Here is a 72,089-nt window from a genome sequence, read left to right as displayed (position 1 = left end):
AGCTGCAGCAGGACACTGAGGACCGCGGTGCCTCCGCTGGCGGGGCTGCGCACTCAGCCAGGTGTGTGAAAAGCAGCAAAGCCTCCCTTGGGTGCAAGCAGAGTGACCTTGATTCTCAATGTTAATGGCTTCACACAGGCAGGGAGAGTTTCCTTTGGAAGCAGCAGATACTCATCGGGGCCATCAGCCTGGTTCATACTGAGAAGCACTTGGACTGAAATTTTATCCCGTGGTGGGGAAGAGAAAGAAGGGAGAGAGCGATGGGAAAGTTGCTTCAGTATATTTTTTTTTTTTTCTTTTTTCTTTGACAACCACAAGTTGCCTGCACTCCCTTGGAACAGAATTTCTGTTTTGACTAAATGGAAAGTCTCCAAGGAACGAAGGCTAATGGGGGAGGTTTTTTGTTTTTGTTTTTTTTTTTTTTTTTGAAAAGCGCCCTCTGTGGTCTTCCATCAGTTCCTCTTTCTCAGCTTGTACCTCTTTCTTCCATGCTCTCTGACCCCGTCTCCCCACCCCCCCATCAGCCGTCCACAGCAGAGGCCCTGCAACCTTATCCCAGGCACCCGGGCTGGCGCACTGAAAGGCCAGGGCCCCTGGGGATCAGTGGAACTGCTCACAGGGCTGGCCTGACAATGACTGGCAGGCAGAGGCAGGCTGGAGGGGCATGAGTCCCCCAGTTCCAGGACCCCCGGGGCAGTTGCTCAGAGCACTTCACAGTCTTGAGCCTCCTCTTATCACCCAGCCCTCCTTTTTAGAGTCCAGAGTCTGGGTCAACTAAAAGTTTGACCAGGAGAGAGAGGAAGGAAAGAAGGGAAAGTTGTCCTAGGAAACTTACAAATAAGAGAAGCAGAACTTACTGTTCCTTTAAAATGAAAACCACTTGCTCCTCACCAGGATCTCAGCAATCCTCAGCCCCAGGCCATTGTCACAGCCTCCTGCTCATCCTCCATGGTCAGACAGGTTCCTTCACACCATTGTCATGGTTCCCAGCTGCCTTTGCCAGCCTCATGGAAACAACCAGCCCTGCATATTTTGTTTTTAGGGTTACTCTTTTACAGTATGAAAGGAAACTCAAGCAGACATAGAGAAATAGACTCTACGTTCCCTCTGGGGAAGGGCCTTGTTTATTTTTAACTTTTTATAAAGAGGCTAGGATTAACAAAATAAACTATATTAGCATAATATGAACTATGACTATTATTGCTATTATACTATTTATCGAGAGGGTAGAGGCATCAGGAGTTTTCTGAGCACTTACGTGCATCTTCTCATTTACCCAAACAGTCTAATGAAGAGGAATTCTTATTTCGCCTTACAGTCTGAAGCCCAGAGAAGTAACATGCCCATGTAGCTAGTTAAGTTGCAGATTTATACACACACACACATACACACAGACTCCTGCAAACACACACAACATATATTAAGTGAGTCTATGAGGGAAAGAATTCCCTGTTTGCTAAAAGTTTAGCAAATATGTATGAAGCCCCCTTGTATCAGGCACTGTACCTGTGACTGGGGATACAATGTTTAATCCAATATGGCCTCTGCCCTCCAGGAGCTTATGGTAGGAGGAGCAGGTATGGAAACGCAGCTACCTCCAGTACAAGGTGGTCTGGGTGGAACCATTTGCCCAGTTGCCGTGCAGCGTGGAAGAGGTCAACAGACTTTCGCCATGGGAATCTGGGAAGGACAAACTGGAGTTCTTGTATGCTGAATGGAAAAAAAAGAGACATTCTAGGCAGACAGAAGGATGTGAGTGAAGCTGGGAGGTATGAAACAAGGTGATGGTATTTGTGTCTTTGACCCTCATGGGCTCATTTTCTTCTCACTGGTAATGGAGGCGTGTACACACATCACTAATAGCTACTTTAGATGATTGCTACATTGTAGGACCTCCGTACTACATGTGTGCTGAATGAATGGAAGCATGGGGTCTCTGTGGTGATCAGATTGTCTCCACTAGCTTGTGTATATTAATTGCCTCGGAGATAAATATTAAAAGTTGCTGGTTAAAAAGGAGCTTGGGTCAAAGGAGCTTTCTCAACTGGCCAGTCATGAACCCTTAAAGGTTTAGAATGTGGGGGTTAGGTGGAAAACAGGAGGGATGTGTCATTGTAGGTGGATTCGAAGCACCTTTCCTGTGATCCTTTCAAGGCTCCATCTCTCCATTCAGCTGTGGCTGGCAGTAAGCATGACTTTGGGTCAGACCATTAGATCAAAGACGGAAAGACTCTGTCGAAGGGCACCGAGGGAAGGAGAGAATGCTGAGTGACAGCAGGGACAGAAGGACTGTGCTAGCTACGGGGAAAGACAAGTTGATGGTAGAGAGAAGGGTGTCACTTTCTGTAATAGCTGGAGACAATGTTGCTCTAAGAGTGTCCCTCTCTGAGGGACGTTGACCTGGAGTTCTTTTGTTTTTCAAGGTGAAGTGGGTACTAGGAATTTGAAAGAAGGGAACTGACAAGAATCTCTGGACTCAAAATGGCCCGGAAGTTGAGAATCGTTTGCTTTGGACTAAAGATAACAGCTGAAGGAGCAAGGAAAAGCTTTCTTGACTGGCCAGACATGAACCCTGAAAGGTTTAGAATGTGGGGATTAGGTGGAGAGGATTAGATACAGAGTGATTTCTGAAGAGACTCATCTGTTATGCTGGAACCTTGTGTGTGCCTGGGGCTGTGACCTGGGCACAGTTGGCACCCCTATAAATCTCTTTGTCTTGCAGTAAAGTTATTTGCGGCATTCATGATGACTGTGGGGACTTGAGTGGGAGCCAGGAGGAGCTGGAGATCAGGTACCCAGGGCTGAGCTCTCAAGAGGGACTCCCCCAAGTTTTTAGGCAGCAAAAGTAACCTCAAAGGCTGACAACAGGAGCCTTGAGATTCATCCTATAACCTGTTCCAGTGGCCTCTGGAGGCAACCTGCTCTTGCTACCAGTGCAACATCATGCTCAATCACATGACTTCCCTCCTCCTATCTATGCAGGAGGTGAGCAGGATGACTCCTTGGCTGGGGGGCAGGGAAGGTTGTATCTCTTGCTGCTGACACAGATCCTGGGGCATATGAACTACTGTGCCATATTTGAGCATTAACTTTTCACCAGAGCCTTTACCATCACCATGGAATTGGGTAAGGTCATATGGCTATTGTTCCTGCTGTCCCACCTGAGCTTAACACCTGTGGGTTTCAGTAAATTCTAAGAAACTGTATTTCAACCTATCCTTCTTGGAGGGTAATATGTTCTCCTGGGGGTTTACTAAGAACCCTTGGCACACACTCATGCTTTCTGTTTCTTCTAATTCTTATATTTTATGTTACTCTCTGAAATTCAATAACATCACAATTTTATATTTCCCTTTTTGCCACTATATCGATTTCCTATTTCTGCTGTAACAAGTTACCACAAATTTAATGGCTTAAAATGACCCAGTTTTATTTTCTCACAGTTCTGGGGGTCAGAAGTTCTAAAATCAAGGTGTCAGTAGGGCCCTATTCCTTCTGGAGGCTCCAAGGAAGAATTTGTTTCTCTGCTTTTTCTAGCTTCTAATGGCTTTGACTCAAGGCATCATATTCCATCTTGAAAGCCAACCACCCAGCATCTCCGGATCCTTTTCTCTCTCTCTCTGTTTCTATCATCACGTCACTTTCTGACTCTGATCATCCTGTCGCTCTCTTATAAGACCTTTGTGATTACATTGGGCTCATCTGGCTAATCCAGGATATCTCAATCTGAAATCTGTAATTTAATTACACTTTGCAAAGTCCCTTTTGTCTTGTAAAATAACTTATTCTAGAGCTCTTGGGATTAGGATGTGGACATCCGTGTGGGGCTATTACTCAGTACACTAAAACTATTACAACTGAAAACTTAATTGTGGTGCGATTACTGGTGAATAATTGCTGACAACAAATGATCTGTTGCAAGATTAACCACCTAGTGGTAAGGAACAGGTGCCAGTGGATTTTAACTCACCTTCTATCAGAGTCCCAGATACTTGATAAAAACAATAAACAAATAAGTATTGATGGTGCTCATGCCTATTTTTCCATTGTTCCAACCAATTGTTGGACCATAGCAGGCAACACATGTTTATTGAAAAAATATAAGAAAAATTAGTCCACAGTTGATTAAAATTTTGGCACTTTTTGTAGGGTGAAGAATTGAATTTTACTCTGCTTAAGAGTGAATGAATGGTCCTGGATGGATTCACTGTTACCTCTAGTAACAATTAGAAAAAAAAAAAAGAATCCAACCAAAAAGTTATTATTAGTGAATGCCAAAGCGTGTCAGAGCTTAGTTCCCACGTGCCCTGTGCTATGCTGATACATCACATTATCTCACTTAATTGTCACCACAAACCCAGCTCGTGAGCTGGGTACACGATTGCTTCCTATCTTGTTGGTGAAAAGACTGAAGGTCATGAAGTCTGTAGTTGTCTCACTGGGACTGATAGCCATGGGCTCTCCTGAGTCCTTGTGCCCTTGGCCAGTGTGGGGCTACTGCTTGTTCTTCTCTGCATGTTAGCTTCTATGGGTATTTCTGGGTCTAGCCCTTTAGTCCTGCTGATGCAGCGTGTGGGAACCCCATATCTCATTCACCCTAGCTTTTCTCTTAGCTTTGCTGTCAGGGGTGAGAAAGGGCCATCCCCTCCTCAGAATGGGCAGCTCCCCTGGAAAGCTAGAATTGAGAGGGCTGCCAAAGGATTTTGCTTTATTTATCTTTCTGATTGTCCTTCTACAAGGAGCCACTATACCTAGGCTTTTCAAAGTTCCAAGAGTGAGTGAATGAGTAGGGTTTGCCAGGGAATGGGAATAGACGTAGGCAGTGAGAATTTCTTAATATGTATATTTATATTCATATTTATTTAGATAGGTTTAGAAGTATGTTTCATGCATTGTTGTTTATCTGCAATACAAATTTAACTCAGAATGCTGTATTTTATCTGGCAGCTCTATGGGGAATGGGGAAAGGAAGGAAATGTAAAATGAAATCTCTCTATGTAGGGGAACATTTTTGATGCATTAACAGCAGTATTCCACCCAACCCCTCTTGTCATGTTAGGTTTCCAGAGGATTGAAAAGTCCTGACAAGGAAACCTCTCTCTGTAACATCTACCTGCCTTCAATAACTGGGACCAAGCAGCCACTTCACTGCATTAATCCACTCCATGTAACCGGAGCCTGTGTTTGCTGGTTATTAAGCTACCCAGCCCTCCATCCTACCTCACTTCCCCAAACACAGAGGCATATAAACACACAAAGGCCTTGGCTAGATGCGGAGAGGTTAAGGGGGAGAAGGGGCGGGGGGAGGGATTAGAGTTTTATCAAAATAGCATCTGCAGAGATCTTTCCAGGATAGACATCCCTCCTGAGCATGTCTATGGCCTGGGGCCAGGCCTGGGGCGGATGGGAAAACACCAGCTGGCCAGGGAAGGAGCGGTCCCTTGAGGGCAGAGGCTTCGCCAGGTGCATGGGGGGTGGTGGTGAGAGGACTCTCCTCCTCCCTCCCTTCACAGGGCCCCCTGCCCCTAGACCCCTCTCTCTCTCTCTCTTTTTTTTTTTTTTTTGCCTTTTTAGCTGAACTGTTATTTTTCCTACATCAGGCAACAACAGATCCTTTAGCCAGAATATTAACATTGCTAGGACTCTTATATTTCACATGGGATTCACCCTGTCTCAGAGAGCCAGAAGGTCCTCCTGAGGTAGCCAAGCCTATAGTTCTGGGGCCAAAACCCTGTTGCTTTGGGGAGCCATACCTCTTGGAAGCCATCTTATCCTGATCCCTGCCTTCACCCCAGGCTTGCTTTAATGAATTAAAATAGAAGAATGAGAAGTGAATCTTTTATTCCTCAAGATCACAAGTTCTTCTGGTTTTTAAATCCTGACAGCAAAGTGTCTAAAGTTCACCCATATGTTCTGGCTGCACTGAGAGTTCCCTACTCCCTACCCACCTTTTTTTGGTCCATGTTCTCACAGAGTTTTTTCTTTGTCCTTTCTGCTTCTCATGCCTACTTATTGGTAAAGGAAGAAGAAATCAGAGTAACTCATTTAAGACAGCCTATTTTGAGGTATAGAAGAACTTTCTAAGCACAACATCAAGGGGAGAAATTCACAAGAATGACAGTGATTGATGTGATTCTGTAACTTGCAAGACTTTTGTATGTCTCATAATTCCATTAAAAAAACACACACACAGGAAATATTTGTTACACATATCTTTTATATAAAGAGCTCTTACAAATCAGTAGCAGAGAAATGTATATAACTAATGAAGGAATTTAAATGGGTGACAAAAATAGAAAAAAGGTCAAATTGAGTGGTAAAAAGAAAATTGTTTTACAAATTGAAATCACAATGAGATGTGACTTCTCTGTGTCTAAAAAAGTGACAAAAATATTTTTTTAAAAAGGTAATACCAAGTGTTGGCAGAGTGTAGAGACACTGAGACTTCCAAGCACCGTAAATTGTAATGTTAAAATGCATGGCATTTTGAAAGGGGAATGAGGCAACACACATCAAGAAACAAAATATCAATAATAATAAATAATGAAACAATAATGAATCATTCTACGTATAGTAATATTTTTAAGCAAATAATTAATGTTTATGCCAAGATATAGCTGTGAAGATGTTAATCACAGCACTACTTATAAGAAAAAACTTGAAACTTGGAAATTTCTAATGAAAAAAGCCCAATGATTGTCTTAATGAATTATAGTACTTGAATCCATGGGCTATGCAGATACTTAAACCCATGTCATAGAACAGTGTTTTTTTTTTTTTTTTTAAAGATTTTATTTATTTATTTCACAGACAGAGATCACAAGTAGGCAGAGAGGCAGGCAGAGAGAGAGGGAGAAGCAGGCTCCCCGCCAAGCAGAGAGCGCAATGCGGGGCTCGATCCCAGTACTCTGGGATCATGACCTGAGCCAAAGTCAGAGGCTTTAACCCACTGAGCCACCCAGGTGCCCCAGAAGAGTGGTTTTTAAGCAATTCTCCATGAAGTCCTCTGGGATGGGGATTTGGGTTTTGGATGGCAAATATTTGATAGGTACTCTTCTGTGTTATAAACTAGGCTTCCATGTATGATTTAATTTGAACTGAAGATTCATAGTTAAAAATAGCTTAAAAGCTACTCTGGGAGAAGAGCATTTAGGGAGTTGCCAGATATGTTCTGTTTGCCCTCCAGATCCACTCTCCTACTTTAGACAAGACATGTTTTGACAACTACAGCTTCTATTTGAATTATAGGCTTTTTAAAAATAATTAAGAATTATGTGTGTACTCTGACCAATTCTAAATTTTTTTTTGCTTCATAGATTTCTTCATTATGAAGAACACTGTTTTTACTCTGATGTTTTTACTGTTTTTACTCTGTTCTTTATCAAAATTTGTATTCATGTTACCATTACCCAATTTTATCTTTCTTTGAATTAAATTTAATTTTTTTTCAGTGTTCCAAGATTCATTGTTTATGCACCACACCCAGTGCTCTATGCAATATGTGCCCTCCTTAATACCCACAACCGCTCTCCCAACCGCCCAACCTCCTCCCTTCCAAAAACCTCAGTTTGTTTCTCAGAAGCCACAGTCTCTCATGGTTCATCTCCCCTTCTGATTTCCCCAAACTCACTTCTTTTCTCCAACTCCCAATGTCCTCCATGTTAATCCTTATGTTCCACAAGTAAGTGAAACCATATGATAATTGACTCTCTCTGCTTGACTTATTTCACTCAGCATAATCTCCTCCAGTCCTATCCACATTGATATAAAAGTTGGGTATTTATCCTTTCTGATGGAGGCATAATACTCCATAGTATATATGGACCATATCTTCTTTATTCATTCATCTCTTGAAGGGCATCTTGGCTCTTTCCACAGTTTGGTGACTGTGGCCATTGCTGCTATGAACATTGGGGTATAGATGGCCCTTCTTTTCACTACATCTGTATCTTTGGGGTAAATACCCAGTAGTGCAATTGCAGGGCCATAGGGTAGCTCTATTTTTAATTTCTTAATGAATCTCCACATTGTTTTCCAAAGTGGCTGCACCAACTTGCATTCCCACCAACAGTGAAAAAGTGTTCCTCTTTCTCCACATCCTCTCCAACACTTGTTGTTTACTGTCTTGTTAATTTTGGCCATTTTAACTGGTATAAGATGGTATCTCTGATGAATATGGATGCCAAGATTCTCAACTAGATCCTAGCTAATAGGATCCAACAGTACATTAAAGTACATTAAAAGGATTATCCAACATAACCAGGTGGGTTTTATCCCTGGGATGCAAGGGTGGTTCAACATTCACATATCAATCAGTGTGATAGAACGAATCAATAAGAGAAGAGAGAAGAACCACATCATCCTCTCAATTGATGCAGAAAAAGAATTTGACAGGATACAGCATCCATTCCATATTAAAACTCTTCAAGGTATAGGGATACAGGGAACATTCCTCAACATCATAAAATCTATCTATGAAAAACCCATAGCAAATATTATTCTCAATGGGGAAAAGCTGACAGCCTTCCTTTTGAGATCAGGAACATGACAAGGATGTCCACTCTCATCACTGTTGTTCAACATTGTACTAGAAGTTCTAGCAACAGCAATCAGACAACAAAAAGAAATAAAAAGTATTCAAATTGGCAAAGAAGTGAAACTCTCTCTCTTTGCAGATGACATGATACTTTATATGGAAAACCCAAAAGACTCCACCCCAAACTACTAGAACTCATACAGTAATTCAGTAATGTGGCAGGATACAAAACCAATGTACAGAAATCAGTTGCTTTCTTACACACTAACAGTGAAAATATAGAAAGGGAAATTAGAGAATCGATTCCATTTACCGTAGAACCAAGAACCATAAGATACCTGGGAATAAAACTAACCAAAAGGTAAATGATCTGTACTTGAGGAACTACAGAACACTCATGAAATAAATTGAAGAAGACACAAAAAGATGGAAAAGCATTCCATGCCCAAGGATTGGAAGAATAAACATTGTTAAAATGTCTATACTGCCTAGAGCAATCTATACTTTCAAGGCCATCCTGATCAAAATTCCATCAGCATTTTTCAAAGAGCTGGAACAAACAATCCTAAAATTTTAGGGAACCAAAAGAGACCCTGAATTGCTAAGGAAAGGTTGAAAAAGAAAAAACAAAACTGGGCCATCACGTTGCCTGATTTCAAGCTTTACTACAAAGCTGTGATCACCAAGACAGCATAGTACCAGCACAAAAACAGAGATATAGACCAGTGGAACAAAGTAGAGAGCCCAGATATGGACCCTCAACTTTATGGTCAACTAATTTGTGACAAAGCAGGAAAAAATATCTAGTGGAAAAAAGACAGTCTCTTCAATAAATGGTTGCTGGGAAAATTGGACAGCTATGTATAGAAGAATGAAACTCAACCATTCTCTTACACCATACACAAAGATAAGCTCAAAATGGATAAAAGACCTTAATGTGAGGCAGGAATCTATCATAATCCTAGAGGAGAATATAGGCAATAACCTCTTCGACATCGGCCACAGCGACTTCTTTCAAAACATGATTCCAAAGGCAAAGGAAACAAAAGCGAAAATGAACTTTTGGGACTTCATCAAGATCAAAAGCTTCTGCACAGCAAAGGAAACAGTCAACAAAACAAAGAGGCAACCCACGGAATGGGAGAAGATATTCACAAATGACACTACAGATAAAGGGCTGATACCCAAGATCTATAAAGAACTCCTCAAACTCAACACACACAAAACAGATAATCACATCAAAAAATGGGCAGAGACACTTCTCCAAAGAAGTCGTACAAATGGCGAACAATTTTATCTTTAATGTTGGACTTCTTTTTTTTTTTTTTTAAAGATTCTATTTATTTATTTGACAGAGAGAGATCACAAGTAGGCAGAGAGGCAGGCAGAGAGAGGGAGAGAGGAGCAGGCTCCCTGCTGAGCAGAGAGTCCAATATGGGACTCGATCCCAGGACCCTGAGATCACGACCTGAGCCTAAGGCAGCGGCTTAACCCACTGAGCCACCCAGGTGCCCCTAATGTTGGACTTCTTAACTGAATTTAAAATATCTATAATCTATAATCATATCAGATTAAATTCCAAAGTTTTAGTGTGGTTGTATGACTTGTATTTAAAAATAGAGTTTTTTTTTTAATTCAGTTAACTGATTTCTTATTTGAATTATCTAAATATACAATATAAAACTGGAATAATTTAGTTGTTTACCATTTTCATTTTCAGCTAATGGAGTCAACAGATTAAAATATGTCACTTCATTTTTTTGTTCACATACAAGAAAATCTGAAATTAAGAAAGAGCAAATGTTAAGAGAACATTTATTTGATCTAAATGCAAAGTCATAAAGAATCATTGTTTACAGATTTGTAAATGGCCTTTTGCTATAATGTGTAAAATTATTGTTTTGGCTCATGGTCTTTAAAAAAATACCTCTTAATGAAATAGATGGCAGTGTTTCCAAACCATATTTGTGTCTTTCATATTTCCTGTGATTAGTAATGTGACTATTCCTTGTGGTGGACAATAAATGTCAACAAACATGAGCAAATTACATGCCCATCATTAACTTTCTTGAGAAATGGGTTAAAGCCTCTGCCGTCGGTTCAGGTCATGATCCCAGGGTCCTGGGCTCTTTGCATCCCCGCATCAGGCTCTTTGCTCAGCAGGGAGCCTGCTTCCTCCTCTCTCTCTCTCTCTGCCTACTTGTGATCTGTCATATAAATAAATAAAATCTTAAAGAAAAAAGAAATGGAAATTCAAAACTTAATTTTTCATTAATTCTGAGCTTAGGTTTCTTTTATAGGTCACTACTGGTGGAAGAGTTATTGCAAAATAAGAATTTTACCAAACAATAAAAATAAATAAGTAGTTTCAGCTTGTTTTGTGCCCCAAAGAAATGACAAAGCTACTGTAGCATGTTTTGTTAGTGTGTATTTCCCGCATACATCATTATATGTGATTTCTCACCTTTTATAACCATCTTGCTGGTTGACTGCTATCCATTAGTTGTGATCATTTCTCAGTTTTGTCACATTCTACTGCCAAATGGCTGTAGACTCCAATGACCTGGGACTAGGAGATATTGTCCCTGTGTGTTTGTGTCCAGGTACACTTAAAAAAAAAAATATGATTAGTGGGTACCCGGAAAACTTCTCTTGGAAAGAGGTATTAATTATTTTGGGTCTGGAGATGGTAGAGAAAGAGAGATCATTATCACAGGTAGACTTCCGGATCCATGTTCAATGCATACAAATCTCACAGACTGCTAGATGACACCATGGCAGATACTGACAGTATAAAAGGGAGTTTTCCATACCCATCCCACAATTTCAGTCCAACCATGAATAATAAGACTTATTAAAATGTAGAGAATCTGGGAAATGTCACACTGGATATGATATTCAAATGACAGATTTTTCCCAGGATTAACCCAGGCAAATGTGCATGCATGGTCACCTTATCTACACTCCACCCACACTTTTGTAAATAGTCCTTTGTGAGCAAAACCCTTCTGGACTCATCCTATTTCGAGTGTGCCATCTGTTTCCTGTTGGGCTCTTAGCAGATACAGAGGGATAAAAGGCTGTTCACTATATAATGTTGAATGACAAAAGAAGATTACAAAGTAGAGTGACAGTATGCTCCAAATTAAGTATGCTAGGTAGTTATGTATATGTAATTGCACAGAAAAAAATTCCAGGGATATTTGCATCAAAATGTCACTTATGGTTATATCTGGGTGGTAGGATTAAAAAAGGACTTTTTTCTTTTCTTGTTTTCTTTATGTGGATTGAAAAAAAAAAAACAACTCCAGTAAGTATGAATTAAGTTTGCAATAAGAAAAACAAAAATTATTTTTCATAGTCTCTTGTGAGTAGGGATGGGAGGGGTGTCAAAAGGCATGTTATTGGCTCTCTGCTGTGGATCTCATGGACTATATTGTATTCCATAATGCATATCTACCATATTAGGAATGGGCACCCAAATTGTCTCCAAATTTCTGCTACAAAAAAACAATACTCTGGTAACATAATCTCACAGATTTTTACTAAAGGCCTGTACAGAATTTCTCTAGGCTATTACTCAGGAGTATGGATACTGGTCATAGAGAATATCTGAAAATAAACCTGATTTAATTGTGTACTACCAGACCTTCTTTATAATGACTATGTTAGCCTACAATCTCATCAGAGTATGTAAGGATAACTTTGTCCCCACATCCTCACAAACACCTTGACTTACCCAATTTTCTAATAATGTCTGCCTATCTGGTGGGCGTAAAATGATATGTTATTGTTATTTTATTTGTGTATCTCCGTTACAAATGAGTCTGTCTCATCCTATTCTCTTCAGGCAATTTTCTTCTGTGAGTGCCTGTTCATATCTTTGCCCATTTTTCTATTGGGCATTCTGTCTTTTTCTTTGTGTTGGTTTCCAAGAGTTCCTTGTATGTACACAACGAATTTAAACTAAGCTGCAAATCCAAGAAAATTTTTGATTAAATATAGTTGGTCAGCTCTCAGTTATCCCCGATATGGGTAGAGAATATAGGTTTGACCAATAATCTAAAACTCTTTAATATTAAGTTTTAGAATGTGGCAGAGAACAAATCTATCCATGTGAAAGCATCCAATCTTGATGGTGCCATTCAGAATCCCAATTTGGGAATGGGAACTATTCAAGGAGATTCACAGTTGATGGAAATAGACTTAATTTGCCAAACATACTAGCTCCTACAATCACGACCAAACTGGTTATCACAGAGGCATTTTTAGTTCCACTCAATAGGGATCATAGAAGTAATGAAAATGGATGATAAATGCATGGGTGATAATTGACATTTATTGAACCCTTACTATGTGTTACTCACCATGCTAGATGCTTTACATACATTATAACCTGAGTACTGTTATACTTATTTTACAGGTATGATAACTTAGATTTGAAGAGCTTAAGTACTTGCTCAAGTTCACTCAGGCAGACACACTGTAAGATCCAGGAACTGGGAGCACCTGGCTGACTCAGTAGGTACACCATGTGATGCTTGAACTCAGGGCTATGAGTTCCAGCCATATGTTGGGTATAGAGATTTCTTAAAGAAAAAATATTTTAAAAAGATCCAGGAATTAAACCTTGTGGACTAAAAGAACTTCTATGTTAAAAGAAAAAGCAAGGTCTATTATAATTCTTCTTTTTGAAGTTATATTGATAAATAATTGCTAAAAATTTAATTGATATTCTTGAAGAAGTCATAAAGGGATGACAGAAAATTAGAGTTTATAAGGCCTTTGGTAATTATCTAATTCAACTCCCTAAATTTAGGAATTAAAGCTCAGAGATGTGATCCAGTTTATTCAATATTATACAGCTGATTTGTAGTGGGGCTGGGACTAGAACTTGTACTTTCTGTCTCCAGGTCAAATTTATATATATTTGGAGTTATAAATATATGGGCTAACTATTTTCAAAAGTGAAGAGAGCAATCTATACTTTTAATGCCATTCCAATCAAAATTCCACCAGTATTTTTCAAAGAGCTGGAGCAAATAATCCTAAAATTTGTATGGAATCAGAAGAGACCCCGAATTGCTAAGGAAATGTTGAAAAACAAAAATAAAACTGGCGGCATCACGTTACCTGATTTCAAGCTTTACTACAAAGCTGTGATCACCAAGACAGCATGGTACTGGCATAAAAACAGACACATGGACCAGTGGAACAGAGTAGAGAGCCCAGATATGGACCCTCAACTCTATGGTCAAATAATCTTTGACAAAACAGGAAAAAATATCCAGTGGAAAAAAGACAGTCTCTTCAATAAATGGTGCTGGGAAAACTGGACAGCTATATGTAGAAGAATGAAACTTGACCATTCTCTTACACCGTACACAAAGATAAACTCGAAATGGATAAAAGACCTCAACGTGAGACAGGAATCCATCAGAATCCTCGAGGAGAACATAGGGAGTAACCTCTTTGATATCAGCCATAGCAACTTCTTTCAAGATATGTCTCCAAAGGCGAAGGAAATAAAGGCAAAGATGAACTTCTGGGACTTCATCAAGATAAAAAGCTTCTGCACAGCAAAAGAAACAGTCATCAAAACAAAGAGGCAACCCACGGAATGGGAGAAGATATTTGCAAATGACAGTACAGATAAAAGGTTGATATCCAGGATCTATAAAGAACTCCTCAAACTCAACACACACAAAACAGATAATCATATCAAAAAATGGGCAGAAGATATGAACAGACACTTCTCCAATGAAGACATACAAATGACTACCAGACACATGAAAAAATGTTCATCATCACTAGCCATCAGGGAGATTCAAATCAAAACCACATTGAGATACCACCTTACACCAGTTAGAATGGCCAAAATTAGCAAGACAGGAAACAACGTGTGTTGGAGAGGATGTGGAGAAAGGGGAACCCTCTTACACTGTTGGTGGGAATGCAAACTGGTGCAGCCACTTTGGAGAACAGTGTGGAGATTCCTCAGGAAATTAAAAATAGATCTTCCCTATGACCCTGCAATTGCACTGCTGGGTATTTACCCCAAAGATACAGATGTAGTGAAAAGAAGGGCCATCTGTACCCCAATGTTTATAGCAGCAATGGCCACGGTCGCCAAACTGTGGAAAGAACCAAGATGCCCTTCAACGGATGAATGGATAAGGAAGATGTGGTCCATATACACTATGGAGTATTATGCCTCCATCAGAAAGGACGAATACCCAACTTTTGTAGCAACATGGACAGGACTGGAAGAGATTATGCTGAGTGAAATAAGTCAAACAGAGAAAGTCAAGTATCATATGGTTTCACTTATTGGTGGAGCATAACAAATAATATAGAGGACAAGGGTAGATGGAGAGGAGAAGGGAGTTGAGGGAAATTGGAAGGGGAGGTGAACCATGAGAGACTATGGACTCTGAAAAACAACCTGAGGGTTTTGAAGGGGCAGGGTGGGAGGGTGGGGGAACCAGGTGGTGGGTATTAGGGAGGGCACAGATTGCATGGAGCACTGGGTGTGGTGAAAAAACAATGAATACTGTTACGCTGAAAATAAATAAAAAATTAAAAAAAAAAAGAAATTAGAGAGCTAATAGCATATAAATTACATCAAATTTTAAGGGTGGTAGACCATTCCAAGGAAAGGAATAAAGAAGGGAAAAAAGGAAGTAGAAAAAGCAAATTTGTGTGATAAACTCATAATTAGGAGGGAAAAGAAAAGTCAACAGATATGACAAAAACAGCAACGGAGGAGAAAGAAGCAGGAAAGATAAAAGAGGCAACTCTAAGTGCTGCTTCTGGGAACCACTTGCTTGTGATTGTGATGAGTTGCTTGTGCCCTGATTTGAGTAGGAGTGAAAGCACAGTTACAATAATTTGAGAGAAATCTTAAGTACTTTACAATAAAAAATTCAACAACACCAACAAATGCTATAAAATGTAACAGTCTTGGTATGACTTTGTAAGTCTTAAGGAATACTCCCTTAATGTAACTAAAATTTTACCTCTTATGTATTCAACAACACCAATAAATGCTATAAAATGTAAAAAAAAAAAAAAAAAAAAAAGTGAAGAGAGAACCAATTGAAGTCATTTTGTGAAGTCAGAAGTGTTATGGATTTTTGTAAGGGGATGCTGAGTAAAGATGATTTTCATGATTCTTTGAAATGGGACTTTGGTTCAACATTTGCAAATCAATCAACGTAATAGAGCACATCAATAAAGGAAAAGACATGAACCATATGATCCTTTCAATTGATATAGTAAAGGTTTTTGACTAAATACAATATCTGTTTCTGATTAAACCTCTTCAGGGTATAGAGATGGAGGGAAGATTCCTTAATATCATAAGAACCATCTATGAAAAGCCCACAGTGACTATCATTATCAATGGGGAAAAGTTGAGAGCTTTCCTTAAGATCAGGAACACAATAGGATGCCCATTCTCACCACTATTGTTCAATATAGTGCTAGAAGTCCTAGCCTCAGCAATCAGACAACAAAAAGAAAAAAAAAAGGCATCCAAATTGCAAAGAAGAAGTCAAATTCCCTCTTCGCAGATGACATGATACTTTATGTGGAAAACCCAAAAGACTCCACCCTCATATTGCTAGAACTCATACAGCAATTCAGCAATGTGGCAGGATACAAAATCAATGTACAAAATCAGCTGCTTTTCTATATGTTAATAATGTAACTATAGAAAAGAAAGGAATAAATTCCATTCTCAATAACAGCAAAAACCATAGGATACCTAGGAATAAACCTACCTAAAGAGGTAAAGGATCTATATTTTAGAAACTACAGAACATTTGTGAAAGAAATTGAGGAAGACACAAAAATATGGAAAAACGTTACATGTTCATGAATTGGAGGAACAAACATTGTTAATATGTCTGTCCTGCTCAGAACAATTTACACTTTCAAAGCCATCCTTATTAAAATACCATTGGCATTTTTCAAAGAGCTGGAACAAAAAATCCTAAAATTTGTATGGAAGCAGAAAAGACCCTGAACCATCAATGGAATGATGAAAAAGAGAAACAAAGCTGGGGACATCACATTGCCTGACTTCAAGCTATATTCTAAAGCTGTGATCACCAAGACAGCATGACATTGGCACAAAAACCAACACACAAACCAATGGAACAGAATACAGACTCCAGAAATGGACCCTCAACTCTATGGTCAAATAATCTTTGACAAATCAGGAAAAAATATCCAGTGGGAAAAAAAGTCTCTTCAATGAGTGGTGCTGGGAAAATTGGACAGCTGCATATAAAAGAATGAAACTGAACCATTCCCTTATACCATACACAAAGATAAACTCAAAATGAATGAAAGACCTCAATGTGAGACAGGAATCCATCAAAAATCTAGAGGAGAACATATGCAATAACCTCTTCGACTTCGGTTACAGTAACTTCTTTCAAGACATGACTCCAGAGGCAAGGGAAACAAAACCAAAAATGAACTTTTGGGACTTCATCAAGATAAAAAGTTTCTGCACAGCAAAAGAACTGTTCAACAAAACTAAGAGGCAGCCCACTGAATGGGAGAAGATATTTTCAAAGGACATTACAGATAAAGGGCTGATATTCAAGATCTATAAAGAACTTCTCAAACTCAACACTCAAAAAACTAATAACCCAGTTAAGAAATGGGCAGAAGACATGAACAGACACTTCTCCAAAGAAGACATACAAATGGCTAACAGACACATGAAACTCATGAGTCATCAGAGAAATACAAATCAAATCACAATGAGATACCACCTTATACCAGTTAGAATGGCAAAAATTAACAAACCAGGAAACAATAAATGTTGTTGGGGATGTGGAGAAATGGGGACTCTTTACACTGTTGGTGGGAATGCAAGCTGGTCCAGCTATTCTGGAAAACAGTATGGAAGTTCCTCAAGATGTTAAGAAAAAAGCCACCTTACAACCCAGGAATTGCACTACTAGGTATTTATCCCAAAGATACAGACATAGTGAAAAGAAGGGGCACATCCACCTCAATGTTCATAGCAGCCATGTCCCCATTAGCCAAACTATGGAAGGAGACAAGATGCCCTTCAACAGATGAATGGATAAAGAAGATGTGGTACTTATATACAATGGAATATTATTCAGCCATCAGAAAAAATGAATGCCCACCATTTGCATAGACATGGATTGAACTGGAGGGGATTGTGTTAAGTGAAGTAAGTCAAGCTGAGAAAGACAATTATCATATGGCTTCACTCATATGTGGAACATAAGCAATAGCACGAAGGACCATAGGGGAAGGGAGGGAAATCTAAAGGGGGAGAAATCAGAGAGGGAGATGAACCTTGAGAGACTACGGAACCTGGGAAACAATCTGAGGGATTCAGAGAAAAGAAGAGTAGGGGGAGGAGGTAATGGGGTGATGGGTATTGAGGAGGGTATGTACTATGATGAGCACTGGGCAGCATACTTAACTAATGAATCATTGAACACCACATTAAAAACTAATTATGTACTCTACAGGGGCTAACTGAACATTAAAAAAAAAAGAAAAAGAAATGAGACTTTGGGAAATTAGGTCTAGTGCAGGCAAAATGAAGTGCAAACTTCTCAAAAAAATATGACAGGAGAAGAGAGAAGCCAACTGAATACAGAGGGCCTAAGACCTAGCATTCCCAGGTTTAGAAAAAGAGGGCACTGTCCCAAGCTACAGAGTCATCCAAAGATAGAAACTGATCAGTAGCCAGAGTGGCTAGTACCTATGGGGAAGTTTAGTGCCAAGTCCTATGGATGAACGTTAACTAAAATAACACAAGTGAGGACTATGCTTGTCCTATCAGTGTATGGGCCAAGCGAGAAGATGGGAATGGAAAATCGGCAAAAGAATGGGTGAGAAGGCTGTGGACAGGCTTCTGTCCAACAAAGAAAGGAGTTATCTCCCCTTCTCCCTAGTGACAGTGGCATCACAGAAAAGACTGGAGGACCTCTATCAGGCACAGAGGTAACAACAAAGCCCTCATTTCACAAAGATCTATTTTCTGTGGCAGGGCGGAGGAGGAAAAGGAGGAGGAATCCACTGGGGGGAAAGCAAGAACATAGTTACTGACTGTAGCTCTACACCTGACACTGAAGGATTTTAGAGAGGCTCATTAGAGGCCAGGGAGATGCAAGGCAGCCTGAAGAAGCAAACTGCCCTGTCAAAGAGAGGGCAGTGGAAAGAATCCAGAAATAGAGCTGGAAGATCCAGTTCCAGCAGGAGGAGCATGAAGGAGACAGATGAAGTGGGGAGTGAAAACCCCTTGGGGCAGTGGGTTGGATGCAGGCCAGGCAGGGTGGTGGAAAATAGCTGTTGGTGCCAGGAGAAGAACGAATTGAGTGCGAGGCTGCAGGAGGGTGGGAGGGAGAGGGCACAGGGCAGGCTCCGCAGGAATCGGAGACATTCAGTGAGGGATGATGATTATTCCAGCTGTCCACAACCTATTCTGTTGACTCCGTGCTGGCAAGATGAGGGTCTGGATGGAGTTGAGAGTGGCAGGTGGGGGAAGGAAGGGGGTGCTGGGTGGGGCTGAGGGTCAGGGTATTGGCTGTCATGAACCAGGGTGAGTGATACCACTGCCCCCATGTGCTCCTCAAGAATTGGATTCATTTTTATTTTTGGAGTTTGTGGAGTACTGATCCTAGGCCAGATTGTGTTCTGAAACAGGCTGAGACCCTAAAACAGCATGTCATCTTGGGTCCTGTGGACATGAGATCTTTCTGAAAGGCCTCCCTAAGGAGTGCTCCATCATTGTCAGGGCCTTGGAAGCACCATGCTGGGACCAGTGGAGGGGCAGTTCTTTGGCCAGAGACCATCAGTAACCTAAAATCACCCTTGATTTCTGGAGGCCTTACTGTCCTCCTGGCCTTCCTCCCTCTGACCTATTTCTCATGGCTGCCTCAGAGAAGTTCCTCTCTAGATCAAGACAGACCTGGGGAATCAGGCAGGGGAAACTGAGGCAAGCTATGAGCTGTGCTCTCCAACCTCTTTCTCCTCATTCCTCAGCATTACCAGGAGATGAAAAAGAGGCAAGTTGGGAGGAGAGTGTCTTTAAAGTTAAGATGAAGATGGACTTATTGCCCCTCATCTCTGAGTTCCATAATCCACTTGTAAGATCTGTAAGCCTTCTTCAGCTAAATATCTTTTTTAGGCCTTATTTTGGCAGTCTTTGTTAGGAACTATAAACTACTTCGTAATGTCATATCTCAGATTCTAACCACTGCATTTTGTCTTGTCTATGTTTGCTGTTCCCTTGATGTTAATTCATTTCTTCTCTTGTTGTCTGCTTTTGGTAGAGGACAGACCTTCTTCATGGGGAGAACCCAATACATAAATAATCCAAGTGTTGGAGATGTGAGACAAGGCATATGGCTGATGGGGCTCAGGGAATGACAAGTTGACAAAAGACCCCCAAGAAGAAAGAGTAATGCAAATCCAGAAAAGAGATGAAAGCTTTGAAGTTTCCTTTTTCTAAACAGCCTTATTAAGATATAATTCATACAGCATACAATTGTCCTGTTCCAAGTGCACAATTCAGCAGCTTTTACTATAATCCCAGAGTTGTGTACCAACACACTTTTAGCACATTTTCATTATCCTCCCAAAGAAATCCTGCCCTCCTTAGTTATCATTCCCCAACGCTTCCAACCCCCCCACCCCCAGCCCTAGGCAACAACTAATTAACTTTCTCTGTGAGATTTCTTAAGCCAACAGCAAACTCAGCCCAGGATTCCATGAATTTATAGAATGCTTTAGTGACTATGGAGTGTTTTCCCATAGGCAACCTCGGTGTTATCCTTTCATCAACTCTTTCAAGTAAGCAGGGCAGGTAGTTTTATCTTGCATTTTTCGGATCAGAAAACTGGGGTGTCTGAATGACAACATTCCAGTTCCCTAAAGGAATGAAGTGACACATCCCTTCACATCCATGGAAGAAAAATAAAGAGGAGTTTGGGAGTCATATTTCCTTCACTACTCCTTATCATTTGGGAAAATAAAGGCAGAAGACAAGGTGAAGAAGCAGAAGGAAGGGCTGAAGCTGCATCTGGAGAAATTGAGGTGAAGCATCTGTTAGAATGCTTTAATTAAGATTTATGACTTGCTGGAATGCATCTCCAAAGGTAGCTGCAAGATCTCCTTTTCTTGGGATTAAAGAAGGAGGAGGAGGAGGAGGAGGAGGAGGAAGAAGAGGAGGAGGAGGGATAGGGAGGAGGAGGCGGAGGAGAAGAAGAAGGATAAGAGGAGGGAGAAGAAACACCAGTGGAGTTCTTGGGTAGGATTTATTTTAGGGAGTAGTTGTATTAGGAGGCAGGAGGATGGATTAGGTGCTGTCCACAGTCTCCCAGTGCTAGGATACCATGAAGGCAGGTGGCAGACACATGCCAGCCAAGCTGATAGGGAGTTATTCATAGCCCCTACAAAGAGGAGATCCTGTTTATTTTTGGTCCTTCTGTCTGTAAAGTGAGATGTACTATCCTCCCTCAGCCGAAGACAAAGTCCTCTAGGAGGCATTGTAGAAACCTCAGAGTAAAGGCCAATGCAGAATCCCTGCCCTTCATTTCAACTTCCATTTACATGGAAGTGTGTTCTTGTTATCTACTTCTGTAAAACAAATGACCTTGCAACTATGGCTTAAAACAGTAATTCAACAGTATAATTCACAGTTCTGTATATACACGGGGCTCTGGTGGGTTGCTTGTAATCTTTCATGAAGTTATAGTCAGGTACTGGCTGGGTGGGCTGCAATTATGTGGAGGTTTTAGTGAGCTAGGTATCCAAAATGGTGCCCTTGTATCATTGGCGATTAATGGTGGTTATTGTCTGGGAGCTCAGCTGGGGCTGTCAAATGGATTGTCCTCATATGGCTTATGTTATGTGGGCTTTTTACAGCAGAGTGGCTATGTTGTCTGAAGTGTCCAGGTTGGTTTCACTCTCAAGTCTTTTATGGGGACAGTTAGAAAGCTAGGTCATCTGGGGTCCTGGTCTCTTCAGTATGGTAAGCATAATGTCAGCGAAAGGCTCCAAGAGATGGAGGTAGGAGCAATTAGTCTTTTTAAAGGTCATATCTGAACTGATGTAGTATCACTTCTGCTATTCTCTGTGGGTCAAAAGTGTCACTGCTAACCTTGGATTCAAGGAGAGAGAAATTACCACCACCTTTTAATGGGAAGAGTGACAAAGAATTTGTGACCATCCTTAATCTGTCATTGATATACTAAGGATTCCCATGAGAAAAATGCATAAAACTTCAAAACAAAAATATACAAAAGTATGCACTTTAATAAAGCTATAGACATATGAATCTAGGTGGTATAGATTAAAACTGGAAAGGACTGGGAAGGTTAAAGCAACTGGAATTAAGTGAACTACATCTTGCAATAATTCATGAGTTAATCCATTTATTTAATAGTCATTTACTGAGCCCATAGCTTATGTCAAGCACTCATACTACCAAAATAAATATGACATGGTGCTTGCCTTCTAGACTTCTACCCAAAGTCTGGTAGTCCATGCATTAGGTGACCTCTTAAATCCGAAAAGTAGTTTCTTGTGTATATATCACTCTCAGCACAAGGTATTATAATTTATATCCAAAGACCACATTGAAACAATGCTGTAAAGACATAATGATGTTGCTTAGGCCTCCTGATTTAGTATGCTATCAGGCAAAAAAGGGAAATATTTATCATTACTAATAAAAATAGATGGAAGATATGAGGGAGAGTGGCCAAATTAAATAGGTTTCTCTGGAGAGACTCCTTCTGGTGGGTAGATGTGCCTTCATAGAACATTATTTGGGAGAAATGGTGTATGTTTTGGACCCTTGGGTTCAGCTGAAGTTGTTCAGAGGCCTTGAGAAAACAGTGGCTATAACTCAAGCTGCTGGTCAGAATTTTTTTGACAGATCTAAAAGAATTCCCAGTGGGAATCTGAGAAGAAACATGCCTGTTTAAGAAACATTGCCTCACTAGTGCTCAGGGTGCATATCCCAGTGTTATTTTAAAGAGAAGGCACACTGCTGAGTAAAAGAGAAGAACCAGGGAGGTAAGCCATGACAGAAGCAACCAAAGTAGAGACGAGCAGGACAAGCATGCCTGAGGCAGAGAAAATGAAGAGAAGGGGTTGCAGATTATTTACCCTGGCTTGGACTGGCCATGGTTAATCATTAAAGATGATTTGATCAGAGAGTTAGTTGGTTAAAATATTAGCATTTTTGGCTAATTTGGCCATTTAAAAAATTGAGTTGACTGGTTTCAGCAGGAAGATCTAGATGCTAAATCACACTGAGCCACATGGAAAAGCCTATAGAGAAAAGATGGCCCTTAAACAACTGGTAGAAAAATGAGGACAAGAGATGAAGCCCTGCTTTTCTTAGCTTGCCTTGGGTCTTGGGCTAGAGTCATATTGAAGGTCAGGGAGAAATGTTCTATTGGAAGGACAGGATTTATAAGGAAAGGGATGCATCATCCCTTCCTGCTCTCATTCACCTTTTATATCACCTCCAATGTACCTTCCTAAAACATTGTTTCATTATACCTCCCTCTTGCTTAATGGCCTCCAGCAATTCTTTCCTTTTTAAAAAATACTTATTTATTCGAGAGTGAGAGAAAAAGAAAGAAAGAGAGAAAGTGTGTGTGTGCATGAGGTAGGAGGGGCTGAGGGAGAGAGAACCTCAAGCAGACTCCCCACTGAACATGGAGCCCAGCCTAGGGCTGGATCTTACAACCCGTTCAATTCATGACCTGAATTGAAACCAAGAGTCGAGTGCCTCACTGACGGAGACACCCAGATGCCCCTCCAGTCATTCTTGCTTGTAGGAGCAAACATACTCCTTAGTTGTGTATCCTGGCCTATCAAGCTGGTCCAAATTCAATTTTCAGATGTGCTGGCAACCAACACCAGCAAAGTGATTCTTTGATTCCATACCCAACTGTCTGGGTAGTTTCTCACCACCTGAAACATGCTCTGTCTCCTTTTCTTCTGATTTCAGTCATTCTTCAAAGTCTTCCTGAACAATGAAATTTCCTAGATCACTCAAAATGATTCCCCTTTCTTCTGGTTCCTCTGTTAAATTGTTTAGGAATTCACTTATTCATTTGTTCATTTATTTGCTGAATTAATATTCACCTGCTCAACATATTTATTAAGCATCTATGAATTGCTAAGCAATAGGCATATTGATTTAAGACACATTCCCCACCCTCAAGGAGTTTGAATGCGAAAGGAAGAATTCTCAATTTGTATAGTACCCACTCAGAAGCAGTATTCTTGGCTAGTTGTACTCTTTGTGAGTTTTTCTGGGTCTTGTTTTTTAATCTGTAAAATATTTTCCTTAAAGGCAGAGGACCTGTCCTATGGTGGTTTTTATCTCTCAAAGACCCATGAATATATTAAACTCCCTAAAGACATAATGAATTTGGGAATAATTGAGAGCAGTGGTCTGGTAGCAACACATGGTGTGAGTCTGGGAAATGGATTGACATAGGAGATTTGATGATCCCCAAAGGAAACAAATCACTTCATGTGATTACTGGTGCTTAAAATTAGAGAAAGATCCCTACTTTCCCTGTTTAAAATCAACATAGATCAAGGAGGAAAGCCTCTGATAATCTTTAATTTGTGTATTCTCACCACATCCCCAAAGTTCCAGGAACACGAGGACCTTCTTCTGGAAACAAAAGGAAAGTCACTGGGGCTAAGTGGTCAAGCCTGTTGATAGCCTGTTTGTTGTGGGTCCAGTCTTGAGTGAGGGCGCCCAGGCTGCACTCCTCTTAGGAAGAGTCCAGGAGAGACAACAAAGTTAAGTTTGTAGAGTTGTAATGACCAAGGCTCCATTCTGAGATTCCAGATTGTTGCTGGTGGGGTCCAGAGACCCCACCTTGCCTGTCCCTCTCCGTCTGGCTTGGTTTTTTAATGTAAGCTCACTCAAACAGGGTGCATGGTCTGGAGCAGACATGGCTCATTTGGAAAACACAGTGAACTAAGAGTTAAGAAAGGGAGTTCTAACCTTGGACTTGGCCTTAACGTAACGTGTGTTACCCAAAGCAATCACTTTTCCCCTAGGCCTTACATTTCCCATCTGAAAAATAAAGGAGCTGAAATAGTTCAGTTATTTTGTTTAACGTTCTTTTTTTTAGTAAAATTCTTTTATCAAACAAATCATAATGTAAAAGTTCAGAATGCAGAGCATATAGGAGCAGAGCTGAATTGCCTAATGACGCCAGAAAGGATTAAGTAGACCCCTCCCTTGCTCAAGAAATGCTCTGTTTTTATTACACCACCCCTCCTCACCCCCAGCACTTATTTTGAAAGCCTCTGGACCAGAAGGGTAGATTCTATATTTTTTACTGATCACAGTGCATAACCAAAACTAATTGTAAGAGATTCATACCTAATTTATACATATTGATAAATTGTGTGCCTTCATTTCAGTCAATCCTTGTGTTAGCTATTAATAAAGTTCTTTTTCATTTTTTAAGAACAAAATAAACATAGCGGGGATGTTCAACATTTTCTTCCCACATCCTAACTGATTGCCTTGCTCAATTCCTCAAGTGCCTACACTGCAATTTGGAGACCACTGGTCTTCAGGGATCCTCAGGTTCTTTGCAGCCCCTGCTATTCTAGAATTCTGTGCCTGGAATAGAGAAATAGTGCTAGTAATTCCAAGCCCTGTTTATTGTTCATAGAAGAAGCAATTTTCTGGGTGCTTGGGAGATTGAAATCATAGGGACCATGGTAGGGGGAGGAAACATACTCCACTAAAAACTCAAGACTCGGGGTGCCTGGGTGGCTCAGTGGGTTGGAGCATCTGTCTTCGGCTTGGGTCATGGTCCCAGGGTCTGGGATCACGCCCCGCGTTGGGCTCCCTGCTCGGTGGGGAGCCTGCTTCCCCTGCTCTCTCTCTGCCTACCTCTCTGCCTACTTGTGATCTCCGTCTGTCAATTAAATAAATCAATCTTAAAAAAAAAAAAACAAAAAACCCTCAAGACTCTGTCCTATGTCCCTATTGGCCAGACCCACTCCTCTGGCTCAGACATCTGCCCGGGACTCTCCCCTGCTCTCACCTGCAAAGTCTCTACAGCTTCCTGGTCAAATTTCCTAGCACATGTCTGACATGTGCCTCTTCTCAAGTAATGGACCAGTAGCCCTAATCCAGGCTGTGCCAGGAGATTTTCTTTACAATCTGCTTAGGCACAAAGAACAGCAGCTTGAAAACGCTCTCCACTACTGTTTAAGAAGTGTTTTGTGAGAAACAGGGAGCTGAGGGGGTTGTGTGGGATACCCTCTCCTTTCTCCCCATGCAGTGGCTGAGCGGCCGTTCTATTCCTGGAAGAGAAAGGGAGTTTGGGGAATTGCTGGGCCACTTTCTTGGGAGGACTATGGGGCTCAAGAGAGGCAGCCAAGCCCAGTTCCCGGTCCCCATCCACTCATAACTCATTTGAGAGATATGCAAAGCTGGCAGAACTGCCAAAGCTTCCTGCCAAGGCAGGCTTCCCTCCAAGTGGGCTTCTATATTTATGTGAAACAGAAATAAAATGCAGCACTAAAAGGCAACAGACACATTAGCCCACAACCCCCCACAAGTACCTGTTTAATGAAAGGCAAGACCGTGGGGAAGAAATAGTCAGGGGGGGTCACTCAGGGCAGAAGGATGGCTTGGGGCCCTCAGGGGCCTTGACCTAGGGGGCCGCCAGAAAGATGTCCTCAGACAAAGGCCAGACAAGTCTTAATGTTCCTTTATGGGCCTTCATAGGGCTAACCCTGTATTCATTTTCTAGACCTGTCAAAACAAAGCCCCACAGGCGAGGTGGCTTAAGACAACAGACATTTACTCTTTCACAGTTTTGAGGCTGGAAGTCTGAAATCAGTTGTTGACAGAGCTATGTGCTCTCTGAATGCAGTAGCAGGGGATCCTTCCTTGCCTCTTCCAACTTCTGGAGCTTGCCGACATCCTTGGTGTTTCTTGACTTGTAGATATAGCACTCCAGCCCTGGCCCTGGCCTTCTCATGGCCTTTACCTTTATGTGTCTGTGTCTTTTTTCTCCAAAATTTTCTCTTATAAGGACACCAGTCATATTGGATGTAAGGCTCACCCTAATTCAATATGACCTCATCTTAACAATTACATCTACAAAGATTCTATTTCCAAATAAAGCCACAGTCACAGGTTCTGGGTGGGCCCAGATTTTTTGGAAGGGGAGAACACTATTTAATCTGGTGGAGACCCTAAATGTACCTGGGAACATGGAGGCCAGAGAAAAACATTTTGCTTTGTTCTCTTAACTTCAGAATATTACACCCATTCTTCAGCTTAACAGAGTTCTTAGGCAAGTGGGAAGCTTGGTGGCCTTGAAGTCCCTCTGTTTAAGCTCTTCACACTGGAAGATCGCCCAGAAGTACAAAGTACAAGGTTTAATCCCTCTTGCAATAGACCCTGGGCAAACAGAGACTTCATCACTTCTTAAAGGTCTCCGCGAAAAGGTATTCACAACACACATCCTTAGTGGAGAGGAAAAAGTCTAAATTCCAAATTCCATTGATCAAATGAAAACTCTGTCTGATCTGTGTAGACCCAGGAGGATACAGGGACATCTATTCTGAATCTACCTTTGGAGGTAAACTCTCAAGCTCAGACCAATGACTTCCCCTCATTCCCTTTTTAAAGAGAATTTTGACTTGCTTGGTATATACATTCTTACATTCTATAGCTTTCTGCCTCTCCCTCCTTACCCTCTCTTTTCCCTCTTAATTATACTTCTTCTGTCAGTTGTTTTTCCTTAAATTTTTGTTTCTAAAACTTAAAAACAAAACAAAAAAACTTTTTTTTAATTGCTTCTTTCTAGTGCTTCTCTTGGCCAATCTGTTGATTTTCTGGTTGAGGGGATCTCAGCTTCTCTCAGGCCCTTGACCCACACACTCCTTGGTAGTCTAGATAGCCCCCTTGGTTCATGCAGATGGGGCTAAAGATGAGAGATTGGAGATCTGAAGCAAGAGGACATGGAGGGAAAAACCACACCTCAAGAGACAGCAGTGGGAAATGCCAGGAAGTTCAAGCACAGGGACCATCTAAAAGAAATAGCAGAAAAAGTGGGAGTGAAAATGGAAAGAACCATCAAAACCCAAGCAGACAGATTTGAGCTGCATGTAGTAAAAGGGCAGAGAAGATAATCCAGGAAAATGTAGGAAAAACTGTAAAGAAAGATAATCAGGGCACAGAATGAGGCCAGATGAGCAGGAGCAGAGATTGGAAAGGAGTAGAGAGTTAGCTGGGGACTGATAGTTGGTTAAGTCTGATATTCACAGTGTCAGATTCCTTAAAGTCCTGCTGTGTAAGTCCTGAAAAATTCTCATAATCTGGTCTATTAAACCCTTGGCTCTTAGGCCCATGTAGCTAGAATGCGGAACATTAATTCTCCTACCTTTTAAGTTTTCCAAAGGACAACACTCAGGCCAGGGGGGTCTTCCTGTCTCCCTCAGGCCCCTAGAAAATGATAGATGTTTCCACACTGTCTAGACAACAGCTGGTAGCGTTCTCCAGAAAATGGTAGACTTCCCCACACTGTCTAAAATAGTCAGAGGGATTCTCAGAAAATGATAGACTTCACTATATTGTCTAGAATAGAGCTGGAGGGGTTCCTCAGGAAGCGTGGCTGACCTAGAGTCCACAGTGATAAGAACAATATTTTGAAGATCATGTTTTTCTGCTGGAATATGCTTTCCCTTTTCCAGCACCCCAGCTTCTCCTTTCCAGGGATCCACAGACCCACCCTCCTTCACGTCTCCAAAACTCTGGACTTCCCTCTCACTCTTTGTTCAGATCAAGTGTCTCTCCTTAAACACTGAGCAGAAAATACTTGCTAGCTATTATCAACTCTCCAGCTGTGCCCAGCCCATTTAGTCAATAGGTAATGATAATTCACCTAAGAACTCCCAGAGCTTTAACCAAGTAAATAGATCTAAGCAAACCCAGCCAAGAGTCAGCTGGTGAGGGAGAAAAATTTAGGCCAAACCACTCAGGCCTGACAGTGTGTTATCAAAATTATTTTTGAAAATTCCTTAGAAAGATAACATTTTGCAGTCCAGTTATGTCAAGTGTTTCAGCAGAAACAGAGGTCTGGTCCAATGCTAAATAAAAGCTGATCTATAGAGCTAAGTGAATATGTAGTGTTGGTCTGTGTTTGGGATCATATTGAGCAAAAAAACATCCTAGTCAGATAACAGTTTCAAAGTCAAGCAGTTCTGAGCTGTCTTAAGGAAACATGGATTCCGAATTCATACTTCATTCTTCCCAAGCTGCAGCTTTATGAGTCCAATGAGGGGCAGTTATATCTCTCTTCTTCTTTACTGAGGACACATGCCAGAATGTATGCAAGTTAAGATGAGCTTGAAGGACTCAATTCCTTCAATGTGAGCTTCTTGGTGAGTATGTGGTAGGGAGAAAGTGTTATGCCTTCTTCCTGAGCACCACTGGAAAAGACAGGGCTAGCTTAGCATTCGGTGGACCAGCGTCTTCTCTCCGCTCTCTCCTTCTCCATGGAAGCACACATGGTGGTGAATGATCCTGGAAATTAAAAAAAAAAATTCCCACTTTGTGGTTTTGAATTTTTTTTTTTTTTCATCGAACTGAATTTTAGGCAAATGAGAGCTTCCAAAAGTGCTTCAGTAATTTCTGATAGGAACCCAGCCTCTCAGCCGAGACCACCCCCCCCCCCCCCGGCAGAGAAAGGGGTTGGGGACAGAGAATGGGGCAGCAGAGGGGAAGGTGAGAGCTGCAGCTGGGCAAACAGAGCCTGCATTGTTCCCCTCGCAGTATCGGGGCTGCAGTCTGGGACCCGTGCCTCCCTTAGAACGCAGCCAACAGGCACATGGCGCCTCGCTGCTCTGTTTACACAGGTGTCTTCCCTCCCCAGGGAAGCTGAGACTTTGCAAACATATGTGACCACATGCTTCCATAAGATGGATGCTCACATCTGCATGCTGCCGAGGGGAGAAACTGAGGCCCAGAGTGGGGAAGGAAGGCTTTTGGGGCCCAGCAAACCAATGATGGAAGCCGGAAGAGCAGGCAGGTGTTCTGACTCCCCACTGGCTTCTCTGGTTACTAGGCCGCCTTTGTCTTGTCAGCCCTGCTCCTGACAGGGATAAAGCCTTTGGGCTTTTCACTTCGGATTGCAGCAGCGTTTCCATCTACCACTCCAAGCTGAAGCTGAAGCTCTCCGACTGTTTGGGGGGGGGGCTGGGCCAGTGACCCCCAGCCACACCTGTTAGTGAAGCCCTGCAGCAGAGTGGCAGGGGAGGAGGGGGCTCTGGAGCTTGGAAAACACTGTCACATGCCGAAGAAATATCCCCTGGCCCTACTAATCACCACTCCACTCATACTATTCCCCTCTCCCTGACCCTAACATCTCCTGGAAAACGAACTCCAAAGAAAGTCAAAGGAGAAACCCAGTCAATTCATGTATTTGTCTGTTGTTTTTCTTTCTTTTTAAAAATATTTTATTTATTTGTTTGAGAGAGAGAGAGAAAGAGAGGGTGCAGGTAGAGGGGCACAAGGAGAGGGAGAGAGACAATCTCAAGCATACTCTGTGCTGAGTGCAAAGCCCCACGCGGGGCTCAATCTCACGCCCCTAAATCATGACCTAAACTAAAATCAAGAGTCAGATGCTTAACTGACTGGGTCCCCCAGGTACCCTTGTCTGTCATTTTTTTAATTGCCCATTTTCAAACCCTCAGCTTGAATGCCCCAGATTCTTCAGCAGATGAGTTGTAAGAAAATGTAAAGGGCAAAGGGGGAACCACAGAAGAAAAGAGATGAAAAAGACTCATCATATTTTTAAACATTTTTATTTAAATTCAGTTTAATTAACATATACTGTATTATTAGTTTTAGAGGTAGAGTTTAGTGCTTTATCAGTTGCATATTATACCCAGTGTTCATTCCCTCAAGTGCTCTTTTTAAGGCCCATCACCCAATTACCCCATCCCCCACTCCCCTCCCCTCCAGCAACCCTCAGTTTGTTCCCTAGAGATAAGAGTCTCTTGTGGTTTGTCTCCCTCTCTGTTTTTATCTTATTTTATTTTTCCTTCCCTTCCACTACGTTCTTCTGTTTTGTTTCTTAAATTCCACCATATGAAAAAAAAAATTCCACCATATGAGTGAAATCATATGGTATTTGTCTTTCTGTGATTGACTTATTTTGCTTAGCATACCCTCTAGTTCTATCCATGTCATTGCAAATGACAAGATTTCATTCTTTTTGATGGCCAAATAATATTCCACTATATATATTCCACTATAATATATTAATATATAATATAATAATATTCCTATATATATGTGTATGTGTATATACACACACACACACACACACACCACATTTTATTTAGCTATTCATCTGTCAGACTCATCACCTTTTATTTTATTTATTTTTTTTAAAGATTTTATTTATTTATTTGATAGAGATCACAAGTAGGCAGAGAGGCAGGCGGAGAGAGAGAGAGGAGGAAGCAAGCTCCCCGCAGAGCAGAGAGCCCGATGCGGGACTTGATCCCAGGACCCTGAGATCATGACCCGAGCTGAAGGCAGAGGCTTAACCCACTGAGCCACCCAGGCGCCCCACTCATCACCTTTTAAAAAAGTGTTCAGGTCAAACCATGGTATCTGGGAATGCTAACCTGGTGCTAATAGCATAAAAAGATACAAAGAAGTGATTACTATAGAAGTCAGGAGAGTGGTGACTTTCAGGGATGGGAGGAGGGTTAAGACTGAGATACGACACATGGAGAGGGTCTATTTCTTACCTCAGTGTTGGCTACAACACAGTGCACTTTGTAGTAACCCATTAGGTCATACATTTGCTTTGTGTGGTTTTCTGTACCTGTGCTTTCCTTTTTCATAAATGGGTTAAAATAATTTATCAGTTTCCTGGAGGCTGGACAGCTGGATCTTTTGGGATGTGAATTCCTGTCATGTGCCTCTTCCCAGTTGAGATAACCATGTCATTGTAGTAGTTCTTATGGGGGCACTAGTCTCTTGACCCAGACTTTGGTAGGGGGAAATCCTTTGAGGAGGGGTACAGTGGCATGGTAGAACAGAGAGGAAGCAAGGGTATCCCCCATCCCTTTGAATAGGAAAGTGACTCCAGTGAGTTTTCTTCTTTGTCTAAAGAGAATGGAAAGCCTTCAGAACATTCTCTGTCAGGTAGCTGACAGGTAACTTATCTGCATGAGGGAGCTCATAATCTTCTCTACCAGATCAAGGCTGGTGCCTGCCTTCCTCTCATGAATCCTTCTGGGGCTGTCTCTACCCACCTACCATTGGACAGAGACATGCCCTTCCTCTGTCTCTTAATGGACTAAGATGGTCATGGGGACTGCCTGAGATGCAACTCTGACTAACACTAATTCTAGGAACTAAGCCTTCCAAGTAAATGATCTGTTGGTCCTAGCAAGGCCATCAGAGGCACTCAAATATTATCCACTGTCTCCAAGTGCGTGCGTACAATTGTGTGCATGACTGTTTAGAATAAGACAGCAGGTTGCTAGGCAATGCATTTCCAGAAAGGAGAGTGTGAAGAAAAAAAAATAAATAAACAGATGACAGGGAGGAGATCCAACGCCTGCTAGAATAAGAGGTTTGGGTTTAGTTCATTTTGGTTTGATGGGAGTGTCATGGGGACGTCAGGGCTCGCTCAGATCCGGCATGAGTTTCCAATCTTGCCTTCCAACTCCTCACCCTCTGTCTTATGTGGTGGGGAAAGCTGAGATGAAATATGGCCCTCTGGAGGGCCATGCCTTTGTGAAAGGCTATTACAGCTGTAGCAAAACTTTTGTAATCTGCACCATATCCCATTACATCTCCAGGCTCTTTGGGTCCCTTCCCAGCCTCAAGGAAAATACACACACCCTTTTTCTTTATTTCTTTCCTTCTTTCTCTTTTGTTCTCTTCCTAGTTTCTACTCTCTAAAAGGTCAATCACAGTTGTTCTTTTCACATAGTTTTTTTCTCCAACCTTTGAGGCAAATTGGTTTGACATACATAGAAAGTCTGGGAGATACTCAATGCTTTAGGACTTGTCAGATCATTGAGGGAGATGCACAGAGCACTGGAGTGGGTCATAATGAGGCTTCTTGGAGCCTTCTTATCCTTGGATGATGGCTTGCTGCTTGCTGCCTCTCTTAACAATGATGAGAGTTAGCCCTCATTGAGCTCGGGAGTTGTCTGTCCCCGCTGAATATCTTCACACTTACTTTTGTGGGAACCAGTCTGGCTCTGTGGTGAAGGAAATGAGTTAGACGCAGACCACCTCAATTCTTTTCTGAACTCCACTACCTCCTAACTGTGCGACCTTAACAAATGTATTTAATGTCTTAATTTCCTCATCTGCAAAATAGAGGTACTACTATTTACCTTATAATGTGAGGTTCAAGGACATGACCCACATCAAGTGCTGTAGACAGTGCATGGCATGGTGGACACACCCAACAGGACTTCCTTCCGTTTTTTTTGAGGTATGTTCTGAATTCTTAGGTGACATGGCAGGCATTAGGAGGTAGACCCTTCTTCTCCAGATATGTAGGGGAACCAGGCTGGGTTCAGGGATGTGGTTGGAGAAAAATGGAAGTGAGTTCTGATTTGAGGCGTGTGGAAAAGGGGGAAGAGAAAGGAAGGACACAGAAGGCTTTTACGGTAGTTAAGATCTGAGGCTGCTCTAGGCATGAGGGGACAAGAGTCCCCTGTTTGTGTCAAGAAGAGACAGAATTGGTCAAATAGAACTGATGATTCCAAAAATTTGTATTTGTCACTGTCCATTATCCAGAGATATTCAAAATATTCATTAGCTAGGATGTTTGGCATGGAAGCTCTGGGATACAAAAGCCAAGGCCGTGAATCTATGAAGATCTGAGTTCCATTTGCTCCGTTGCTGTTATCTGGGGTTAATGGGGCTCATTTCTCAAACTTTCTGGGTCCTAGTTGAATCATTTATAGAGGGGGAATTGTGGCCATCTCATGGGGTTGTTATGAGAATTAAATAGAATAATGTGTCTCAATGTGTCCAGTGGAACACCTTGCCCATAGTAGCACTCAACATGCCTGTTGAGTGAATGATAGAAAGAATGAATGGTAAGCTTTCCATGGATGATATCACTCTTCACTTTTGAATTGATTTTCCCTTTCTTTGCTTCTCCTCTTTCCTTTCTTCCTATTTCCTTTTCCCCCCCTTCCTTACCTTTTAAATTCCCAGGATTGTAGACCCTGTATCTTGTCAGCTGTTTGCCTATCTTTACCTCACTCCTTAGTCAGTATCCTCAGCCCTGGAGGGCCATAAGAGGTCCTTGCACCTGGCCCATCTGTATAGAAAATATCATTATAAACGGATGATGAGGAAGAGGTTGCCCTGCCCCACACATGCCTCTCTGGACAGATTTCTAGGGGCAACTCTGACTCTTGGTACAATTTCTTTTCTTTTCTTTTTAATATTTTATTTATTCATTTGAGAGAGAGAGAGAGGGCAGAAGCAGAGGGGAGAGGGAGAGGGAGAAGTACGCTGAACAGGGAAGCAAACATGGGCTCGATCCCAGGACCCTGAAATTACAACCTGAGTAAAAGGCAGATGTTTCACCATCTGAGCCACCCAGGCACCTCTCTTGGGACAATTTCTTAACTTCTTTGCTAGTTATTGGCTGTGATGCACATATGATAGAAGGTGGAGAGAAATATGGTGAAGAAAAAGAGCCAGGAGAAGAGGAAAAATGGACTTATCCACTTGAGGTCATGTGGCACTTTAGAGAAAGAATGGAACTGAGCACAGAGTAACATCACATAATTTTTTTGATGGTAGCCAAGTCTCCATCCACCAAATCATACTTGTTTGACAACCTAAAGATGGAGAAGGCACCTGAGGGAAATAGAGGAAAGTAGGGCATAGTGTCCTATTGTACAATGTCAGAGAGATCATGGGAGGGAGGGATAGTGTCAGTCTTGTGCCATGGGATGCAACAAGGGAAAGGCTTTGTGCATCCAAGAAACATTCCCTAGAGGGTACCTATCATCTGCTCTTGTTGATCAATGTTCATGGAGTTGGGCTGTAAAGGGTAGGACACCATGCACAGATGTTTCAAAAAGCCCTTTCTTTTGGATTCGCAATGAAATATTTTTTTTTTCGTGAAGACCACAAATATACCCTACTCATCATATTTAATTGCAGTTCAAATAAAAATTTGAGAGTTGAGGAATCTCCAAGGCAGATGGATTGCTTCATGGCCATAAGATAGAGGGCCAGGAGAGCCTTACCAAGGTCATTTCCTTATTTTCCTATTTTCAGGAAGTATTATACAAATATGAGGCTAGAGCACCTATTCCTTTGAAGACAATGATTAGTCTTCAAACCAAATTTTGATTCCACTGAAAAGTTATCAGGGCAATCACTGCATAAAGTGCAACAAAACAGAGGTACTGTATCACCCAGGACAACAGGCGGTTCTTCATTTTATTCTACATTCAGGGCTAAATCTTTCAGGCAGAACCATGGGAGTAACAAGAGAAGTAATCTTTTACTCTGACACTTTATAACTTCTCTGGTAGCACTCCTGTTCCCCAAGTTGTTTGCAAGATATAATCTCTCTCTCTCTCTTTCTCTCTCTCTCTCACACACATGCACACACACACACACACAACCACATACACTCATACACAGATACTCTTCATGTTCAGCTAAAACTGATTGTCAACTGTTTATTGAGGTTTGGGAAACTTGGGGTAATAAATACATACAGTTGTGAAATAACATCCAAGTCCTTATTTTCTCAGTGATTTTCTGATGAAAGTGAAGCCCCTTATCCATGTTCCTGAGCTTTAGAAACACTTTCTAAACTACTTGACTTCCTCACATTTTTATCATTCTTCCTTTGTTAAGCCTTTGTTAATCTCTTTTCCAAGATCCTACACCTTCACCAATTTCGGATTCTGGATAAAGGTTTATTCTTCTAATCTGTCTCAGAATCCACTTTTTTGGCTCTCAGTTGAACCAATACTATTTTGGGCTGTTGCCTAGGATGCACCTGGTGTACTTCTGGGTTTAGTCTTAGGAAATCTTGGATCTATTCACTCTTTCCTTGCCCTCAACAACAAAGATGGATTAAGGAGGCAAGGGTTTGTGTTGGTTATGCCCTTTGCCTTTTGTCCACCTTTGGATCTCCCATCATGTTTTCCTCAACCCTCTCTTCCTGGACTGACCACTTTGGAAACTCAGAGCCAATGCTCTCTTCCCCTTGAACTTCCCATCTATTACCATTACGAGGAGTTCTCAGTCTTTCATGATTTCCCAAAGGCTGAATCTCTACCCTCCCATACCTTTGCTCAGCTGTAAATGTTCACGTTCTGGGTTTAAGTATTCTGGATATTGTCACATATCTTTACTGTCCTCCTTAGTGATCACACAACATATAGCTGCTTTTTCAGATCAGCTCCCCACTGGCCTTCATCACACAGAAAAGTTTTTAGTGTTTTGCATTTTGCTTTGGATGCAGGCCAGTCTGGCCCCTTGTCAGGAACCTCTCCCTGGGATCTCTCCTACACCAACAATTCCATTTTGAGGAGTAGCCTGTTTCTTCACCATAAACCCACATCCCCATCATCATTATCATCGTAACAACCACAATGGTGATTATGATGTTAATAATGATACCAGCTAATATTTGAGTGCTAACAATGTGTCAAACACTGTGCTGAGGGCTTTCTCTTACTATTCCATTTATCCCTCACAATGACCCGAAGAGACAGGTTTTATTATGAAGAAGGAAATTGAAGCTAACAGACATCAAGCGAGCTGCTTAGGGATGCCCAGCAAGTGGGAGAGACTCAGTATGAACACAGGCAGTTGTTCTCAGCCCACATTCTTTACCACCATGTAGGGACCCCCAGAGCACCACAGTCCTCTCACACTTGGACAGAGGGCAAACAGCCAGGGACATGGTGAAGAACCAGGGGCAGCTAAATGCTAGAAATGTTCATGGATTATTCATTAGTCTTTAAGGAAAAGCTAAGGAGACCCAGGATACAGATAGCAAGGTGGCAGAGAGCACCAATCTAACTTGACACAATCACTTTCTCTCCTGGGTCAATTGGCTTCTACCTGACCTTGGTGTTTGATGGAGTTTCTGTCACCAACACAGCTGTCTTCTGCTCTGAAGTACAAAGTCACCATTAGTAGTCCAGCATGCTGTGATTATGTTGGCTGCCCTCTTTAAGCAAGAAGGGAAGGATTCTTTCCACAATAGCAGCTTGGGGGTAAATGGTGAGAAGCTTCCTTCAGAACATGTTTGACATGCATAAGGTGGAAAGGAAGTCTTTGTTTAGTGGGGTTGGTTTGCAGGCTGAGCTAAGGGGCTGTGGTCAGAGGCTCTGACCCTGTGTGTGGTCATTCAGCTTTGCTCTGTTCTATAGCCACAGCCCATGCACTAAGTCCTGGCCAGAAGTCTTGTGATGCATATGGCACAGTAAGAGGGTCTCCATGGGGATGTGGGAACAAGGTGTGGTTAAATCGCTTCAGTTCCAAGTTCTTGACCAGAAGAACAGCTCAGAAGACACATCCGGAAGGCAGTGGAATAGTGTATAAATGAAACAGGGCAGCATCATTGTCCTGTTGGATATTTCAATTCAGGAGAACATTTCTTTGAAGAATGTCATCAGAGTATCAGTAGGCTCTAAATATGGTTGGTTCTACATTACAAAGGAAGTGGAATTGAGGTCCATGTAGATTAAATGACTAAGCTGTGCAGTAATATGAGACTTTTGAATTTTTTGAATTTCTTATCTTTAGACAGAACTCCATCTATTCCACAACAAATTCATAGACAGATGTCATTCCTATGCTGAATTATCTTTAAATGTTTGTCAAAACCATCTGACCATGAATGTGGGTCTGTTTCTGGACTCAATAGCCCACTGATCTATTTGTCTATCTTGGCACCAATGTTTTGTTTCCTTTATTATTGTTGCTTTATAATGAAGCTTAAAATAAGGTAGAAGTCCTCCAGCTTTGTTTTTTGCTTGTTTGTTTGTTTTTTGCTAAATTGTTTTGACTCTTCTAAGTCCTTTGTGTTTACATATGATATTTAGAATCAACTTGTCAATCTCTACAAAAGAGCCTGATTTAGTTTTGACTGTGAGGATACTGAATCCATAGATCACTTAAAAAAAAAAAAAGATTTTATTTATTTATTTGACAGAGAAAGAGAGGTCACAAGTAGGCAGAGAGGCAGGCAGAGAGAGGGGGAAGCAGGCTCCCTGCTGAGCAGAGAGCCCAATGCAGGGCTCTATCCCAGGACCCTGAGATCATGACCTGAACTGAAGGCAGAGGCTTGAACCCACTGAGCCACCCAGGCTCCCCTGTAGATCACTCTGGGTTTGATTAATTTCTCTGGACTTTTGACTGGTTTTTATACTATGGGTTATTGTCCTGGGATGGAGCTTCAGACTCCGTAGCACAAACACAGATGTATTCAGGTCAATTGTTTTCATGCTGATTTAAAGTTAAGAAGAGTAAGTATTTACACTGAATTTAGCCACCTGAAAGCAGAAATACTAGGGCTTCGCAGATAATAAGATCATTTACATGAAGAGGAACTTGGACTGTTGTGAGCATCCTGCATAAACCATATTTGTAAAACGCTTAATTCCCATAAGAAGCCCATGAGGTAGGCATTACCCGCTCTACTTTATGAATGGGGAAACTAAGGTATGAAAGGTTAAGCAGTTAGGTGGGGTCATATAAGAAATTGAGTGGTAAAGTTGACATTTAAACCCAAGATGGTCTAATTGTACCATGATATTTCCCTACCTCAACCATCTTTGCACTGTGTCCAGAATGCCCCAGGAGCCTGCCAGTCCCTTGGGGCCCACGAGAGCACGTAAGTGTTGAGTAAGGGGGCAAAAGGGATGGGCTGGCTCTCTGTGCTCCAGGCTCTGCTTCAACAAGCTTTTCTTTGACCTGTCTTATGAATTGAAGTTTTGCCTAAAAACATAAACACAGAAACAACACCAAAACAACAGTGGTGCCATTCAAGTAAATCTGAAAATCACTTCTTGCTGCCTTTCAAAATGAGGATTCCTCTCCTTTTCTTATGGATGAAGTTCCTGGAAGTTTTGGGGGTAGTGGTGAACCGTGTTAAAGCTGTCCGGGTTCCAGGACAGCATGCTGGGCCTGTTTTTCTAACAAAATTCCAACTGGGATTCTTCAGCCTGCAGGATCTGTTGTCTGGCTGGCTCACGGGGTCCCTCATTAACCTGAAAGCCACAGCTCCCCTCCTCCGGTGGCTGTTCAGATAGCCTGATCCCAGCCCAGGTCCACGAACACTGCTGTGGGTAAGATTGTTCTTCTCAGTGTCCACTGAAGCTCTGGACTCTTCCAGCCCTTGTGCCTCCTGAGCATTATGACCTTCCTGCTTTTCACAGGCTGCTAGGTCTCCTCCTTTCTCTGTTCTTCATCAGTCTCGCCCTTGGCAGCCATCCCAAGAAATTCAGCCTTTTTCATCTTCTCTCTCTCAGAAACTGGAAAGGGTTTTTTCTCCCCCCTTTCTGAATTCCTGATGCTCTTGTCTTTGCCAAAACCCCAAATCCCAGATCTGCCATGTGCCAACAAGTGCCGGGAGAGGTTGTTTGGATGAATTCAGAAATGACCTTGAACCTTTGCTCAACACTCAGATGACAGGTTCTCTCCTTCCCAACCACACCCCAACACACATGCTTCTTGTCGGATAAGGAAATGTTTTATTGCTTTTTTTCCTTTTTACTTTCTCTACCACCACATCTCATGAACACTTCCCACTTATCCCGTTCCTATTGGCTCTCTTCTGGAAAATTAATCAGAGAGCTAAAACCCCACAACAGAAAGGGGCCTTGGAAAGGTATTTCATCTGGATTTTCACTTCTACATAGCAGCTACCCTTGCATGGGTGAAGGACTCTCTCTCTTCTGTCTTCAGACTTATCAGTTCCCACACCTTCTCGCTTAGGCATCTCTGGGTTTTGCTCCTTGGGTCTTATTAATTTCATTCTTTAAAAAGTGGTACCTTTCTTCCACTCGGGGTTGTTTCATAGGGATCTAAGCAATGTAAAGGCATATTCATGATATATGCTATCATGACCTGGCCCAAAATGTTGAGCTTTTTAAAAGCAGATGTATATCTCCAAGTCCTTTTCTTGAGTCACCATGATGTCTGAGGAGTTAGATATGATCATGGGGTTTCATGGGTAAAGACTGGATGCTGTCTGTGGTGGTCCAGCTGTGCATGTAGTTGACCGACATGGAGGAATTTTTGGCTATGATCAGAGGCCAAGAGTAAACTTAACAAGTCTATGATGGTGCCTACCCAGATGCAAAATGCTTTCCAGGCTGGTAACCGATACCCTGGGGATTCAGTTATAAAACCAGCTGTTGTGGAACAATATGATTTATATTGATTGTTGGAGTGACTGATTTTGGCTTCAAGAGTACAGATTGGCTCTGTGCAGTAGCCAGTTGAGTAACTCTCTCCTGTGCTGAAGACAATTTTCCCAGGGTATAGGCACATGAAATTCCACACTCTCTTTTTCCAGGGACTGAACAGACAGAAGAGTCAAACCCTCTGTTTTCCTTGACTTGAGTATATTTTTGAAAATACCTCTTCTCCTTTCCTTTTTCCACCCTGTCCATCTACCTTTCCCCTTATTCCCCTGTCCCCCAACTGCTCTTTGTCCACATTTAAGGGAGAATTTCACAGCCTCAGTCCTTTAAAGAACAGGGGCCTCTCTATGACCAGAGCTCTGCAAGAACATGGCTTCCTACCTGTGGTCTGTCTCTTCTATCATCTGCTGCAAGATAGGAAGCATCCTGAAAAGCACACCACACCACAGACTTCTCAGGAGTTAGCCCAGGCTTGAGGTGGGGAGGGGAATGGGTGCACCAGAGGTGTCCATTGATTTGTCATTTCTTCAGGAAAAATGGGTTGGGAAGTTGGAGTCTTTGAGATAAGCAGAATTACCCTCACCACATGTGGTGAAAAGAAGCAGCACAAAATCACCCCACAGAGAGGGATCCTGGCCCTGAGTAGGAGAGAGGGGGAGTAATGCAGGTGGGGGCCTTTAAAGAGGTGAAGTTCTTTACCTAGAGAAGTTCAGAGAAGTTCAGAGATTGTCATGATTCCAGACAATGCTTTCATTTCCGATGTTACCCTCCAAGAAAAGAAGGTCTCGCGTACAAAGGAGGGGCATTGACATAATAAAATACTTGGCAGATGAAATTGTTTCTCTGGTGCTATTGTAATCTGCCAATGAGAAATATTTCAAAGAGGGGAGAATTGGAGCTATTTACCAGAGATAGCATCTTATGGCCTGATGACCCAGAGTGAGCACTTCTTTCCCTCTTCCTTTGAAGCTCCAAGGCCAGAGGCCCAGCTGAGACTCTGGTAGGTGAGGCCTGGGGGCAGACAAGCAGGCTTGGAAGAGGGAGGCCCTCTGCTGAGGGGATGAATGTGTTAGTTCCCTGACTCAGACATTGTGGATGCGTGGTTGGAGTAAAGAGTGGTTTTCCTTCTTGGGCTGTCACTTTCCTGTGTGAATGCTGCTTTGCTTTTCCTCATCTGTGCAGCCATTTCCCCTCAACCTCTGCTGGGTGTGGATAGAAAGCTTGGCACTGACTTGACAAAGTTTAGCTTTCTGTTTCTCAAGGCCTGACCCACACTCTGCAGCTTCCCAGGCTGTGTACAGGTGCCTTGTAAACTGACACAGGTGACCTGCTCTCACAGGGGCTGTGCGTGGAGGACAGGGTCCCACAGAACTTTCCTTCTAGAGTCACAGTGCTTGTCACTCTCTTGCCTAACTCCACTTTGACCACAGTAAGAATGGAGGTCTTTGCGATGAGCAGTGCCCCCTTCTCCCAAAAGTCCTGGTGGTAATTTTACTCTAAAGGATAATATTTGAAGGTTTTGTGCCATGTTCTTGATCTGTACCTCTGAGGATCTTGAGGCTGAGTGTGGGTCTACTTTACCAGGGTAAAAACCCGGGAACTATCTGTTGAATTGAATTTCTCCTGTGCTGGATGGGTGTTTTATTCTTGCTGGAGGCTCACGCTGCTTAGACCCAGATGGTATTGTAGATGAAAGAGAACGTCTCCACCACTTTCATTTTATATATAGGACACCAGGCATCTAGAAGGCTGGCAGCCTACACTCAATGGCACAAGTGGAATTAGCACTGGGGACTTTCCTCTCTTCACTGCCCTATGGCATGAAACCCTGATGTAATCACAGGTTGAGATAGAGAGTCAGGCTGTTGAGAAACCATCACTAGTGGGTCAGATTTCAATCAGACTCTTCTTGCTGGGGCTTTCTTCAGTAAGTGTCAACCAGTCATTCCAGGGAAGACAGAAAAACCTGGGGAAGGAGGGTCATTCTCACCTGGACATGGGACCACTTTGATGTGGGGTCTGCCTGCTATCACTTCTTGGGTGGCATTTTGAGTCCAGCACCCCCAGCCAGCTGCTGTAGCGTTCACAATGACTGTCATCTCCTGAATTCCCTTTGCTTTACAGCTCATGTGCGTTACCTGGGTGGCTCTCCACTTGTGAGTGGTTCCTTCCAGACCAGGGTTGGGGGGTGTCCAGTGTCTCCCTGGCTTCAGTGTCCACATGGCCTCTCTGGGGCCCCAACCTGGTTGTGTGCTGCCTTTTCTACTCATTTGATCCAGTTTCACAGTCAAATTCAAGGCTCAACTGATTTCTCAGGGGGCTTTTTGGGGAGAAGCAGAGCTTCAGGTGATGACCGCTCTCCTCTCAGTCACCAGACCAGTGGTTCTCACACTTAAGTGTGCAACCAAGTCCCTGGGGGATCTGTCTAAATAAAAAGTGCTAAGCCTCACCCCACAGACAGCACAATTCAGTAAGTGTAGGCTACACCCAGGAACCTGCAATTTTAAGAGATAGTAGATGATTTCAGTTATCCATGGAGGACTTTCAGAAACTCTATACACTGTGCCTTGAACTCTGCCTGCAGAAGCAGCAAAAGACGGCTTTTTGGTGCTTTGAGCACTTGGCACTCAGCAGTAAACCCTTGAGCTGGGACTTCATGGAAACTTCAACAGACTTGTGTCCCCTGAGCAAGCTTTCTTTTTCTGGAGAAGCAGGTATTATGGTGCATTAGCAAGAGCATGGGTCTTGGAACCATACTGCATTTGAATCCAGACTTTGCCACTTAGCAAGCAAGGTTCTAAATGTTTCTGTGCTTTGGCTTCTTCATCCGTAAAATGGGGATACTAACACTATCTATCCCAAAGAATCATTTTGAGAATTAATCCAGTTAATATTTACAGAATGCCTTCCCACCAACAGTGCAAGAGTGTTCCCCCTTCTCCACAACCTCGCCAACACTTGTTTCCTGTCTTATTAATTTTGGGCATTCTAGTATGAAGTGGTATGAAGTGGTATCTCATTGTTGTTTTGATTTGTATTTCCCTGATGACTAGTGATTTGAACATTTTTTTATGTGTCTGTTAGCCATTTGTATGTCTTCTTTGGAGAAGTGTCTGTTCATGTCTTCTGCCCTTTTCTTGACTGAGTTATTAGTTTTTTGAGTGTTGAGTTTGAGAAGTTCTTTATAGATCTTGGATATCAGCCCTTTATCTGTAATGTCATTTGAAAATGTCTTCTTCCATTCAGTGGGCTGCCTCTTAGTTTTGTTGACTGGTTCCTTTGCTGTGCAGAAGCTTTTTATCTTGATGAAGTCCCAAAGGTTCATTTTGGTTTTGTTTCCCTTGCCTCTGGAGTCATGTCTTGAAAGAAGTTACTGTAGCCAATGTCGAAGAGGTTACTGCATATGTTCTCCAGGATTTTGATGGATTCCTGTCTCACATTGAGGTCTTTCATTCATTTTGAGTTTATCTTTGTGTATGGTATAAGGGAATGGTTCAGCTTCGTTCTTTTACATGTAGCTGTCCAATTTTCCCAGCATCACTCATTGAAGAGACTTTCTTTTTTCCACTGGATATTTTTTCCTGATTTGTCAAAGATTATTTGACCGTAGAGTTGAGGAGTTTCTGGAGTCTGTATTCTGTTCCATTGGTCTGTGTGTCTGTTTTTGTGCCAATGTCATGCTGTCTTGGTGATTACAGCTTTGTAATATAGCTTGAAGTCAGGCAATGTGATGTCCCCAGGTTTGTTTTTCTTTTTCATCATTCCGTTGGTGGTTTGGGGTCTTTTCTGTTTTCACACAAATTTTAGGATTGCTTGTTCCAGCTCTGTGAAAAATGTCAATGGTATTTTGATGGGGATTGCATTGAAAGTGTAAATTTCTCTGGGCAGCATAGACATCTCAATGAGGTTGTGGAGAAGAGGAACTTCTTGCACCATTGCCGGTAATGCAAGATGTACAGCCACTCTGGAAAACAGTATGGGGTTTTCTCAAGACATTAAAAGTAGAACTACCCTATCACCCAGCGATTGCACTACTAGGTATTTACACGAAAGATACCGATGTAGTAAAAGGAAGGGGCACATGCATCCCAATATTCATAGCAACAATGTCCACAATAGCCAAACTGTGGAAGGAACTGAGATGCCCTTCAACAGATGAATGAATAAAGAAGAAGTGGTACATATATACAATGGGATATTACTCAGCCATCAGAAAAGATGAACACCGACCATTTGTGCTGGCATGGATAGAACTGAAGTGGATTATGTTAAGTGAAATAAGTCAAGCAGAGAAAGACAATTATCATACGGCTTTATTCATATGCAGAACATAAGGAATAGAACAGAGGACCACAGGGGAAGGGAGGGAAACCTGAATGGGAAGAAATCGGAGAGGGAGAGAAACCATGGGAGAACCAGGACTCCAGGAAACAAACTGAGGGTTACAGGCAGGAAGGGGTGGGAGGATGGGGTGACTGGGTGATGGATATTAAGGAGGGCAAGTGTTAGGATGAGCACTGGGTGTTATATGCAACTAATGAACCGTTGAACACTACAAGAACTTATGGTATACTCTATGTTGGCTAACTGAACATAATGAAAAAAAAATTACAGAATGCCTAGAACAATTCTTTTTGACTTTAAGTGTTATGTTAGAGTTTGACAAATCAAATAAATACCTCTAAAATCCCATGTTTTTAAAACACGTAATATAGTGATTATATTGCTATATGCTACTGCAGTCAAGAGAAGAAATGACTTGCTGAAGTCCACAGAGCAGGTCAGTAAGATGGTCAGCACTAAATATGGCTCTTTTCACTCCCAGATAAATTGTCTTTCTTTTCTCCAAACTGCCCATCTAACTCCTCTTCCTCCTTGTTATAATGAATAGCATTTCCTGTATAGCTGCCTGCATTGACAGCCAACAATGCAACATTCTCTTTCGGAATCCCTGTCTAGATCAGAAGACACATATTAACCTACTTTCTATTCTCCCTCCACCTTTACCCCAATTAGCAACTATCTCAAGTTAGTGCTGCCCCAACCCAGTTTGATCATTTCATTCTTCATCTGGTATCAATGGAGGAAGGCCAGGCAAAGGCTTGTGAGGTAGGGAGAGGCACGGAACATCAGTGGGTAGTGGGATTTGGAGTATGGGTCCTCTGCTCTTGGCACCTGCCTCATTTTATCCCCACCTGCTGCATCATTAACCTACTACCTTGTATGAATTTAGCAGAAGAGTCCCCAAGAACCTATGAGAAGCACATATGGCTTTTCCAGGTTACATTGTGGAGATCTTGAAGATACACAATATCCATGTCTGGAAGTCATTTGGCAACTTACTTCCTCAATCACTTGCTTCTTAATACTTACCTCAAGCAACGTATGTCAGAATGAGTTGGTGCTTGGGGCGAGAGAACCAAATAGTCTCCTAAGGAGAGAGGCAGGTGAGTTCACTCTCATCCTGTTTCATACTTGGCTCTCTTCCCTGTCCACCACTCCTGGCTTTGCTGCTGTGCTTAGACTAATCTGGGACTGAAAGCATTGACTTGAAGACAATAGAAGACATAAAGTAAATTAGGCAGCTTCTGTCTACCTTCCTTCCCCAAACATCCTCTGAATTTTCTACCATTCTTCTGGTTTCCTTTTTCAACTTTTTTTAATTTAACAAATAGGTTTCTACTATGCCAACTCTTCTTTTTGGTGCATTCCTTCTCACTCTCCCATTTCATTGATAAGTCTTTCTTAAAGAACCATTGGCATGGAGTAGACTGCCAAGGTTCTAATGAGACAGACTAATCTGGTCCTAGATCTTCTGAGGTTAATCTCAATAGGCAGTCCAGATGTGGATGAATGTAAAGGGAATGTGCAAATAATAGACTTTTAAAATGTCAAACCACAAATTCTGCAAGATTGGAAAGTTTTAATATACATAGAAGACTTAAGTCAAAACGACACAATGTCAACATTTGAAAATTGATATTATTTCTCTGATAGAATATATGTTTGCTAATATTGAAATGAGCCTATAGAGTAGAGAATCAGGGTAATTGTCCAGACAATGAGATCAAGGCAGGATGCTTTAAGTAATTACCCGCATCTCCCAAGTCTTTTTTTTTTTTTTTTCAAGACTTTATTTATTTGACAGACAGAGATCACAAGCAGGCAGAGAGGCAGGCAGAGAGAGGCGAGGGGAAGCAGGATCCCTGCTGAGCAGAGAGCCTGATGCAGGGCTGGACCCCAGGACTCTGAGATCATGACCTGAGTGGAAGGGAGAGGCTTAACTCACTGAGCCACCCAGGCGCCCCCAAGTCTCCAACATCTTAAACCCAAGAGCATTGGGAGGGACCATTCTATAAGCAGAGTCTTAACTATGAAAACAAACTTTGAACTTAAGATTCAAAAGATAAGATCAACAACAGGTGTTCTTTTTTTCTGTAGTAGGTGTGTTCTTGAGGAGTTGAGTGACAATATTTCTTTTTTCCCCCATTAATCTAATCACAGTCTAAATATAGGAGGGAAGCTGAGTATTTAAAGCAACCATGTAGTTGATCTCATTGTAAAGTTCTTTTGGAGTTTTTATTGTATGTTTTTAAAAGATTTATTTATTTATTATTGGAGAGAGACAGAATATGAACAGGAGGGGTAGAGGGAGAGGGAGAGAGAGTCTCTATCAGACACTGTGATGAGTGTGGAGACCAATGGGCTCAATCCCAAGACCCTGAGATCAAGACCTGAGGCCAAACCAAGAATCAGAGGCTTAACTTACTATGTCACCCTTTTAGAGTTTTAAAAATCACTTTTCTTTTCAGAGATCAGGTTTTTTTGGATTGTAATTTCTTAGAAGTAGAGACAGATCCAGTTGATGTATATTGCCTACAGATAAAGGATGTTAGTCACAGAGGCCATGCTTTGGGACTTTTGTACCTATTTTTACTTAGGAGGATGAGACCGTAGCTTTCTCTGGAAGCAGAGAGAGGGCTGATCTTTTACTTCTCCTTTCCCAGGCCGAGCAACCTTCACCTCTTTTTTTCAGTAGTTCCAATCCTTACCCCCAACGTCAAAGCAACTGATTATATTCTCTTACCCTACAGACCTTTCCCTAAGCATTATCATCTCTGTGCTAGAATATGCTGGTGTTTTGGGCTACAGGACTGAATATTCTCTTCAGGATGGAGGTAGGTGGTCAAATAACTCAGAAATCACAGGACTCTGTCTAAGGCTGTCCAAAATGATAGCGTAGCCACATGTAGCTATCGAATACTTGAAAGGTGGTGAAGGAAACCTAGGAATGAATTTTTAATTTAATTAAAAAACTGACATGCATTTCAGTTATTGGAGAACTTTTATGTATATTTCTCCCTCCACCTCAAGTATTTCTAAAAGATTTTAGCTTTTGAAATGAGATGCCCTCTAAGTGTAAAATACATATCAGATTTTGAAGATTAATAGGAAAAAGGAATGTAAAATATTGGATTAATAATTTCTGTATTGGTTACATACTAAAATGATAACATTTTGGATATATCGAGTGAAATAAAATATATTATTAAAATTAATTTCATCTATTTCTTTCTACTTTTTTATGTGGCTACTAGGATATTAAAAATTATAAATGTGGCTCATATTATGTTTCTATTGAGTAAAACTGATCTAAAGAATATCATTGCCTTACTTCATGACCACTCCCTGGGTCTCGTAAAATACCATCAGTTATCCCTATGACAGGGTTCAAGGTTTTATCCAATCCCTCTCAGGTGAAGAAAATGCATCAGCCTCTAGTTTTATTCTTTGAGTCACCTTCTGAATCTGCATTTGGATGACAATTACTTTGGCATCCTTGAGTTTTCTTGCATGCCTTACTGTTCTATGCAGTCCACATAGTTTATGCTTTTTAAAAAAATAGCAAGACTTTCTGAAAATACTTAAATTAGCAATACAGATTTAGAAAGAATATCTAAAATTATCACCTTGAGCTTCTTATTTCCTATGAGCAGAAGACCTGCTCAAATATATTCTGCTGTGCAGATGCCCCTCCAGACCACTGCTGGTCAGGACCCTCCTTGTTACTCCACATCAGAAGTGACTAGGGCCAAGAAACAGCCATGGACACTATGACAGATCATTACAAAAAGTCATACCAGCTGGTTATTAATGAAAACCAGATAATGAACCATGAACCACATCATTCAGAAGGTTGACTAGCTGGAACAGAGAATGCAAAGTTGAAGAGTGGCAGGAGCCTGGGTTAGAAGCACGGAAGGTGGGACACACATCCAAGCCTCTGCTCTGGATTGGCTGTGAGTAATTGGGCAAGTTATTGTCACACCCCCTTGCTCATCTATCAGATGAGAGGGTAGACACAGAAGGTCTCTAGTTCCTGCCTGCTCCTCTAGTCACATCTCAACCAGGCTAACCCCAGGCCCTGCCACTTCCAGCTGTGAGAACACCAAAGCACAGACACCTGGGGTTGAGAATGTCCATGGTGCAGGCCAGCAGGCTCATCCTGCAGAGGGTGAGAGGCAGAGTCAGGACAACCAGCAGGCTCTGTGGAACTGCTGTGATCTCTCCCCTCGTCAGCGATCTCCTTGTCAGGAGCTTGTGATCCCTCACACACAGCTTGGCTGAGTCAAGTTGCATGTACCCTTTAGAGCCATTTGGAAGCATCTATCAAACTAACAGCCACAAGGCATACACTATTCTACTCTTACCACCGTGTGGGAGAGGACCTACTCTAGGACACAAAAAGTATCTTCTTGTTATTTCAATTTGCTGCTTTGTGATTATAAATGCCACTAAACTTCCCCTCTTCTGGTAATTGGAGACTTACATTTCATCTCACAGGAACTGACTGTTTGCATCTTTTGCCTTGTTTTCTTGAGTTGTATTTTTTTTTAATCTTATGATTTGTAAGAGCTTTTTACATTTAAATGTTAACACTTCCTTGTTACTTATTTGCCACCCTTTCTTGCAAATTTTTTTCCACTTCGTGACTTACCTTTCAATTCTGCGCATAAGTTACTTTTACTTATAGATGTTATTTAAATGGTCATGTATATTAATCTTAAAAAAAAACTTTTAATTTTTATACCTTTAAGGTGACTTCTCTATTCCCAGTCAGATAATTTCATATATAATAATTATCTATTTTGGGGTCACCTGGGTAGTGAGTCAGTTAAGCAGCCAACTCTGGATTTCAGCTCAGGTCATGATCCCAGGGTCCTGGGATGGAGCCCTGTGTCAGGCTCCTCACTCAGCATGGAGTCTGCTTAATATTCTTTCTCTCCTTCTCCCTCAGCCCCTCCTCCCATGTGTACTCTCTCTCTCTCTAAAGTCAATCAATCTATCTTAAAAAAAATCATTACCTATTTTTCTTTTGAATCTATAGCATATTTTGGTGTCTCATGTGAAGTAAGAAGCTACAATTCTTTTTGTCTGTATAATCAATTATTTCTCACACTGTTTACTAAACTATCCTACTCCTTCCAGTTTCCACACCCATTTAATCTAGTCCATTGTTAACATCATCAGAGAAAACTTCTCATCAGAAAGTTTGAACAGCACAATTATACGGTGTCAATCCATCTTGAATTATGTATGGTTGTTACCTTAGAAACTCTAGGATCTAGAGCAGGGTACACAGAAGAGGTAAGTAAGACATCATCTTGGGGATGGAGAGGACTTTTCCATGGTGACCAGATGTTTATCACTGCATGGGCAGATGGCCCAGGGAGTCTGCTTGTGGTTTGGGTTATTTTTTCCTGATTCAGATGCAGTTGCTTTTTTTCCGGGTGGGTAGTGTGGGGACCAAGACATTTCAGTGGGTGCACAATGTCCAGCAACGGGAGGGAAACCATTCTGTTGGTTCACAGGGTCAGCCATCCTCTTTACAGAGCAGGTTGCCAGCTGCTGCTGACTGAAGTAAAAGTCTTATTTCGGGCCACATGCTAACTGTCGGGCACAGCAGGCCTTCCTGAACTCTTCCTTCTCAAGGAGAGCTCAGAATGACATCTGGTCATGGAAAAAGAATTTCAAGTCATCTGGGTTCATCTTGTCTGAACCATTGAGGGTGTACCCTGTGTTCTTTTGAGGTTAGAATTTGCTTTAATTAAGGAAATAAATGAAATCCAACACACCCTGCTCACGCCACACATGTTCTGAGGGGCTCCAGGAAAACTCCAATGCTGTTAGGACAAAGAGTCAGCAGAGACTTCTCAGATAACTTGGTTAGTGTCAATTGGCCACCCTGCTGTTTCCTTCCCTGAGAATATCTACCCCTTTTCAGAGACTGTAAATTTTATGCTCAACATGTTCAAGTATGTTCATATCAGTCTGGAGTCCAGTTTGTGTGAAGTAACCTCCCTGCTGAGGGGAGCAGGAAACTGGGGATTACAGCAGTCGGGGGTGGTGGTGAAAGGATTCTAGACCACCAAGCTTCAAGTTCAGAAAATGCATATGACTTAGCCTGCTCTGTGCATATGTCCCCCTCTTGCCTCCACCCTCCCATTTGTAAGTGTCCCTCCCTTCCCTTCAGGCAGTTCAAAACTCTTCCCAAGTTAACACCAAACCAGAGAATGTTCCATTTGTCTTTCTCATGCTCACACCCAGCCTAACCCAACATTGTATGTGAAAATTTAAAGGAATTGTGTCTATTTTGCATAATGTCTTACAATTTTATTATTTTTTTCTGCATAAGCTCCTTGGCTATAGGGTTGACATAAAACCACCATATTCAAACACACTGCATAGTGCTCAGTTATGATGATCTTATAAATATATATATTTTTGGAAGTGTCTTAATTAAAACAAAAATAGAAAAGAGACCCATCTGTTTGAGTAAGTTTAGTTGCACGCTCATGTAAACTCAGAAAGATGATTTGGAAGACTTTCTCAAGTCCTGATGTTATCAGGATAAAGGAAGCTTTAGACACATTTGATGGTGAGGTCTGGAAGTGTTGGAAGGAGCTAAGGCTCTCCTGGGGAGGCCTTCATTCTCTGATCTATTCCCTCCTCCCATAGGACTTAAGAGCAGAAAATAAAAATTGTCTAGATTCATTGGGTAGTAAGTGATAAGTACCCAACTCAAAATAGTTTAGATAATTTAGGATATTTAATGGCCACTGGAACTGGAAAGTCGAGTAGTGCAACTGGTTTTGGGCACACAGGTCTATAGTTTCTCAACATTCTTTCTCTCTGCTATACCTTCCTCTGTGTTGGCTCCATTCTCAGGAAGATTTGATTTAAGAGAAGGCAAGGGTACCTTCCAGCAACATCACCTTATAGCTTAGAAAACCCCAAGCAGAAAGAGAATATGTCCCAGCCAAAGTCCTGGGGAGGGCTTTCAGGGTCCCACCCTGGCTCATGGGCCTCTTCTGAAATAATTAGTGGCCAGTGGGATATGTTTTTTTATTAGCCCAGACTCATCAGGGTATCCGACCCTAAAACCAGGGGTTAAGTGTAACCTTTCCCAAATTGCATGATAGCTCACCTAAAGCAAACTAGGCTGTTGTTCTCAGGAGAGGGGATGTAGCAGGCAGAACAATCAATGTCCCCTTCAACAGATGGCAGGTGGTCAGTGTGAGGAGAGTTCTCATTTGGATCTGGGATCACCCTTCATCACTGGATCATACAAATGATTCTGGGGTGGTATCAAAGATACTGGGATTCTAGAAGTAAATTGTCACAGGGGGATGTAAAGTGTCCAGAATTCAGTTCTTCTCTCTATAACTCTGTCCTTCTTCTGTCTATATCTGGGTTCCATCAATCCAACCCATTGTACTTCAGCATCCCCACGCAGCACATACTCAAGCCCAGTGGAATACAAATGAAGCATTTGGGGTTCATCTTCTGCCTCTTGGCCTGTCTGTCCACTCCAGTCTCCCCCAGGGAGCAGCACACATTCCATTCCATGAAGTTGCCATGTTTCCTAAAACACCATCTTACTCTGAATGCCCAGGTGTTGAACCATGGGAGAGACATGGTTGGCCCATTGCCTGGCTCCCTCTGTTTCGTGGGGTTACTCTGCCTCATATTCTTCACCATGCAAGTCAGGGTGCAATGGAGGACCACTGCACTGGAGATTTAGATATTTGGGTTCTGATCCTAGCTCAAAAATTAACTAGATGGGTGATTTTAGGACTGTCTGTGGGTCAGTTTCTTCCTCTCTATTTGGTTATATCTTCTTCAAACTAACCAGGCTAGAAGGTCCCTCCATGTTCTAATGCTCATCTAGTCTAAAAATCTACTACCCTAGCTTCAAGTTTTTCTTCTGAAAATTAGAGAAAATAAAGTTATTTCCTAAAATGATTCCCCAAAAGTAGACATAAAGAGAGAGGAAAGTTTGAAACCCAGATCCTCCACAGAGTAGGCACATGACTTAGGGCAAGTTATTAACATCTCTACGACTCACTTTCCTTGTCTTTAAAATGGGACTATGGGATGTCATGAGCATTAAATGGGTTAATGCTTTAAGAGCACCTAGAGAAAAGTTCACATTGGCTATTGGTGTTGTTATATACCATAATGCCTAAAATAATGGACATGGGTTGTGTTTTAGAAGTGCTTATCTGTCAAGTACTTGACAGTGACAGGAACTCATGTCTCAGTGATAGCAGGTCTCATTTTTGGTAGATCTAGTTATTATTTTTATCTAATTGTTATTGCCCTTGAAATATCTGGAGATGCTACCAGCCATCCTCTTAAAAATTCTGTATTCCTCCATTTTTTTCTATGGCTCTCACCACAAGACTGGCCCCCTGTATGGATATATGAGGCTTGTTCATGCCCTCCTCTATGTTGTGCATGTCTTACTTAACAACAGATGGGATCTAAACAGTGCTAAACCTATCATTGCTCTCCAGCATATAATCACACTTTCACTAGTACCACTAGGGACCGGATTTACTTCATAGCAGCCAAGGGGCTGCCCAATATGGGCTCATATTTAGCTTGTAGCTAAGAAAGTCCTGAGTTGTTTTCATATAAACCAGTGGAAATTTTTTTTTTTTTTTTTTTTTAGAATTCAAGTCCTCTGTCTTATGTAATCAATGTTACCTTCTGGGACAAATATAAAAAATCCTTCAAGCCCAGAATGAGGAAATCTTGACTCTAGGCATTTGATGTCAGTTACATACACTACATTTTATTAATTTATATTTTGAAAAGGAAGTGAGAAGGAGCAAGAGACACTGTGCATCAGGCCAGAGAAGAGTAGTTATGTTGTGATGTGATATTTTGTCCTGCTCACAGGATTGAGAGTCATTAAATAGCATCAACAAGGATTTTAGCTTGTGAAGCTGGGAGGCAGTCACTTTAGCACAATGATTTTCAAATCTTGGCTTAGGTCTTTCAGGATTTCTTGGTGTTTGTCCTTTGTTGTTGTTGTGTTTGTGGGAAATGAAAGCTGGCATTGAAAAGTCTTGGTAACCCCCTCCCAAACACCCAGCTCTAAGTCAATGAGTTTTCATCCAGACATACTGCTTTTACACAAATGGATCTTTGCTTCACAACTGCAACATAATATTCGTGTTTGGTAGGAACATGCCCAATACTGTGTCCCTGTGGCCAACTACATCAATTTGGAATGGAGTTTCTAACATCCAAAAAAGAGTGAGATATATCTCTGAGCTCAGATAGTGAACTGAAACATAGAGTCAAATACTGTTATTTATGGGCATATAAAAGCATACCTAAAGATTTGATTATTCAGTCCATTTATCTTCATCGTATCTAGTACAATATAATGAAAAATACAGATACATACACAGATAAATAGGTACATGTATATCAATGAATCTATGTTAAATTGTGATAAAATTCATTATCCCATATTGATGACATTCTTATATCCACCTGTAATTTATTAAAACACATGTATTGATCTGAGTTGGATTTTCTCAGAGAGTGCTACTGACTCACAGAGATCATCAATTATTATTTTTTTAAAGATTTTATTTATTTATTTGATAGAGAGAAGTCACAAGTAGGCAGAGAGGCAGGCAGAGAGAGAGGGGGAAGCAGGCTCCCTGCTGAGCGGAGAGCCCGATGCAGGGCTCGATCCCAGGACCCTGGGATCATGACCTGAGCTGAGGGCAGAAGCTTAACCCACTGAGCCACCCAGGCACCCCACATCAATTATTTTTATAAAGGCTTATCAAGTGCTTGTTTGATTTGTGGAAAATTAACTCAAAATATACATAGTTAGTGTCAAGCTTCTACATTTTGATATCTAGAATCAATTTTTATTTTATTTTTTTTAAAGATTTTATTTATTTATTTGACAGACAGAGATCACAATTAGGCAGAGAGTCAGGCAGAGAGAGAAGAAAGGAAGCAGGCTCCCTGCTGAGCAGAGAGCCCGATGTGGGGCTCGATCCCAGGACCCTGGGATCATGACCTGAGCTGAAGGCAGAGGCTTTAACCCCCTGAGCCACCCAGGCGCCCCCTCATCCACTTTTTAATAAAATGTTTTCTCCTATACCCTTTCTTTCGTACTTGTTTGCTTCTTCCTTCTCTGCTGTCTGTCCCAGGCAATGCAAGGTCATTGTCTCTCTCTCCACCCTCCAGTTCCAAACTTCCTCAGAAACTAGAAAAAGCAAAGACATGAAGCAAGTCATGGCTACATTGTATAGGACACACGGGGCCGGATTTAGATGAAGAAGCTTCCAATTTGACAGAATGGGTAAATGGGAGTGTGGAATTTAGGTAAGGTTTATATGAAGCTGGCATATTTTTCTCCTTATAATTTTCTCTGTCATTTCAATGATTATGATGTGGCCAATGATGTTGACAGTGCAGTAATAACATGAATATGAGCTAAAGTCTTTTGAGTGTTTACGAGGTGCCAGGGACTGCAGTAAGTACCACACATGGGTTATATTAATGCTCACAGCATCTGAAGTAGGTTACATTATGATTGGCTTTTCACAGACAAGATTGCTAATGTTCAGAAAGGCCAAGTAAAGAACTGAAGGTCAACCATTAAGGGCGGCTGGACTAGAATTGAAAATTAGGCAGATACACCCCAACACTCAAGATCTTCATTATTGTATTTGAGGCCCTCTGAGTGTTGGAACCTCTCTAGCTATCTTTTCCATCCACTGCTCCCCAGGAACATCCTGCTCATTTATACACCCAATCCTTTCCAACCCGTGTGGCTGAGGGCTTGAACCTGGGGTGCTCAGGCCCAAAGCATGGACTTTTAATGTGAAGGACAAAGAGACCAGGAAGTTGGTTTCTTCAGCCTTCAGGAAAGCCCACACCCTGTTCTCTAAAAACAATCAGCAGAAATGGGAGACAGAATATGTGAAAACAGAAGGGAGGACTTGGAGACTTGATGCTCCAGCCATTGGTCATTGCTCCATTTTGCTCCCCTCATTAATCCTCAAGCTCTCTCAAGCCCCAGTCTGCTTCCCATTGTACCCTCTCTCCACTAACACTGGTAGCCTTGATTTTTTCCCCCTGTCTCTTTAGTTTTCCCATTCCCACATGGCTGTTTGAGTAAGAGCAATTTCCAGTGACCATAAAGTAGTGAGAAAGTTCTGGTTAAGGATATTGCATCAGAATAGGTCTGGAGAGGAAACACACCGAAAGACTGAAGAAGCTTTAAATAAAGGGACTGGTTACAAATTGTGGGAAGTTTACACATACACACATATACACACATACACAAAAACATATACTCATCAGTGACACTTTGAACACTTAAAATGGGTTCATTTAGTTATATGTAAGTTATGTTCCCATAAAGTTGATTTAAAATTTAAAAATGGGGTTCTCTTATTAAGAAAGGAATTTCCAGTTGAAGAGATTTCTGACTAAAATCAGACCATTTCTGAATGTACAACATGGGATTTAAAAAATGTATTTGCTTGTATTTTGTATTATTTTTCTTCTGGAACTCTCCCTCTTTTCTCCAAATGTCTAAAGCAAAGAATATGTATTCCTCCTTCACCTATGCTGTGTGCTGCGGTGTTCTCATTTCGCTGGGCAACTCTTGCGGTCAGTCAGGGTATCAGGAAAGGAACACCCTGGCTTCATTCAGCCACTCACAAACATTAATGTAGCACCTGCTACGGGCCTGGCGCTCTGCTTGGTGCGAGGGAATCCAAGGTGCACGAGAGTCCCTGCAGATAAAATGCTCAGTTTGGAAAGAGACAGCCCTGTGAAACGCCATGCACTTAGTCATTGCAGGAAGCCTGATTAGAGGGGCCCAGAGGAGGTAGGAACTAACTCTCTGCTGAGGTTTATATTGACATCTTCACAGATCGGGGAAATCTGAGCTAGATCTCAAGGGTAAGAAGTCTTAGTGTGAGGAAGCATGGTGCTGGGGAGAGAACATTCCAGGCAGAGTGAACACATGGCTAGAAACCCAGTGCCTCGCCAAGAAAAGGGTGTCATGTATTTGCTCTATGGCATATGGCAGGGGAGGGGGGGGGTTAGTGCAAAGGTGCACTCCCATTGCATGGGACAAGGCCAAAGATTTGAGAATCACATTAGAAGTGGACGTGAAGTGAGTGGCTAATACGCAACCAGCACCCCCCTCCCCCAAACTCCCCAGGAAGGGCTCAACAGGAGCCATTGTCAAGGTCACTATTGTGTTGTTAATATTTAACAAAGGTGTTTGAAGCCCACTTCAGCTCCTGTGTAGGTTGAAGGAAGGATAAACCCTTTTCTCCATGCCTCTTGAGCAGAGAGGAGGGAAGCCCTTCTGGTCAGGTGCTGGCCACTGAATGGGAAGATCCTGCAGAGAACAATAATCATGTCTCGCGTGTCAGAGATGGCTGGATCCAGGTGCAGAAGATTTCAGGTTGCTGCATCCATTTATGCAGACTCCCTCGCCCCATACTTCTCACTGACTATTGTTTCCACAGGTTTAGGGCCCCTCAAAGCCACGTGTTTGTCCCTTCTCTGGAAAGGCAGATGGGGACCGTGAGTGAGGTGGGGACAGGAACAGGGAGTTCTTGTCTTTCTCCCTCTTCCCTGTGCTTCACTTATGTCCCCTCTTCCTTCCCACATAGGTGGCAGAATGTGAAGACCATGAACTCCATTGGGAGCCAGCAGGTTCCTCTGGGACTAGGGTCCCACGGAAATACAAGAAACCCCACCTGCTATCTCCAGCAGCGGGAAGTAGCCACAGAATGTCTCTTTCAGATATGCATGCTTGAAGAGAGAAGGTAGTTTTCTCATTTGCTGCAAACAGTCTGCAAGTTTTGCAGATGTTATTTGGGGGACAAAGTGACACCCCTTCCCCCATCCCCCCAAACTCTTCAGACATGGGAGGCCACTTTTCAGAAATAGAGTGTCTGGTTTCTGCAATAAATAAGCCCAGGGCCTGGAGGCCCTGTCCCCACCCTGTGTTGGAGGAAGATGAACGAGCACCTGGGCCTTGGAGGAGGGACTGGGAAAGCACACCTGTTGACTCTGTGTGTGTGTGTTATATTTTAAATTTTAGTTTTTATTTCAGTTAATGTTGGTTCACATACCATAATAAGAACTAATACAGAGAGATCCTTTGCACCCTTCACTCCATTTACCCCAGTAGTGCTACCTTGTGAAACCATAGTACAGTATTACAACCAGGATATTGACATTGGTATAGTCCCACCCTGAACATTTCCTTCCCCACAGGGACCCTCACATTGCACTTTGATGGCTGTACCCACTTCCCTCCATGCTATAGCACTCCAGCAACTGGAAACGACCCAGGTGTCCTTCTGCTGGTGAATGGTGAAATAAACTGGTTCACTTTTAAAGATATGAAACCTAGACCTACATGAAGAAGATCCCAAGGGCTCCAAGGCACCTGTAGGAAGTTGAAAGTCACTGCTTTCCAACCAGGGATTGGTCCTGTTCTAACCCTGAGTGCCACCAAATTGTGGAGGGCTACTGTCAGGAGCAGAGCAGATGGTGTGATCGGACAGTCAGGCTAGAGGTAGATATGGTGGCCTGTTTCCCATAACCTGGTCCACCTTCTGGCCACCTCTGCTTACTCCTTCGTGGTCTTCAAGAAAGACAGTTGGGCCTTCAGAGAAGTAGCCCTTGAGATGAATTAACATTTATCAATTGCTTGAATGATGCAGGTACCAACCAAGGATTTCATATGGGAATCTCTTTTAGTTCCCCACACCTCCTGTGAAATAGACATTATTATTATCTGTGGAGGCTCAGAGAAGTTAAGTTATTTACCCATGGACACACGGGTATTAAGTCAGGCTAGCTTTTGAATCCAGGGCTATTAAATCAAAGACCTGTACTCTTTCCATTTTATTGTGTGGTCTCCAATTATAACATCCCCACAGAAGAAAATCTGCTCACGTGCTGTAACATGCTGACTGTCAATGAGGAAAGAGAAAAGGATGTTTCTAAATTATGGGATTTTTGCTCTTTGGGGGCCACAATACAGCATCAACTGCCTGGGAAGGAAGGCTATGAGCCACAGAGTTTCTAATAGTGTATCAAGAGTCAAAGAGTGGGCAGAAAAGAAGTTCTCTTTGAAGTTCATGATTGTCAGAAACTTATCCAGCCTCAAGCCACACTTTGACTCTAAGAAATATTCCTACTTCTTCCTTCTTCTTGGCATATTTGGGCTGGTTCCTGGGCCCACATCTCTCACTCTTAACCGAAGACAGGGGGTCCAACGCAGGAGGCACACACACTTGGGCATACACCCAATGCCACTTGTGTGAGTTTTGGCAAGTTGTTTTATTGCTTAATTTCTGGGGATTGTATTATATTATGTTACATTATTTTATATTGTGTTATGTAACAATCTTCTTCATGGTATTATTCAGAAGATAGAGGAGATAACACAAGTGAGACTTCTAGCACTTTTCCTGGCATATTGCAAACACCTGTGGATGACACAGATACTGTCCGTGCAAGCTTATTGAACTCAGAGGCTCTGGTCTCTTCTGTCTTCTACTGTGCCACGGTCCTATTCTTTCTGAAACGTTACTTGCGGCCCATATTTTCCAGCAATTTTTTGTTAGAGGAATCAAGTCCATTAAACAAGCAACCAAGTTTCTTCTTCTTCTTTTTTTTAATCCCAAATCTCTTTTCAGCATGCTCTTCTGATTGTATGATTCCAGCTACCTCTATGCTCACATTTCTCCCCTACCTATAAGTGGGGAGAGGTAATGATGGGAAGGTTGGGGCATCTACTTATCTTTTGCTATGTTGCTGTGGGTAACTTGATTTCACTTTTTTGCACTTTCATATCCTTCATTGTAAAATGGAAATAATAAGGCCTCTCCCACCCACTTCCCAGAGTTATTATCATAAAAGTCCAATAAAACATACTGGGTAAAATATTTAGGCAACCTCAGAATGCTATAAGACTATAAGGCATTGTTATTCAAATATAGAGCTTCTTAGGAGCTTTAATTTGTAGCTCTGTGATCAGTTAAGTTTTGATGTGGAGCAAACAACCACAAATTCTCAGTGGCTTGCAACAATAAACATTTATTTCTCACACATCTGTGGAGCTCAGCTGATGCAGGCTGGGCTCACTCTTACATCTGGGGTAGGGGGGGGTGAGGGAGTTGGAGTTTGGCTGACCATGCTGGGCCTGGCTGAGTCACTTGGTTCCACATGTTTCTCATCCTCCTCCCAGGACTGGTGGATAGCCGAAGCATGTCTTTCTCAGGGTGATGGCAGGAGCATGAGAAAGCAAATGGAAACATGTACGGATTCCTGAAGCTTCAGCTTGGAATTGACATAGGATCGTTTCTATTGGCAAATAAGTCATGTGGCTGAACTCAGGGGTGGGATGAGGCACCACCCACTATGGGAGGATTTTTCAAAATTTCATGAGAAAGAGCACACATAGAAGGGAAGGGTGATAATTAGAGACATTAGTACAAATCTGCCACACTGTTTTTTGCCCAGTGCTCTGACAGGATTCTCTGGAGGCCCAGCAGAGGCTCAATCTTCTTGATAAGGATGTTGGGGAGACAGTTTATCATCTCCATCATGGCTGATTGTTTTAAGATCTTAGGGCAAAACTCTTCAGGATTAGGTCATGGAAAACCTATGACCATCATGAAGATTGGTCTCTACTTCTAGTCCTACCTATTGCTACATTGTATGAACTTTCTTTTTATTGTAGGAATATCTATCTATCATCTATCTATCTATCTATCTATCTATCTATCTATCTTTGTAAGAACATTCTTCTCTTTCCCAAGATTACTGCTTTCACAACAGTGGAAAAATATTTAATATTTTTCCCCTCTCCCATCCCAGGATTCCTTTAGATTTTTGTGAGTTCCCAAGGAACTGGAAGAACAATACATACAACATATGAATATAGGACTCTTGTCTGAGACCACCTCAACTGTCAGGTCACATTCAGTCCTACAAAAGTTTTCTTTAGGGCCAGTGTTGTTCCTGGGGATGCCAAATACCCATAACCAGATGACTGGAGCCACCCTTGGTTCCCAGCAATGAGAGTTTGCCTGGCAAGTTTGTGTGTAAATGACTCCAGAGAACTGAGTAAGATATCTCAGAAACCAGAATAGCCTCTTCAAAGGAAGATGAAGATGAGTGAGACACACACACACACACACACACACACACACACACAGAGAGAGAGAGAGAGAGAGAGAGAAGTAGGCTTCATGGGCCAGCTCCAGGGCTCCAGATGTTCCTTCAAAAGGAATCTCCCAAATTATCTGAGTCCAAGTTACACAATGAGTGAGAAAGAGAATTGTCTACAGCATCTTTGGTTGAGGCCACATGCATTTGTTGAAAGTAATTGTCAGGGAGAATTGAGGGGTGGAAGAGGTCATGCATACATATAAACACACATACACATGCATATGCCTACACAGTGAGCTCAGTGTTTTGTATTTTCAGATGCTTTTCTTCTTGTCCAAATCAAATCCAGGGTCTGCCATTTAGTATCTCCTTTTTAAGAAATTAAAACAACTATTTTTTTTTTTCAAAGAGAAATAAAAGGTAGTAGAGCAGCTACTGACTAGCACAGGATTTAAAAATCCCCAGAAAGAATTTTTTGAGAGCTCTGGTCTGGGAACTGAGAAATGTGTTGCAAGACTCCTACACATGAGAAATAAGTTCATGCTAGTATTTCACTGAAGTACCTGAAAGGATGCACAAAACTTTGACCTTAACTTAGCTCTTATCTTTCCTGGGAATTTCAGATTTGGAGAGACAACGTTGCCAACTCTATGTCCCACTTGGGACCAGCATTCTAACTTTGGAGAAGTCAGATGATTTAATATTTTTTTTTCCTACTGAGAATCATTCATTCATTTAATACATATTTAGTAATACGTACTACCTACTAGGCACTGTGGAGCTGGGATACTGTGGTCAGAGGTGAAAAAAAAACCAAACCAAAACAAACAAACAAACAAACAAACACCCAACATGGTCTCTGTTCTCCTGGATTTTTAGTTTAGTGGAGAGGCAAAAGTAGTTAATTAACTTTAACTTGATATAAGTGCTTGAAACAAATAAGCAGAATTTAGAAACAGAGAATGTATAGCAGAGACCCTTTCATATAGGATGGTGAGGGAAGACTTCTCTGAGAAGGTAACATTTAAGTTAAATATGTGGAGACCTAATGGTTGAGAAGGAGCTAGTCATGTGAACACCAGGGGATGTGGGAAGCAGTGATGTGCTAGGCAGAGAGAGTCACAAATCTTCAAAGAGTGATACAATGTGATTTATTCCTCAGCCTATTCTCTAGACGATACTCAAGAGACATCTTTTAAAAAAATGTAATATAAAAGTAGAAAGCAAAGAATATGATAATAATGCAATGACTTAGGTGGTGGGTAGGGAGATTGAGAGAATGAAATGAATTTTGGAGAATTATTTTGGTGGTAGAATCAGTAGTACTTGATGTTGGATTGAATAAGCAGCTGCCAGGTGGTGGGTATTAGGGAGGGCACAGATTGCATGGAGCACTGGGTGTGGTGAAAAAACAATGAATACTGTTATGCTGAAAATAAATAAAAAATTTAATAAAAAAAAAAAAGAAGAAGCAGCTGGATCAGGATGGTGGGTGTACCATTGGGAAGAGAGAGGGAGTAACTGAAAAAAAAAAAATCCAAAGTTTTGGACTTGAAACTTTGAGTGGATGGTGTATGGTCTTCCATTGTAAGAATTTGCTTTTTTTGTTGTTGTTGTTGGAAATCTGTATCAAGAAGCCAGGGGTTTTAAATAAATGTCTGAACTTTGAATATTTTTATACCATCACTCTGAACCTGAGGGTCCCAGAAATTTCCACTTTCCCCTCTGAAGGGGAGGAGGTTTTGGCTAGCAATAGAGATTAAGAGATGACTTATTCAAGATATAAGAGTGTTGGTTTGCTCTCTCAGCTGTACTGGAAGTGGGTAAAGGAGTTTATAGCCTTAATACACATGATCCAGGAGGTGTCCAGGACTACTTCTTATTTTGATGGCAAGGTAAATTGAATCAGATTGGTACCATGACTATAGGAGTTTTCCATCTCTCCTGATGGAAATAGAAGAGGGTTTGAATCAAAGTAAGCAGGAAGTCCAATTAAAAACCAGAAGAACTTCCAAGCCATGTGTTTTATGGACTCTTTCTTTACACGAGATAAAGGTGAGTTTGAATAAAATAATTGGAGAGTGAGCTAAGATGAAGATGAGAATATGGCAAAGATGACTTATAAAATGTAGTAAACAAAATCCAACACCACACACAAAAATAATGCATATAACCAGGGTTTATTGCAAGAATGAACATTTTGTTCAATTTTAGAAAACACACTAAGATAATGTGCTACATTAATATACTTAAGGAGAAAAGTCATGGTTATTGCGACAAATGCTGAAGAAGCCTCTGAAAATAACTCAACATCCATTCCTAACAAAAGCACTTAAGATGTAAGAATTGATGGCTACTTCCTTAATAAGATAAAAATATCTAGTTGATCTTAAAGTCAGTATCTTCTTTAATGAGACAATGTTAGAGGCATATCCATTAACATTAGGAATAAAATAAAAATGTTCATTATTTCCCCCTTATTTAACATTGTACTGGAGATATTAGCCAATGCAATTAGACAAGATAAATCAACTAGAGGCATAAGAAGTGGAAACAAAGAAGTAAAACTATTACTATCTGCAGGTAATATAATGTATACATGGAAAACTTAATCACTGATAAAGCTAACTCAATGTATTTTTATTTAGGTAAAATACGAGAATTTAAAGTTAACACTCAGAAATTAATACTTCTTGAATACACAAACAACAACAATTAGAGGATATAATGATAGAGAAAAGTTCATTTAAAATATGAACAAAGAAGGGTGTTTGGGTGACATGGCTGGATAAGTGTCTGCTTTCAGCTCAGGTCATGATCCCAGGATCCTGGGTTCAAGAGCCACATTGGGGTCCCTGCTCAGCAGGGACTCTGGTTCCCCTTCTCCCCCTGCTCCTCCCCCCCTACTCTTGTTCTCTCTCTCTCTCTCTCTCTCTCTATTAAATAAACAAATAAATATGTATCTTAAAAAAAACAAAACAAAATATGAACAGAGAAAATAAAATACTCAGGAACAAGTTCAATAAGATTGTGCAAAATCCAATAGAAGGAAATCGAAACCTTCCTAAAGAGACAAAAGCATAATTGAACAAATGGAAAGACAACTTTTGTTTTTGGTTAGAGTGTCTCAATTTCATAAAGATGTTATTTCTCCCTTGGTTAATTGATTCATTGAACATAATCTAACAAAATATCACATTCAAAATTTTTGTAGAGAAATTGATACCAAAATTTATATAAAAATGTTGGTAAAAACAACTAGGAAAATTTTAGGAAATAAAAAATAGGCTATAATGAAGAATTAGTCCTGCCCAAATTTTTAATACACTCCAAGGTTTCTGAAATTATACCAGTTTAGGCCGGGTGCCTAGGTAGACAGACCAACAAGTGAAATAAATTATAATCCAGAAACACATTCACATACACACAAAATTTTAGTGTATGATGAAATTGGAAGCTCTAATCATTGATAGACATTTGAAAAAAAGATGAAATGTGTACCTTAAAATATATACAAGAATAAATTTCAAATGTATCAGATATAAGAAACAAAAAATAAAATTTTATGAGATTTTAGTTAGAAGAAAACATGAATAAATTAATTTCTGGTCTAGGTCTAACTGTGACTTGAACTCCTGTAATCATCATCATCATCATCTTGACTATATAAAATTTTAAATCAACAACTTTGCATGGTCAAAAACACCATATGCAACACATTCAAAATCCAAGTTACAAACTGGGGAAAACTATTCTTATGTATGGAACAAATAAAGAGCTAATATTCCCAAAGTACAAAGAAATTTTTAAACACAGGGAAACAAGGAAACCAAAAACTATTTTAAAAATAGGCAAGGGCACCTGGGTGGCTCAGTGGGTTAAGCCTCTGCCTTCAGCTCAGGTTATGATCTCAGGGTCCTGGGATCGAGCCTCACATCGGGCTCTCTGCTCAGCGGGGAGCCTGCTTCCCCCTATCTCTCTGCCTGCCTCTTTGCCTACTTGTGATCTTTCTGTTGAATAAATAACTAAAATCTTAAAAAAAAAATAAGCAAAATATATATTTAAATATTTTTTCCACATTTCTGTAATTTTAGTGTTGAATTATATAAATAAACATATCTTTCATAATATTTTGTGCTTATAGTTTTATTTTATTTTTTTTTTAAGATTTTATTTATTTATTTGACAGACGGAGATCACAAATAGGCAGAGAAGCAGGCAGAGAGAGAGGAGGAAGCAGGCTCCCCGCCGAGCAGAGAGCCCGATGCGGGGCTCGATCCCAGGACCCTGGGATCATGACCTGAGCCAAAGGCAGAGGCTTTAACCCACAGAGCCACCCAGGTGCCCCAGTGTGCTTATAGTTTTAAATACAACATTGTCTCTAGAGAAAAAATGTAAATTATTTCTTTTTAAAATATAGCTTTGTGTATATTCTAAATACTTATTAGCATTAATAAGAATTCATTTTATTCATCATATTTAGCATCTCTGAATGTTTGACATGTGATTTTGTGATTTCTATATATACACTTAGGATTATATTTCATCTTGTTGATGGACTATGCCTGAAATATATTAAGCAAAAAATGGTGATGTGCAGCATTGTGATCTTATTCCAGAACAATTTTTTAATAATACTTAACTACTGTAATACAAAAATCAAAAAAAAAAAAAGGTCAAAAAACCCCCAATACCCAGTAATTCTGGAAAAAATAAAAGTTATGTATGAGGTAATGTCTCCTTAATCTACTGCAGCTTTATTTATTTTTTATTATTTTATTTTATTTTTTATCATGGTAAGTGTCCTTTTAACCCCCAATCACTTATTTCACCCATCCCCACCCACATCATCTTAGTAACTAGCAGTTTGTTTTCTATAGTCAGAAATCTGTTTCTTGGTTTTTCTCTCTCTCTCTCTCTTTCCTTTGTTCATTTGCTTTGTTTCTTAAATTCATGTGAGTGAGAGTGTATGGTGTTTGTCTTTCTCTGACTAATTTTCTTAGCATTCTACTCTCTAGCTCCAACTGTGTTGTTGTAAATGGCAAGATTTCATTCTTTTTTATGGCTGAATAATTTTCCATTATATATATAATATATGTATATTGCATACATAATATATGAATATTATATGTATATATGAATATATGTATATACAATATATATTATATATATAATACCACATCTTCTTTTATATATATATTGTATATATAAATGTCTTCTTTTTCCATTCATCTGTTGATGGACCCTTGGGCTGTTTCCATAGCTAGGTTATCGTAAAATAATGTAATTAATAGGGATGCATGTATCCTTTTGAATTCATGTTTTTGTATATTTTGGATAAATATCCAGTAGTGCAATTACTGGATTATAGGGTAGTTCTATGTGTCCAAATAATTTTTTTTTAAAGATTTTGTTTATTTATTTGTCCGAGAGAGAGAGAGAGAGAGACCGAGCACAGGCAGGTAGAGTGGCAGGCAGAGACAGAGGGAGAAGCAGGCTTCCTGCGGAGCAAGGAGCCTGCTGTGGGACTCGATCCTAGGACGCTAGGATCATGACCTGAGCTGAAGGCAGCCGCCTAACCAACTGAGCCACCCTGGCATCCCAAGTCCAAATAATTTTTAAAAAGTCTTTAGGTATATCAAAATATGTTCGACATGTCTCATAATAAGAGAAATGAAAATTAAATCTAAAAATGAGATACCATTTCTCAACTCTCAGAACGGGAAAAAAAATTAAATGTTTGACATGTTTTAGTGACAGAAGTTTGAGGAAACAAAAACTGTCACTGCTATCACTGCTAGTTGGCCTTTTTTTTTTTTTTTAAGATTTTATTTATTTATTTAACAGAGAGGGACACAGCCAGAGAGGGAACACAAGCAGCAGGAGTGGAGAGGGAGAAGCAGGCTCCCCGCTGAGCAGGGAGCCCAAGGTGGGGCCCGATCCCAGAACCCTGGAATCATGACCTGAGCCCAAGGCAGCCACTTAACGACTGAGCCACCCAGGCATCCCTCTCACTGCTAGTTGGAATGAAAAATGATACGACCCTTTCCAGTGGAAGTTGACAATATTATTTCTTGATCTAGCAACCCACATTCCAAGAATCTACTCCAGAGATATACCTCCAACAATATGAAATACATATGCACAAAGTTCTTCATTGCAGCATTGTTCATAATTGCAAAATACTGGAAACACCCTAACTTTCCACACATAGTAGACTGAATTAACTATGACACATCCACTCAGTGAAATACCATGTAGTTGTAGAACAGAGGAGAATGATCTCTATGTGTGATATGGAATGACTTTCAGGATATTTCATTAAGTGAAAAAAGCAAAGAGAAAAGAGTATAGATATAATGTATATAATGCTATCTTTTGTGTAAGAAAAAAGGAGAAAGAAGAAAGCACATGGATACACAATATCTGCTTAATTTTGCCAAAAGAAACACAGGCAGATAAAACCTCAAAGGAATAAAATGTATTACATATAGGAGATATGGAGAAATAGGAGCAGGAAGGATGGGTAGTGATGTTGGGGAGATAGCGCTTCTCTGAGCACACATTTTATATAGTTTTTACTTTTGGAAGCATGATAATTTACATACTAAAAAAAAAACCCTGTGTTTTTTTTTTAGTATGTAAATGAATGTGATAAATGAACAACAATACCATACTGGGGGATGAAAGCACTACTGTATGTCCTTTGGCTCTGTCATTGGTTTTATCCAGGTTGTAGGGACTTTTCCCTCCCAAAGGAAAGGTCTGTATTCTTGGCATTCTGTGGAATTATAAATGGTTGAATTTTTAAGAAACTTGTATCTAATGTCTAAGCAGAAACATTAACAAAAAAAAAAAAACCAAAATAATAATTGCCTCAGTCCCACAGATAAAACCAACATGAAAAGCACATGCTTTAAGCACCATAGAGGAGCAAGAGGGGAAGGTAGATAAAATATCTAGTCAGCAAAGTGGTGGAAGTGACTTAGTGACTGGGATCTTTGAGAGCTGGTCTTGAAATGCTTCAAGAAGGCATGTATGTTGGGGTTTGAAAGAAGTCAGGACTGTCATCAGCAGAGAACATGGAATATGATTGGCAGAGAAGTATGGGGAGGGAATTCTTGGAATGGAAGCAGAATATGCAATCAGTTGGAAATAATTAAGTCATCATGCAAGGAGTTACCCAGACTCTTGGTTAGGCTGGAAGGTGAGAGTGGGGTATAAAATGTATACAATGGTCCAGGGGGTCAGATATACTGCAAGGTACTCGAAAGCCTTAAGTACTTTATAGCAATAATCGAATTGAAGAGAACTTTGGTGACATAAACTTGAATTGAGCAATACAAGAGCTAAGCATACAATGAAAATTAGACTGGAGAGATGTTTATTGAACTGAGATGTGCTCTATAGTTTCCAAGGATTTATGGAGTGCCCACTACACAAAGCCATTGCATACCTTCATAGGTATTAGGGATCCAAAATGTTGGAGAAGTACAGTGGCTAAACATGGAACCAGAAGGCATTGGTCCAATCCTTTCATTTGCAGATGAGGGAACTGAAGCCCAGCCAGTTGTTACAGAGCCATTCATGGCACAGCAGACAGACACCAAAACCTAGCTGGGCAGTGGGGTTTGCCATTTAGACTCACTACACCCCCTTTTCACCAAGGGTGGAGGAGGAATTGCGGTACAGAGAGAGAGGATATAGGAAGGACTCAGGAGTTGTTGCTACTGTAGATATAGGCCCAGCAAAGCTTTGAAAGATGTGGATTCTACCACTGGGCTGCTATTTTGTCATGGGCTGAGAGAATCCAACCAGAAGCAAACAGGCCGTTCTTCTTAACCTCTGAGCATCAAAATTCAATTGCTAAGCTTTTTAAAGAATTCAGTGCCATGTTAGACATCATCTGCATTGGCCTGTGAATCTACAGAGGCTGAATTATTATATGTAAATGCTATTTGTACTATTCTTACATTTTTCTTTGGTGAATATTATTGGAGTCATTTATACTAGTGCTTCCTCTATAGCTTTTCCTCTAGTCCATCATACTCTTCCTTTTTGTCCTATCCTTACCCATCTTCAGTGAGTTTCTGTAGCTGGTTGTATCTGTGGATGTGTTGTGTGTGTGAGCATGAATCTATGTCTGCATACCCAGTGAATATGAAAACAGTTTCTGTTCAAACAGTACCTGCACTTGGCTCAATCCTTCAAGAATATGGCCCTGGGATCTGTGTCCTCCACCACTTATCCATCTTTCTCACTCTAACCAGAAGAACCCAGCTCGGAAAGCACCTTCTGCCCAGCTCTCCAAGTACCTGAAATTCTCTTTCTCATCATGGTTTCAAGGCATAGTGAAAAGTGCATGTGTTTGAAATCACATAGATCTGATTTCCATTCCTGGCTCTACTCTTTATTGCAATTTGGTGTTGTTGCCAGTTAGGTGGAAAAACATGCAAGGAGTTCCTAATTGCTGAAACTAGCACAGAGAACTGGGCAAGAAATGGGAGTCCCTTATTGATATCACTTTCTCTGGTCTAATTTGTCAGAGGCAAAGTTCAGTGAATCAGAATTTAGACTACTTACCCCCTACCTGTAGGTAGCGTACCCACACACCCATGTGTGTGTACATGCATATGCATGCACATGTATGCATGTGTGCACATGCACACACTCTTCTGGAATGTCTTCATCTAACCCCTGTAGATCTATTATGCACTTTTTGGAGGCTTATCTAATGGTCTACATCAATGAACTTAGGTGTCCTCTGGGTTTTATTGGATTTGGCCAAGGGGAAGCCTTGGCAGGAAGCTGGAGGATGGAGAGAGGCTGTGGCATTTATCCCTGTGATATCCCCTCCCTGTGGGCCACCTTGGGCTCTCTATGTCCCTTGGCAGAAGGTCATCCCTCTTGTCAGGCAACCCTTTCCACACAGCTCTCTGTGAGTCTTAATATGAGACCTCGAGTGCTATAGATTATTCACAGTTCTTTAAGGAAAACTTCCTAGAAGAATAATGGAAGTTGTGCTCAGAAGTTGGTGATAGGTTGATTGATCTGGCAGTGTGAGCTCTGTGGAAATGTATTCCTCAACCCTCCTTTTGCCTCCAACTCAGAATAACTTCTCAGTCAGCTGTGTGTTTCCTATTAACATGATAGATTTTAGAGGCCACAGATTTCTTTGGGAATCTTATGTGAGCTATAAAGCCTTTCCCTAAGAAAAATCTACATGCTCAATTTTGTATGCAACTTTAATATTTCACAGGTTCCCAAAGACCATTTAAGATCCACCATGGTTAAAGAGTTGTGTTCCAGGTAGAGAAAATATGCAGTCTCTGGAATACTAGTCATTTCTGGAAAATGGCCCACATCCTTTGTGATCTCATGGTATTTGTTCCATTACCTTTACATAGAACAGCCTCATTGGAGCATGTGGTTCTATGTTGCTTTCTTTCCACTTGGATTTCCCACTCTTGAGTTTAGACTCTATGTATCAGAAGGACACCCTTTCTAGGGTCATGTATTCACCTCCCAAATCCTGTCTTGCCATGAGGCTTGGAGGTGGATTATCAGAGTATAATGGAAGAGGTAGAAAGGGGTAGCACTAACTGGAGATCTTTCTAGGCCTTTTGCTGTTGATTAAGATTCCTCTCTTGTTATCCAAGAGGTCTGGATCTGCATTTCCAAAAAAAACTGTGTGTTTTGGAAAATAGTCACTCCCACTTTGTTCCTCTTTGGCATCTCTCCTCCTAAGTGGCTTTCCAGGATAGCCCAAAGTGAGCAAGCAGTTTAGAGAGCAAAACAAAGAACCGCAGAACTAGCATTAAGATAGCTCAGGGGCACCTGGGTGGATTAGTCTGTTAAGCAGCTAACTCTTGGTTTCAGCTCCTGTCATGATCTCATGGTCATGAGATCGAACACCCTCTTGGATTCTGTCCTCAGCACCAAGTCTGCTTCAGATTCTCTCTCCCTGATCCTGCGATTTGCATGCTGTCCCTCTATCTCAAATAAATAAATAAAATAAAATAGACAACTAATTGAGATATCACCTTACACCAGTTAGAATGGGCAAAATTAGCAAGACAGGAAACAACGTGTGTTAGAGAGGATGTGGAGAAAGGGGAACCCTCTTACACTGTCGGTGAGAATGCAAGTTGGTGCAGCCACTTTGGAGAACAGTGTGGAGATTCCTCAGGAAATTAAAAATAGATCTTCCCTATGACCCTGCAATTGCACTGCTGGGTATTTACCCCAAAGATACAGATGTAGTGAAAAGAAGGGCCATCTGTACCCCAATGTTTATAGCAGCAATGGCCACGGTCGCCAAACTGTGGAAAGAACCAAGATGCCCTTCAACGGATGAATGGATAAGGAAGATGTGGTCCATATACACTATGGAGTATTATGCCTCCATCAGAAAGGACGAATACCCAACTTTTGTAGCAACATGGACAGGACTGGAAGAGATTATGTTGAGTGAAATAAGTCAAACAGAGAAAGTCAAGTATCATATGGTTTCACTTATTGGTGGAGCATAACAAATAATATAGAGGACAAGGGTAGATGGAGAGGAGAAGGGAGTTGAGGGAAATTGGAAGGGGAGGTGAACCATGAGAGACTATGGACTCTGAAAAACAACCTGAGGGTTTTGAAGGGGCGGGGTGGGAGGGTGGGGGAACCAGGTGGTGGGTATTAGGGAGGGCACAGATTGCATGGAGCACTGGGTGTGGTGAAAAAACAATGAATACTGTTACGCTGAAAATAAATAAAAAATTGGAAAAAAAAAAGAAGCAAAAATAATAGACTTGCTTATGCATTTACTCCAAAAAAAAGTGATTGTCTGTCACAGAATTGCAATTGATATAAAGTGAAATTCCAGCAGAAAATACACACATCTGCATTCTAACTAGAAAATCATTAACTTATGTTTTTATTGTTGTGGAGGAATTTAGGTAGGTAGTTATTCATCATACCATATTCTATATATATATATACATAATATATACTCGATTGTTTTCATTGCAAATTGATTGTAACCTTTGATCTCCAGTATGCAAAATATTTAAATCAGGTTTTTTTCCATAGATTTTCAAAATATTCCATGATGTTTCCCATTTGAAAATAAAGTAATTCTCAATTTAAAAATTAAAGTTCTCAGTGAATATATGAAAAAAAAAAAAGAAATTAAAAATAGAGCTTCCCTATGACCCTGCAATTGCACTGCTGGGTATTTACCCCAAAGATACAGATGGAGTGAAAAGAAGGGCCATCTGTACCCCAATGTTTATAGCAGCAATGGCCACGGTCGCCAAACTGTGGAAAGAACCAAGATGCCCTTCAATGAACGAATGGATAAGGAAGATGTGGTCCATATGCACTTTGGAGTATTAGGCCTCTATCAGAAAGGATGAATACCCAACTTTTGTAGCAACATGGACAGGACTGGAAGAGATTATGCTGAGTGAAATAAGTCAAGCAGAGAGAGTCAATTATCATATGGTTTCACTTATTTGTGGAGCATAACAAATAACATGGA

This window comes from Martes martes, assembly GCF_963455335.1.
Source record: "Martes martes genome assembly, chromosome: 3".
Taxonomy (NCBI): domain Eukaryota; kingdom Metazoa; phylum Chordata; class Mammalia; order Carnivora; family Mustelidae; genus Martes; species Martes martes.
The sequence above is the reverse complement of the archived record's forward strand: the minus strand, read 5'-3'. Positions refer to the sequence as shown.